The 72,089-nt window shown below is 34.7% G+C and overlaps 5 protein-coding genes and 1 long non-coding RNA gene across 13 annotated transcripts; 2 read left to right on the top strand and 4 right to left on the bottom strand.

The window, feature by feature from the left end:
• Positions 1-22,565: 22,565 nt before the first annotated feature.
• Positions 22,566-24,230, top strand: LOC110692514. The gene is made up of 2 exons (XR_002505480.1): positions 22,566-23,918; positions 24,023-24,230. It is a non-coding gene; the product is annotated as an uncharacterized LOC110692514 (long non-coding RNA).
• Positions 24,231-24,402: 172 nt separating this feature from the next.
• LOC110692512 lies at positions 24,403-27,827 on the bottom strand. Of its 6 annotated transcripts, none has more exons than XM_021869543.1 (8): positions 27,619-27,827; positions 26,920-26,959; positions 26,800-26,838; positions 26,624-26,692; positions 25,865-26,550; positions 25,633-25,773; positions 25,465-25,542; positions 24,403-25,365 (listed from the first exon to the last, which is right to left on the bottom strand). In XM_021869543.1, the coding sequence occupies exons 5-8, from the start codon at positions 26,267-26,269 to the stop codon at positions 25,279-25,281; spliced, it is 711 nt and encodes a 236-aa protein (XP_021725235.1). In that variant the 5' UTR covers positions 26,270-26,550; positions 26,624-26,692; positions 26,800-26,838; positions 26,920-26,959; positions 27,619-27,827; the 3' UTR covers positions 24,403-25,278. The 6 variants fall into 6 exon arrangements, with proteins under 6 accessions (XP_021725235.1, XP_021725237.1, XP_021725236.1 ...); XM_021869545.1 differs by having other exon boundaries at positions 26,624-26,683; XM_021869544.1 differs by having other exon boundaries at positions 26,926-26,959.
• A 2,104-nt stretch (positions 27,828-29,931) lies between these two features.
• Positions 29,932-46,575, bottom strand: LOC110692511 (haloacid dehalogenase-like hydrolase domain-containing protein At2g33255). The gene is made up of 5 exons (XM_021869542.1): positions 46,078-46,575; positions 42,701-42,743; positions 40,731-40,791; positions 36,575-36,709; positions 29,932-30,533 (listed from the first exon to the last, which is right to left on the bottom strand). The coding sequence occupies exons 1-5, from the start codon at positions 46,427-46,429 to the stop codon at positions 30,369-30,371; spliced, it is 756 nt and encodes a 251-aa protein (XP_021725234.1). The 5' UTR covers positions 46,430-46,575; the 3' UTR covers positions 29,932-30,368.
• A 1,231-nt stretch (positions 46,576-47,806) lies between these two features.
• On the bottom strand, positions 47,807-52,318 carry LOC110692446. The gene is made up of 6 exons (XM_021869440.1): positions 51,680-52,318; positions 49,339-49,936; positions 48,909-49,128; positions 48,671-48,804; positions 48,432-48,579; positions 47,807-48,251 (listed from the first exon to the last, which is right to left on the bottom strand). The coding sequence occupies exons 1-6, from the start codon at positions 52,316-52,318 to the stop codon at positions 47,807-47,809; spliced, it is 2,184 nt and encodes a 727-aa protein (XP_021725132.1).
• A 692-nt stretch (positions 52,319-53,010) lies between these two features.
• On the bottom strand, positions 53,011-53,769 carry LOC110692445. The gene has a single exon (XM_021869439.1). It carries the CDS (start codon positions 53,767-53,769, stop codon positions 53,011-53,013), a length of 759 nt encoding a protein of 252 aa, XP_021725131.1.
• Positions 53,770-65,739: 11,970 nt separating this feature from the next.
• LOC110692510 (E3 ubiquitin-protein ligase MIEL1-like) lies at positions 65,740-71,613 on the top strand. 3 transcript variants are annotated; one of them, XM_021869540.1, is made up of 12 exons: positions 65,740-66,249; positions 66,334-66,421; positions 67,378-67,434; positions 67,529-67,561; positions 67,665-67,718; positions 68,007-68,050; positions 68,329-68,369; positions 68,519-68,601; positions 68,696-68,787; positions 68,873-68,942; positions 70,377-70,454; positions 70,878-71,613. In XM_021869540.1, exons 1-12 carry the CDS (start codon positions 66,200-66,202, stop codon positions 70,998-71,000), a joined length of 813 nt encoding a protein of 270 aa, XP_021725232.1. In that variant the 5' UTR covers positions 65,740-66,199; the 3' UTR covers positions 71,001-71,613. The 3 variants fall into 3 exon arrangements, with proteins under 3 accessions (XP_021725232.1, XP_021725231.1, XP_021725233.1); XM_021869539.1 differs by having other exon boundaries at positions 65,742-66,249; positions 67,665-67,742; XM_021869541.1 differs by having other exon boundaries at positions 65,743-66,249; positions 67,665-67,742; positions 70,413-70,454; positions 70,878-71,000.
• Positions 71,614-72,089: the final 476 nt, after the last annotated feature.

Below are 72,089 nucleotides of genomic sequence, written 5' to 3'. Positions count from 1 at the left end.
GTTTCAATGAAATGTACTTTTGTTTTTAAATCTCAATAAATACTCATATGAACAAATATAAATATATGATCATAACTATATCTATAAATGAACATTATGAGTATCAAATATGATCATATATAAATAACATATTATACAAAGATAAAACCAATTTTTATCAAATACAACTAGCATATTAGACATGAACATAATATATTCTGTAAATGACTAATTACCTTGGTAGTGGAGACATTGTTAAATCCGTACCAATTGACTTGTCAATATCTTTTAAAAGTTCCGGATCTACAATTGGATCATTTTGGCGGTTTTTTTTTCAATTTGTCTACTCTTGACTGAAGAGGTACATCATCATCATCGTCTCTGTTTTATTTAATAAATTGTTAATGTTGTAGTTATTTTCAGTAAAATCTTAGAACAATTACTACAATCGCAAAAAATTTTAACAAAAATTAGGTTTTACAAATAAATTCGCTCTATAATTTTCATCGCAAGAATATGAACAAATTAGGTTTTACAAAAGTTAGAGTTCATACATTTCTTCAGAAATTTTCAACAAATTACTCGTCTCTGAAGTATTTTTCTCCAAAATCATACTACAATTGCAAAAAATTGAACAAAAATTAGGTTTCACACATAAAATCGCACTATAATTGTCATCGAAAAAAAATGAACAAAATTACTTACTCTTTAGATACATTTTGCTCCGATTTTGCAGTTTCTTCTTTCATGTTCTTCTCTGTAGTGGTTTTTTGCAAAATCGCACTACAATCGCAACAAAATGAACAAAATTAAGGTTTCACACATAAAATTGCACTACAATCTCAAAAAATGAACAAAACTAACGAAATTACTTACTCTTTTTGTTGTGGTTGTTTAATTTCATCTCGAATATCAGACATTTGAAGCAATTTCAAAGTATTTTGAAGCAGTTTCGTAGTATTTTGAAGCAATTTTGGTTCAGATTTTTTTGTTTTGATGAGAGAGAAAGTCTAGAGAAATGAAGAAGAAGGTTTGAGAGAGAAATTAAAATGATTTGGTGGGTAGTTACTGCAGGTTTGTGGGTTATGGGATGTGGGTAAAATGATAAGTTTAGAGGGGGGTGTAGGTACCCCTACCTACACTAGGGTCTAGTGTATACCAATTAGTACTTGGTTCTTCGTTTGGGCCAGAAAATTTGGGCTGAAATTTTCTTCTTCTTCTTAATTTATCTTGGACTTGCAACAAAATTAGTACTCCAAACAAACCGAGCCCTTAATCACCGAACCAAATTAATTAGCTCGACCTTGGGCTTCAAATACTCGTCATAAGGTACGATCATCTCTAATATTTTCATAGTGGCTCAATAAGCTCGGGAATTGACATTAATCTGCAAATTCCTACAAAATAATACCAACTCTACAAAAACACTAGAAAACATATATTAGTAATAAAAATAGCTCCGCAGAGCTCAAATAAACACAAATATGACCGTGGGACGGGGAATAAAAATATATATTAAATAGACTCATCAATATGACAATAATGTTAATCAAAATTACGCACATGAAATACTTAGAACTTTACGAGTTTCATCCGCTCACTCTAAATCATTGCCAAAATAAATTTCAGGAATTAAAATAGAAATCCTCCCTAGTGGAGTCGCCAAAAAATTGTAGGAAATATTTTAAGCATTATCCCAATTTCACTACAAAAAAAAAACAGCTTATTTCCGATGGGAATTGCCATCTGAAATAGCATCAAAAGCCGTCAGAAAACTGTTTTCCGATGGTTTTCCGTCGGAAATAGGTTGTCGAAAATGTTCTCGTCGGAAAATTGCACTTTTTCGATGGAAACCGTTGGAAAACATTTTTCTGATGGTTTTTACAGGCCATCGGAAATACTTTTGTCTTCCGACGGCCATAATCCATCGGAAATTTCCGATGGTCAAACCATCGGAAACTTACGATGGTGAGGAAAACCATCGGTAATTTTCGATGGTCAGGCATCGGATATTCCTACAGAAATAAATAAATAAAAAACCGCCTCGCCCTCTAGCCCGCCCTCCACTAGGCTACCCCACTCACCCACCCTCGCTACCCAAATTATTCACCGTTAAACATCCATGTTGCCCCCTTCTCTCCTTCTCCACCACCCACACTAGCCAACACCCACCCATCTTAACCCACAAAAACACCCAGCCCACCCTTGAAAAAACCCCCTCCCAACAAAAACATGAAAACCATACAAAAACAACCCAAAAATCAAATAAAAGATAATTGAACTCGAAAAAAACCCTAAAAATCAAATCAACCTATATTTGACCACCCCAAAACATCCATATAATAATAAACACCCAGAAAACACACAAATTTGTCCAAAAACAATAAAAAAAAAAGCAAATTGAAGAAAAATACGAAGTAGTAACCTTACCTCTTTCATAGGTATAATTGTGGGCTTATATGGTCAAATTCGACCATGAAAACTCTAGATCTGGAGTTCTCATGGTCGAATTTGACCAAAAAACCCTTAGGTAAACGATCAGACTTCTTGAGATTATTCAATTCATCACGATCTGAGATAACAAGGGGCGAAAATGAAGATAAGAGGGTGAGATCGAGGGAAGAGAAACAAAGGAATAAGGATGAGATGGAAGAGAAGAACAACTATTGAGGAAGGGGGGAATGAAGTTAGGGTTACTGGTTTAGAGGAGAGGGAAAAAGAAGGGAGGGAATGAGAAAAGAAAAACGGCAGGTTGAGCACGCTTAAGTTAGGGTTATGAAATAGGGGGAAAGGGGGCGAATTTTTTAATTTTTTTTAAATTAAATTTCCGACGGTTTTCATATTAAAGCCATCGGAAATTAATGATGGCTTTGAAAACCATCGAAAATTTTGTATTTTCCGACGGTTTTTTTACCGTCGGAAATTTTCGATGGCTTATAAAACCATTGGAAATTTCCGATGGCTTTTAAAACCATCGAAAATTAAATAATTTCGATGGTATTTAAAGCCATTAGAAATTTCCGATGGTTTAAACCATCGGAAAAGCCAACGGAAATAAGTTTTCCGATGCTTTTTAGGGCCATCGGAAATTTCAGATTGCCTAAGCCATAGGAATTTGTATACGAACATCGAAAATTTCCGATGGCTTTGAAAACCATCGGAAAATATGGTTTTAAGTGACCATCGGAAATTATCCATCGGAAATCACGTGTTTTCTTGTAGTGCCAAACTTGAACCCCACTGTGATCATACACTTAAGCATGGTGGCGTCCAAAGGGAAGGAAACTAGAGCAAAAGAGTCGCGAACAAGTTTTAGGAACTTGTAAACCGTTCAAAGGGTGAAGGTTACACCCCTTAACGATCCATGAGATCGTCAACTCCAATAGGTCTGGAACCATGACTGGTGTTCGGTGATGAAGGTACGAATCCAATCTAAAAGAGAAAGAACCCGCCCCATAAAATAGGTCTATACTTTATTCTGCTCGTATTCATGTGCGCTTTCTGACTAACGTGCAATCATTAGGTTAACCCTAAACCTGTTTAATCTATGTTGGTTGAATATTAATGCACAAATAAATCTATTATTGGAGATCACTTAAATTAAAATCATATTAGCCTAAACCAAATTATTAATTATCTTATTAAGCGTGATTTCAAGTACAAATTCCCTTTAAACCTGCATAAAAGGCGTGATCAAGCAATAACAATAATATATATCAAGCAACATGATAATAAAAAATTACAACAATCATAACGACCATAATAATCATCATATTAAAATTAAAGCTTAATAATAATAGCAAGATCCTAGGCATGATACTAACATGATTAATAACAAACCCTAGCATGACACTAACAATAAAGATTTAAGCTTTAGCCCTTAACATGATACTAACATGCTATTAGAAAGAATAAAAAGCAACCTAAACATGATTCTAGAAAGCAATAATAACATCCTAACATGATACTAGGAATTAAACAAATCTAAACATGCTTTCTACATTGAAATAATAGGGAGTAAGCTAATTACTTACTTTGAAGCCGTGTACCTCTTTCTAATAACAAAATAAACGCGTTAGTAAAGTTCAATAAAAATATTAAATCAAAGAATTAAATTAAAGAATTGAAATAAAGAGTTAAAAAGTTTAGACTGGATTCGGGACCAAACCCTCAGAAATTATCAACCTTTCACGTCTAGGGAGAAGGCAACTTTAAACTTGGCTAAGTGTGTCTAGATATTTTTGAATGCGGATTAGTATTTGTAAAAGGGTTGGTTTAGAAAGAGAGAGAAAGAAATCTATAGTGCTCAAGAGAGAAGAGAGAGAATTGATGGTTCTGGTTGACTTGAAAGCGGAGGTTTAGGACCCTATTTATAGAAAAATAGTCCGGAATCCGATAGAAAAGAGTTAGAGTTTCAAAAGGAGTAAAACACATCATGTCTCCAGGTGACAAGTGCATCGCCAGGCGCTGCACCAGGCGACAGGCTTGTTGTTTGGCGCCAAGACTGTTTTTTGTGGATTTTGTTTTTATCATATCTTTTGATCCAGAAGTCCAAATAAGGCATATAATATGTCGTTAGAAAGCTCTTGAATTTTACTTTCTGACACAATTAAAATCAGATTAAAATCTTTTGTATTAAAAAAAGATATGGCCGAAATAGTGGAAGGGTGTTAGTTTTGGATAGAGTTTTGTATTTCTTTCATATCTTTTTCGTTATAGCTCGGAATTAATATTATAATATATCATTGGAAAGATAATTTCAAGATCTATCCAATCATAGAATAATTGAATAAAGATTATGAGGCACAAAAATTAAATCTGACTGTCTTTGAACATCTTTAAATTCAAATAGAGATTAAGACTTAAAAAGGAAAGTTTTATTCAAATTCAAATTCTTTGATCTTATCTTTTTCGAAAAAGGATAATTAAGATTTTTAGAAACTTATAGAAGCTTCTAATTAATCCTAATTAGTTTAGAAATAGGATTAAACCTTTGGACCCTCCACATGACCATTGGGTCGTAGGTAAAATCCGGTTTGGGCCCAATCTAGTATTTTGGTCATAACTTCCTCATTATTCATCAAATTGGGCTTATAATATATCGTTGGAAAGGTATTTTTAATCCCCATCAAACTACACAATTATTGGACCTTTATCATGTAAAAAAACTCAACTGGACTGGACGTTTTCATAAATAGAGTACGAAAAAAATATTTTCGAAAACAGAAAGAAGGAATTTTTAAAAAAAATAACCGCATCACTAGACTTTTTACACTTTCACTTCGTTCGATAATCAAATGACGTGAAAGGTGTTCATCACTAAGTTTGGTTTTGGTAAGACACATTTGGAAGTCTACAAGTGCAAACCACGAGAATTAATTAAAAAAAAAAAAGATACTCAAAGAATAACTCAATTTTTGTTTGACAATGACAATTTCAGTTTGAAAAGCTTTTAGAAAAACCATTATCGATTGCACGACTACAACAGTATTAGCAAGGACTAGCAACCTATGCAGAAATTTATTAAAAGGTCAATGTGCCACGTAGATCCTTTAAATTACGTCATGTTACTACACAAACACTTCATGACACCACATCATCACTGAATTAACCTTAATAGTTACGCCACGTCACCCAAGCAACCCACATTACTTTATATAAAAATATAAGGTTAAGGGGTTTCGAACACCCAACCACTTGTAACAAAGTTGGCTATTTTACCATCTTAGCCCATTATTAAACATGTTATAAATATGAAATAAATGTAAACCACATGATTTAATTATTTAAAAAAAAACACACATTCAATAATGTCGATTTCATATTTCAAAATCTTTAAAATAATTATCTCAATTGTACGATTACAAAAGTAGCAACCCGGGGCAACGCCCGAGCTACTCACTAGTTGTATATTAATTTAAAAGGCATTCTTAAACTAAAATATGTGCCACGTGTCACCATTTTTAAGCACTATAAACATGACATGTCAGCAATATGTGCCACATACATGTCACACCTTTAAACACTAAGATGACATGTCATATCCACAAAATGTATAGATTTGACAACTAAAAATGTTTATAGCAAGACTTGAACTCGAGACCACCAAGTATTAAGTTACAAGTCTTACCATCTTAGCTATTCATTTATTGTACTTTTCTATTAAACAAGATTACAATTAACTTGGATTAGATAATTAGTGTTTACAAATCTTTTTTCAAGTCATGAAATTTTAAGATGATTATGAAAACACTGAGAAAAACAGTTAAACATGATTATCAAACAAAAAAGTACAAATTAGCATCTTGAGGCATCTCACGAGCCACACACTAGTTTATGCTTAAGATGCCTAATCTATATCTAAACTTTTTTTCTATATTAAAAAGCGTTCCTAAAATAGTTTATGTTCCACATGTGTCCTTTGTGCAATAGTATATCATATCATGCCACGTCACCACTTAATAACTCATGCCAAAGTTACCTAAAAATGCATAAATGAAAGAGGTTTAAACTCCAAACCTCATTGAATGAAGACCACACTCCTTGCCATACTAGCTAGCAACAATTTATGCTCAGTTTATGTACATGAATATATTTAAATATAGAATAAAAAATCGTTTGAACAAAAAAAAAATCGTAAAAGTCTTTAAATTCTCTTCACTATTCAACATTATATTTCATATGTATTATACAATGTACAGACAAATACAATACTTTATTAATTTATTGTTGTCAACTACATGTTAATTTCATCACAAACGCACTTTATAAAAAAAGAAAAGTTATTCAAAGTAACATCCCGAGGCAACGCTGATGCACATACTAGTTGAGGTATTAAAAAGCTGTAAAAAAAAAGTGTTATATTATACCTTTATTAAAAAAAATAAAAGATGTGAGAAGAAACTTTTTTTAATTAAAAAAAATAGAAATAGGGACTATGAGAGAAGAGAATTAAAGTATTTTTTTAGTAAAAAAACTACACTAATTTTATTGTAAATCAGATATTTCTAGTTATCAATTTAGGTAACTTTTTATGGGGATAATTTTACATGTATGTAATATGATATAAATGAGTAATGGGATAAGTTTTATAAGGATAGTATGATTTTTTTTATACACTAAGGTTATATTCGCTTCACCATAAGACAATAATATTCTGTATAAATAATTTCAGTTTAGTAATATAAGTGAAATTCAACATGTGTTATTTCAGTACAGTCTAATTAGTTTTAATCAGAAAATCAATATCTTTAAAGAACAAAAGAGAGAATCAACAAAAATAATTTTAATTCAATAAACATAATGGAAGTTCAATAAATATAACAGGAATTTCAGTCTAGGTGAAGATAACAAGGCCTTAGATTTGATTTTTAGTCCTTTAAAAGGAGGAACTTTATCAACAAATAATATACAATTGACTTTTACGTATAAATCGGGATAACTTTTAAATTTATAATGATCTTACAAATGATGTACAGCATGTAACTGTAAACCCAATCAATCTATCTATATCTATCTATCTATATATTATACTAAAAGACAAGTGCCTCATTTGTGAGACTGACAAATGTCTATTTATGATTCCCTATCTTTTTTTTAATTTTTTTACAAGTATATTTTATTATACATTTATGTTTCCATATAAAAAAAAAATTCTAAATATCTTATTCTAAATAACTAGATAAACCACTACAAAATTTTGACCGTTTAGCAACAGGTGAAATCCGTTGCTAATTGCTAAAGATCCGTCGCTGGACATAGCTAGCTACGGATATATCGACGGAATCACTCCGTTGGTAAAAACCTTGTCGCTAAATGAATTTAGAGAAGAAAAAAAATCTGTCGCTGGACTTAGCAACGGAAAAAAAAATCCGTCGCTGGATTTAGCAACGGAAAAAATAAATCCATTGCTGGATTTAGCAACGGAAAATTAAATCTGTCGCTAGCTTTAGCATCAAATTAAAAAAATTCGTTGCTAGATTCAGCAGCGGAGAAAAAAAAATCCGTTTCCAAATTCAGCAATGGAATGCTATTTGGGTCGACCTCACTCGGGTCAACCCGACTCGGCTTTCCATGTAACGCTCGTTGAATCTCCAAGTTGGTAGGAGTCGAACCCGTGACATCAATGTCAAATAGTGAAACTCTTACCATCTTTACTAAATATAATTTGTTTACTTTTACGCACATAATTGATAATAAATGAAAAAAAATATTAGAGACGAAATTTAAAATCTGTCTCTAGTTTAGAAACGGAATTTCAAATCCGTCTCTAATTTAGAGAAGGATTTAAAAATTTGTTTCTAGTTTAGAGACGGATTGAAAATCCATTTCTAGTTTAGAGATGAATTCAACTTACATAATTCGTCTCTAATGTAATATTTTATATAATTAGTTTCAAAAATTATTTAGAGACGGAATCAAAAATCCGTCACTCATATTAGCAACGGAAAAAAGAAATTGCGCCTCTAACTTAGCAACGGAAAAAAAAATATGTTGCTAACTTAGTAATGGAAAAAAAAAATCCGTCTCTAAATTTAGCAACGGAAAATAATTCCGTTGCTAGAAACAGCCACGGAAAAAAATCCGTTGCTAATTTAGCAACGGAAAAAATATCCGTTTCTAATTTAGAGATGGATTTTCAATTCCGTTGCTAATTTAGCGACGAAATTTTTAATTCCGTCTCTAATTTCGAAACGTATTTTTAAATTCCGTCTCTAAATTAATTTAGAGACAGATTTTTTGATTCCGTCTCTAATTTAGAAACGGATAAAATTCTGTCGCTAGAATTCCGTTTCTATATGGACATTTTTTTGTAGTGAACTATTATAGTAAAGTCTAGAAATATTATGTCTCAAATAAAAAGAAAGTGTTAGGATTATATATTGAGAAATTGCCTTTGTGGATAGCATACTAGGATAAAGTGATATTTTTTTTTTGCTCATAATGTAATCATTTACTATAATAGATGGTTGTGATAATGGACAAAACATCTACTATAGCAATATTATTATTGCGACATAATGAGCAAAGGAAAGAATTATACAAATATTTCAGATTACATAATATGAGCATAATATTCAGACCATCTATCATACAGTAAAGTCTACAAATATTAGTTCTCAAATTTTTTTTTTTCTTTTAACAAAAAAAAAAGTCTAGAAATATAATGGTAGCATGATATAGTATAAAATAAAATATTCTAAAAATATTAAATCAAATTATCATATTCAAATAATAAAATAAGATACAATATATTTTGTATCATCATCTATATAAATAATAGCCATTGTCAAAGACTCATAATCGTATAAGTTGTTACAATTTTCATTTCTAGGTCAAATTATATATCTATACTGCGTAAAAGTTAATATATTGTTCTTCAATATGACATTCACTATGATATTTGACCTCACCCTTCTTAAAGAATCATGATGAGTAAATTAAATTAACTTAGATTAAAAATATATATATCTGGTTTCAAATATATATACATATATATATATATGTATGTATGTATGTATGTATATAGATATATAATATATATAATTATGTATAATATAATTTTAGATTAATATAGAATTTATGAATTGTGAATACACAAATTGTAGTGAAATTAAATTAACTTAGATTTTTAAAAAAATAATATCTATTGTAACTTTTTTCTTAAATTAAACAATATTTTCCTAACAATAATTATGCTAAAAATTTATCCATTTATAATAATTAAAGACTCCGTACAATTTTAAAATATTTATTTATTTATTGACATAGATTTCTAATAAAATTAATGAAGAGTATTCTCATTTCTATAACCTTTAAATTTTCATATTTCTGTAGTAATGTAATGCTAATATTCAAATTTTAAATAATTACAATATAAAATACATGTCTGTAAAAAAATATATTACGTACATGGGTAGTTGATGAAATTCGTCTTTTATTCTTAAAAATCTTAATAAATATCTTCGTATAAAAATTAACCTATATCCATATCTATATATTTGTGTTGTATATTCTATTAGTTGTTGCTTGGTTGTATGGATATTATGTAATTGTTTTTGACACAATGTTTTGCTTAGAAAAATGTATATAGTGGTGGATCAAATATAGTTATTATTGTGTCTAAAGATCTGGTGAATACGATAGGTGATACAAATATTCGGTTATATAACTGTTGAAATGAATGGTATGATAAGAAAAGTTTAGTTTTTATCTGCGGGAGGTAGTAATGATTTAGGGTCTGTTCACATTTATTGAAATGAACTGAGCTAAACTGAACTGAAATGATTGGAGCTGAACTGAACTGAATAGAGCTGAAATGAATATTTTATGAGAGAAGGAAATTAGGAGCTGAACTGAACTAAACTAAACTGATTGGAGCTGAACATTCACTGAACTGAAATTAAGCTGAAGTGAACAGACCCTTAGTCTACTTCTCTTATATAATTATGTGGAGTATAATTCATTTATTTTTCAATAAAAAAATTAACATTATAGATAAATAAAAGGGAATAAAATAAAATAAGGAAAAAAGATATATGCAGCTCTAAAGGGATGTATATAAGAAGCTAAAAGTGGAAAGAATAAACAATAATAAATATTTATTACATTGATTTAATGGTAAATTGTTGATAAATTTCCAACTTAATACTAAAAAATGAATACATTAAATGCTCACAGGCTGCATATTACTTTCTAAAAGGTTTTACACTTGCGTTAATCACTTTTTTTTTTCCCAAAATGATGTTATTCTTGCTTTTTTTTTTAGGAAAGTAATACATCTTAATGTTAGTGAAACAGATTTATTACTAATTGAATTATGTTAGTTTTTTTTTTCTTTTTTTTTCCTACGGGATTAATAATGCTTTTTTTAAAAAATTAATAAATTGATTTATAAACGCTCTATGCTAGTTTATCTAAAATTTTGTAACATTAAGATGTATATATTAGTTTCCTAAAAAAAAAGAAAGCAAGAATAACATTTCGGAAAAAAAAAATAATAAAAAGTTGATTAAGGCAAATGTAAAACTTTTTTATAAAATAAAAAGGGTAATGCTATCATGTAAGCATTTTATATACTTCCTTTTTTAGTATTAGTTATTATGAGCAGAGGGTATGATGTATCTTTATATTACCGAATATCAAAGAGTTAGTTTTTAGTGCTCAGATACTATTTACTATTTTTTTTCAAATTGGATTTTCTTTTGAAAATTTTGGATATCTGATCTCTCCGCCTTTAGTACAATAGAAAGAAACATTGTAAAGATATGTATAGATAGGCTGTCAAAGCTTGTTCTGATTCATCTATGCAACCATATATTTATACTAGACCTGTCAATTCGGGTAAACGGGTCGGGTAAGAATGGGTCAGGTCAACTCGGGTCGAGTTAATTCGAGTTAATGCCATAACCTATGCAGGTCGAGTTCGGGTTGGGTCATGCTTGAGTCGGGTCATGTCGGGTCTTACATCTTGTCGGTTTAATAACAGGTCGGGTAAATAATAGGTCAGGTTAAATTTGGGTTTTCACGGGTTAAAACGCGTTAGGGTCATTCTCAGGTTCGAGTTTTGGGTTCGGTGCAAGTCAATAATTTGCGGGCTAGAATCAGTTCGGGTCATTCTCGGGTTTGAGTTGGGTTCGGTTCAAGTCAATAATTTGAGGGTCATAATTAGGTCGGGTCAATTCCAAGTTGGGTCATTCTCGGATTCTAGTCGGGTTCAGTTCAAATCAAAAATTTGCAGGTTATAATCAGGTTGGGACATTTCCAAGTCGGGTCATTCTCGGGTTTAAGCTGGCAAGTCAATAATTGGCGGGTTATAATCATGTCGGGTCATTTCCAACTCGGGTCATTCTTAGATTCAAGTCGGATTCGGTTCAGGTCAATAATTTGCAAGTTATAATCAGGTAAGGTCATTTCCATGTCGAGTCATTCTCGGGATTCAAGTCGGCAAGTCAATAATTTGTGGGTTATAATCAGGTCGGGCCATTTTCAAATAGGGTCATTCTCGGATTCGGTTCAAGTCTATAATTTTCGAGTTATAATCAGGTTGGTCCTTTCCAAGTCTTATCATTCTCGGAATAATTTGCAGGTTCTAATAATCAAGTCGGGTCATTTTCAAGTCAGGTCATGTTCGGATTCGAGTATCAAAATATTGGGTTAATTTGGGTTTAAGGTTGATATCAAGTCGGGTCATATTGGGTTCAGTTATATTTTTGGATCGGTTTGTTAACAATTCATGTAATGACGTTCACGTTTAATCATTATCAATTTCATTTATTGTAAGAGAAATAATTTCAGAGAAGTTTAAATTCGAGCTAATAAGTTCAAGTAAGTTTAGATAAGATATATATACATTTTAAGTTCATATTATTTCCAGTAAAATTCGGGTCGGGTCAATAACAAGTCGGGTTGATTTTGGGTCGGGTTTGTAACGGGTCGGGTTGAATTTCGAGTCGAGTTAAATTCAGGTCGGGTTAGGAACAGGTTGGGTTGACTTCAGGTCGGGTTAAATTCGGGTTTTGATAGGTTAAAACGGGTTTGGGTCAATTTCGGTTCAGGTCGGGTTCGGTTCAGGTTGATAATTTACAGGTTACATTCGGGTCGGGTCATCTCCAGGTCGGTTCATATTCGGGTTCGAGTCTCAAATACTCGGATCAACTCGGATCTAGGGTTGGTTTCAGGTCGGGTTCGGGTCACCATTTTTTCGAGTTCAGACAGGTCGGTTAATAATCGAATTCGGGTCAATATTTCAGAACGGGTCGGCTTTTAACGGCTCTAATTTATACAAGATGTAGGCCAAATAATCAATTCCCTACACTTACGGCCAGTAGAAGGAAAAGATAGAAATATGCCTAACTAAGATAATAGCGAATATATCAAGTATATATATTCTCACAATATTCCCATAATTTTCCTAACAAACATGAAAGCAACTTCCATAAAAAATCTACAAAAATTAAATAAATACTTCATATAACTATGATAGCAATTTATGAAGACGCATTTTGTTTTTTAATAACCGACATCAACTCTTTTGGTAGTCCTTGTTTCTTGTTGGATGACTTTAAAACAAATCAAGCTAGACTTGCATAACATGTCCAGACCGACCCGATCGAAACTATTCCAAAAAAAATATCTGATCAAGATTTTAACTCGCATGGTCAGTTAGTCACAATAATTTAGTATGATTCAAGGTTAAAATTAGACCCGAATCAATTTGACATGACCTTACCAGACCCGACTCAAACACTCAAATTAACACCTCTAACTATGAGTAGGACTTTCTAATTTAACAGTGTCGAAATAGTTTTTTTTTCACACTTACATTGAAATTTAAAGGCTTTAAACTTTCAATCCCTGTATTTTCCTAGTAAAATTTGTAATATAGGTATGTAGTGTATGTGAAGTTCTACAAATAATTTTGTATAATCACTAACCTCTTACCGATTCAATTACACACTCAAACAAGTTCTCTTGAGTCTTAATAATGATTTTTCACAAGTTAAGAGACAATGAAATCGTAACAAATGTGCACTACCAGTCTTAATAATGATTGATAAACTCACAAGCTATTTCCAAAAAGTGTTTAGGCTTTTTGAATGATCTAAAAATGTACGCCAAAAACTTTAGCTTAAAAGTGAAAATGTAATTGTGTTGAATAATTCATGGGAGATAAATTATTTCATGACTTAAAAGATCATATCTTAAATGAAGATACTTCCACAATGCATCAGGTTTTTTTTTTTTTTTTAAAAAAAAAAAAAAAAAAAAAAACTTCGACGATGCATCACTCACATAATGAAAAACATCTCATTTCTATATTATTCAGGTTTCGTAAATAGAACCAAAATATTAGACTAATAAAATATTCTCTCCGTATTATATTCTTTGCTACACTTTTCTTTTACGGCCGTATTGAAATCACGTGCTCCATTTCTTTTTTTTGAAAACCTTTTACAATATTTAATTAATTTCTTCTCTCCTAGTGGACCTCTAATTGCCATACTTTAATATTTCCTTACTCCCTCTTCCTCCCACCTTTCATACTTTAATACAAGTATTTCCATCTCTCTAAATATATATCACAATTACCATTTTTTAGTCAGCAAATATTCTCATGCATAAAATAATACATTAAGGACAAAATCTTTAAGTACTAGACTAATTAAGATAGTCATATGTTATTTTCTTTTTGATGCAATATAGTCATATGTTATTGATATTACAACAAGAAGACTAACTACAATAAAGTCCTATCCTAGAGATCTTGATAAAATTCCTTTATTTGATCAACTCATCTTTTATTCAACTCAATCAAAATGGCTAACTACTTTAAGAACCTGAATTAGTTGCTACCGCACATTTAAAACAGTTGACAATACTAAAACAAGCAGCAATAAGCTAAACTGTTTGTCATCACTTCAAAACTTAAGAACTCAAATATCAATCAAACAACACCTCAATGTTGCAAAGAAAAGGTTAAAACGTCAAAATTTTAAATTATTAATAAAAAAATAGTATGATGGGGAGAGTTTATATATACAAAATCCACCCACAAAATCACATCGACTACTTTCATTAGGGAAGGAAAGAAGTGGTCTATTCGTCCACAACTTTGCTAAATCAAAATTACTATGACGACAATTTGAGTGTTATTTTCAAAGTGGGTCTAGGATCCTATCCTAGAGAGAACATTCGGGACAAAAGTGTTTTGGCAAGCATTAATTATTGAGATCGCCCAGGTTGATATCAGTTATAAACGAGAGTTGTTTATCTAATATCTAGTGGGACAATTGTAAATATAGTGCGTTGATTTTCGTGCTCAGCAATAAAATATTATTTGTCCCACAAAAGTTCTGACGTCCTTCACATGTTATTAGAAAAGTGCACTTGACGTCCGTTTTTGCTCTCCCGTCTACTTAACCCATGGTAACTTTAAAGTGAGTTATAACAATTCTCAACTTCCTTTGTACTACTTACTTTGTGAATTAGATCTGGAAATGGTTGCGTGTTACATGATGTGGTGCCTAAATTGACATGTTGGTGTGTTTATAAATATGAATTATCTGAACCCAGCTAGAGTGTTGTGAATAATTTATTTATGTAGATAATTTTGTGAAACAGATTAAACTTATCCATTGAACTGCTCAATGTGGATTATTATTTGTAAGTTAGGTTCTTGTGCTATTTTTATGTATAATGGTTTAGTTGTTGACTGTTTTTGAAATTGAAATATTTTTTATTACGTACATGTGGTGTGTCTGTCTCAAACATGTTGTATTTTTTGTTGGTTTTTTGCTCAGATGTCTTTGAGTGAACAAAATGATGGATCTGGTAATTCAACTCTACATCTTAGTGAATTAAATTGTGTTAGTCTAGCTGATGATGTGATGGACCCAGACATGGCTTCGGACTCATACCCTGGGTCTTCTGATTATGATTATATGGATGAGGAGGGCGTGAGATTGATGTTGGATAAAATGTCTCCAGGGGTAATCCCTTCTAGTCCTCAAGTAGTCTGTAATTCTCCAATTCAGACTGTCCATACTGTGCAGACCGTTGAAACTGTTGTGTCAACAAACAATCCACTGCCCACTGTAGAACCACCTAAGGAGGGTATGGTATTCAAACACTGGCAGGACATTCAGGTGTACTTCAAACAATATGCACAACAGCAAGGATTTGGTGTTAGTAGGGTACAAGGTGCATATAATCTGAACACCAAACAGCGTAGGGCCACTACTTGGAAATGTGAATGCTGGGGTGCCCCTGACATGAGGGCGCAAAGGGAGGCGAAGAAGAGGGAGAAGGCCATGGATGTTTCTGGCACAGGGGGCAATGTCAAATGGTGTCATGGGGCAAGATGAGCTTAAAAAAGGCCAAAGAAAATCCAAAAAGTGTGAATGTGAAGCAAATATTTATGCTAGTGTTGACCGCAATGGTGATTGGGTGATAAGATCTGGGGACCTTAACCACACCGGCCATAACCCCACCCCTAGGAAGGCAAGTCTGGTGAAAGAGTATCGAATGCAGGATTATACTATAACGGTTCGTAAAAGGCTATTGAATTATTACGAGGAGGGAGTTACTGTAACTCAAATACATGGGTGCTTATCCCATGAGAAGGACAAACTGCCGAATGTTAAGGATTTGCAGCATGAGGTCCTCAAGGAGAGGAAATTGAAAATGGAGGGCGGGGATGCTGTACTACGAGTTCCAATGGATTACTTTTCAAAATTATGTACTATTTTATTTACGTACTTACAACAAATTAATTGATTAATAATGCTGTAGATAATTATTGAATAATATAATCAAATTCCCTACAGCTTTTCACTTAGGTATAGGTCATATCTCATACCCATTCTCATTACCAAACTTTTACCAACGGTAATTTTTTGGTTTTTTTTTTTTACTATTTCACCTTTTTTTAAAAACATAGCCTTGTTAAAGGTATAGCAAAGTGTACTATATCACGATTTAGATCATTATCAACTCCTAATTACAATTCCACACCGACTTTCTTACCACCATGCCAAGGGTGGCTATCACCGAAAATGGTTACCGATCACTGCTCTTCTTTGAACCACCAACAAGCCTAACCCCCGAAGTGGACATAAACACTTTAATTTACTTATGCCGTGACTCCACGGACAACCCCGCATATGTGTCCAAAAAGACAATTTCTCAGTTCATACTCAACCCCACAAAGGTTACTGCTGAGTTCGCAACCTTGAAAATGAGGTCCATTGATTTGCACGACCAATGCCGACCCGGCCATTTGCCCAGCATCGAGGACGGTTACAGACTGCCGGAGTTGATAAAGAGGATCATCACGTGGTTCCTTGAAAAACATCACACGGTGCCACATTACTTGCAGCACCTTATTGATCCTAAGCCCGTACTAGATTTAACAAATCCTATTGAGTAGCTTCAATTTTGATCCTCTGTACTTGTGCATGGGATATTTCACAGACGCATTCCAAGTGGTCGAATCACCAGAATACCCCAGTGTAGTCATCCTCACCATTGTACGTGCACCCGATTCTAAAAAAAGAGCGCCGTACTATAAGGTGACCTTTGAGCCCGTCCTAAATCTGCCTTGGGTAGCCAATGTACACCCCCTCCACGACAACACCCGCATTGCCACGTGGAATGTGCGAGGAATAACTAGAGATTATTTCAGGGCAAACTTGAAGTTGGTCAATCAAGCCTTTAACCCATCTATCTTGGTACTGTTGGAGACGAGGCATGGTCTGGAGAATGTGAGGCTAATTGTTGACCTTCTGCCTCAACCGTACAATCTCTTACACATGGCGACACCCTCATTCGGTGGTGGCGCCGTAATTCTTTGGAAGAAGGAGTTGGTTACGCTAGTGCATAACCCGAGTTTTCCACGAAACAATGGCTGCAATGCCGTTTTACAGGTCTGGTTCAATTTATATATTTGAATACTAATATCACAATTTATTGCTCGTATGATATCCTAATGTAAACTCCTTTGTGTTCAGGGAACAAGAGCTGGCCAGGATAATTCGAAGTCTGTCACTGAAAAGGCCAGAAGGGTGCTTCGTGGGATTCGTCGCAGTTAACAATGTGAAATTAAGTAGTGTATTAACTGAGATTAAGTTAAATTAAAAGTGTATTAAGTTAAATTAGCAGTGTATTAAGTTGAAATAGGGGTATTATGTAGTTGACTATGTCAGGGATGTTGTAATTTCAATGATTATCGTAGTAGCTAAAGATAGTGTTGCCTAATTTATGTTGCTCAACTTCATTATTGTTTGATGTGTTATGTAAGCCAGTTATAAATTTTAAAGGTTTTTGTATTGTCGATTGAACCAGTTTGATTCCGTAGTATTCCTTTTGGGTCGGTTTTTTTTTTTTGGACCCCTAAAATTTATTAAACACAAAAACAAAAAACGAAAACATTTTAAAATAACAATAAAACCAAAAAAAAAAAAAAAAGGTTTTATCATTCCAGTCCGATGGAAAATAAAGCATAAACAATTAGGGGTGTCCATTATTCGGATTGAAACCGAAATCCAATCCAATCCAAACCGAATTATCAATTCGGATCGGATCCAAACTTTAAATCAGATCGGATCGGATTGACCTTGTTCGGATCCAAAAACCCGAAATAACCGAATTATGAAAGCGTTATTTTTCAAAATATATTGGATTGGATTTGAAAATTAAAAACCGAAATTTATTTTGGATCGGATTGGATTTGGGCTATTTTGGTAAAATATAAAATATCATCAATATCATATGGTTAGGATTAGGGTTTAGGGTTAAGGTTTAGGTTTAAGGGTTTAGGGGTTACGGTTAAGGGTTTAGGGTTAAGGGTTTAGGGGTTAAGGTTAAGGGTTTACGATTAAGGGTTAAGGGTTTAGGGGTTAAGGTTAAGGGTTAAGGGTTTAGGGGTTAAGGTTAAGGTTTTACAGTTTAGGGTTTAGGGTTAAGGGTTTAGGGGTTAAGGTTAAGGGTTTACGGTTAAGGGTTAAGGGTTTAGGGGTTAAGGTTAAGGGTTAAGGGTTTAGGGGTTAAGGTTAAGGTTTTACAGTTTAGGGTTTAGGGTTAAGGGTTTAGGGGTTAAGGTTAAGGGTTAAGGGTTTAGGGGTTAAGGGTTTAGGGGTTAAGGTTAAGGTTTTACAGTTTAGGGTTAAGGGTTTAGGGTTAAGGGTTCAGAGTAGCGGGTTAAGGGTTTAGGGGTTAAGGTTAAGGGTTCAGGGTTACGGGTTTAGGGTTAAGGGTTCAGAGTTACAGGTTTAGGGGTTAGGGTTTAGGGTTTAGGGTTTACGGTTAAGGATTTAGGGGTTACGGGTTTAGGATTTAGGGTTAAAGGTGAAGGGGTTAGGGTTTAGGGTTTAGGGTTAAGGTTAAGGGTTAGAGGTTGAGGGTTTAGGGTTTAGGGTTAAGGTTAAGGGTTAGAGGTTAAGGGTTTAGGGTTGAGGGTTTAGGGTTTAGGGTTAAGGTTAAGGGTTAAGGGTTAGGGGTTGAGGGTTTAGGGTTTAGGGTTTTTGTTTAATGTTAAGGGTTTAGGGGTTAAGGGAAGGGATAAGGGTTTAGGGTTTAGGGTTTAGGGTCTAGGGTTTAGGGTTCAGGGTTTAGGGGTTATCGTTCATCTCCATTGTCTAGGGTGTATTTCATATCCATATTATTAATTTTACACACCCGTATCCTTTGATATCCTTTGACTCAAACTTACAATTTATATATTGATCATAGGGTTTAGGGGTTTATCGTTAATTTCCATTGTGTAGGGTATATTTCTTCTGCACCTGATTAAGTTTACTCAATCTTGTCCCTGAAAAATGCTTCGATTCAAATTGACAATTTACAAATTGATCATGGGTTTAGGGGTTCATTTCCATTGTTTATATGTCGCACCAATTTGATTAAGTTCACTCATTCGTATCCCCGGTAATCCGTTGATTGAAATTGACTAATTGATAAACTATCGTAGGGTTAAGGGTTCATTTCCATTGTCTAAGGAATATTTCTTATCCATTTGAGTACGTTTACACAAATTGACTAGGGAAATCCGTTGATTCAAATTGCCAATTTATAAATTATGGTAGGGTTTAAGGCATCCGGATTTTCCTTTTAAGGGTTGCGGTTTTTACGAATTTGTATTTACCAAAGTGGCATCCCTAAAGACTAATGCTTCTTGAGTTTGTTAGAGATAAATTCTACCACGTGTACAGATCATAGGAAATCCTAAGTTTATGATTCATGATTCATGGGATTGGTGACTTGGCGGATCATTGACCTGTTTTTTTTTTCATAGGATCGGTGACTTGGCGGATCGCTGACTTGTCATGTGTGTACAAGTTTAATCATCTTCCCTTGCACACATCTCATCTCCCAGAGCTCACCTAACCGCTCAATATGCAAATAATTTAGATGGTCAAGGTTGTTTTCCTAAGGGATCAATGGTAGTAATTTGGAATGCGAGAAATGTCCATCGGTCTTCTTTTGCTGAGAACTTCCAGGAAATCCACTCGACCTACAAGCCAATGCTAGTAATAATGACAGAAGCTAGATCAAAGTGGCCTTACATTAATAAGGTGAAGGAGGATGTCGGTCTTGATTATAAATATGAATCCATTAGTCCAGCGGGTTTAGGGGGGAGTTTTAATCGCATGGGATGATCGTCTTGAACCATATTTCAAGCATAGGCAAATTACAACTTACGGACATATACTGTCATTAAACATAATGGTAAGTAAAGTATTGTGTTATGGCTGAAATAAGTTAAGCAATTTGTGGCTAACTAATTTATGCAAATTTTAATCGTTGAATTCTGATTATTTGCAGCCAGTTTTAAGGTCACTCGTAGTAATACCAGAGGGGAAATACTACCTAGAAGACTATGAGAATGAAGAGGAGTACGACGTGATGGCATCATGGTACACCAACATGGGCATGGACGATGACCCGACAGTTCATGATTGGGATTAGTTACGTGTGCTTAATGTTAAATATCGTTTAGAAACTACCACTAAGTGATTTGCAGCTCTACATGTAATTTTTGCGTGGTTAATTGAATATGATTTTAAATTTGAACACCAATCTTCTTAGAAGACGGCTTATAAGTATATGCTAAAAATTGTAATTCCACCGGAGAATGACGAAGGAGAAATAAAGTAATGACCAAATTAAAATGCAATAAACTCCATCAAAAGTCAATAATTACGGCTTTAGTCATAAAGTTAAACTTAAGGGGAGAGTACGTTACGACAATTAGTTTTTGGACAAGAGTCTTTCAATGATTAAAAGTCTTGTACATTTGAGCCGATTCTATTGAGTAATGTCAACACCTCGAATCGATTTTTGACCAAAAAATGGCGTTAGAAAATTTAGTCCACATAAAAATATCATAATAAAAGGAGGACAAAAAATAAAGTAAAAAATTGCTTCACTCAAACACCTAGAAAAGCAGCAGCTATACTATAGGCCCTCTTCGATTATCAGGTTGAACAAAACCCAAAGAAATTTAAAAGCTTAAAAAAGGCACTGTAGTACCTACTAGACAAAAGCGAAAATTTTTATTAGAGAAAGACTTTCTTGTTTATTGATTTTTTTAAAATTTTGTTTTTTTTTTTATTTGAATTTGAGAGATTTATGTTAACTGAATTGATATGAGACCTACCAACCATACATATCAAATTACGATATCTTAGCTATACTAAATAACAGTTTAAAATATAAAATCGTAAAAAAAAAGGTTGTACCAAAAGGTTGTTAAATTTCCCCAGTAAATCCTCTTTTTTTTTATTATTATTATTATTATTATTATTATTATTTTTGATATATATTTTAGTGATGTAAATGTTCTGAGATAATCCCCTCCCTTTTTTTCAAAATATTGGGTTTGAGTCTAAGTTTTGGCGCCATATTATAGCTTTAGAAATACGAAATAAAGGCGCCAAAACAAAAACACCACCATCACAATACAATGAAAGTGGCGCCAAAGAAATGTATGTCTGGCGCCACTAGTGCTGTGCAATATGTTATATAAGGGTCATTTGCCAAGTGAACAAGGTCAATCACCAAAGACAAAATGATGGAAAACACAATCAAAGTACCTTTGAGTTTAATTAGAACACATTCAAAAGCCTTAAAAACAACCAGGAACAAAAAATTCAAGAAAACAAAATTCCATTCAATAAGTGTTATCAAAGTGCCCTTTCTCATAAAGGACACTTGCTGTGTTAGCCTAACCACTAAGCCACCTCGTCCGGTTGGAGGAGTGCCAAATGTTGGTAGAGGCTTGTTAGATGTGATCCAATCACATCTGATTTCAAAAGAGGGTTCTATAACCGTGAAGATGGTTGAGGCTAGAGATGTGGCTTCATGGATTTGCAGTGGGGAAAACAACATGGGTGACCTTGTTGTTTTAGATAACAAGGGACTATACCCGACCCACGTTCCTGATCTGTCAGATCTGGCTTTGCTACCCCCGGCTTTGAAGCTATCAATTAGATGGGCATTGTTGACCAAGGGAGGTCATGAAGGCACAAGTGTCCAACATCTTATCCCTTCTACAATTCGCAACATTATTTACCCCCGTGCGACATTACCTGACGAGGTAGAATCCTTTACAATGTCGGCAGAAGAAGTGCACGAGATGAACGTGAACAGCTACTCCGATGACCTTAACTGGCTAAATTGTAACCTCTTATTAAGCAAATTATATTATTAATGGTAGAGCTCATTATCTACTTAGTATTTTTTTTTTTTTTGAATTTGGTCAAACTTAATCAAATAACTCAAATTAATCAAGAAATAAAAGTACGAACAAGATATTCATCAATTATAAATTGCATGGTTATCTTCTTGATATATATTTTTTTTATTTTGGGTACGGAAAAGACCCCATTTTATTATCTTTAATCTACTCTTATCTTTTTTACTTATATTCAATGGTTAAATAAATCGCAAGTAATAATCTCTTAATAAAAGGTAAGGTAAACAATAACCCGTCTGGATTATCTTTTGGGAAAATCGCACAACAATTGCATCCATTTACCAGCTGTGAATTGATAAAAAAAAATTAGGATAAGGACAAACCAACTAATTAGCTAATGTAACTTGATTGCTGAAGTACCCCAATTGTCAATAGTGTAACGAAATGGTTATAGTTGTAACCTAACTAGAAACTTAAGCAAGATTCGAGAATCCTAAGCCCTAGTATCCCTATTCATAGGTAGTAATCCAAAAAGAATAGTAAGTTGGGCCCCACCACCCTCCATATCATCCATCCCCCCTCTATAAATTGATGGGTAGCTGAAAATACTCTTATTCAACCACTACCCCAGTTCTAAATCTAAATTCTCTGTTGTTATAAAAAAAAACAACCCCCACTTTTCCATTAAAAAAAAATAGAAAAACCAACCCTCATGGCATACCCACTTGGTTTTTATGAGAAAGAAGTAACAGAGGCTTTCCACTGTTTTGACCACAACCACAACACACAACACACAGCCAGAGATCGATTTCAACAACTACATTTACTTCTATAGTAACACTGGCCGTCTTACCACTAAGGTCGTTGATCACGAGACCCTGAGAGACATTTTAGCAAAACTTGAGGAGAGACAGGGCCTCCTCGACAAGCTGATGATGGTTGAAGAGTACGGTATTGTCTACCCTGCTCACTTTCCCAATGTTGCTGATGTCATAGCGTTGCCGACGGTGCAGGCTGCCATACGGGAGTTAGAAGAGGGGCCTGTTGAGTACGAAGGGGTTACTCCTTTTGTTCCCAAATTGATTAACCCCTTAATTGATCCCAAGCCTGTCCTTGCTCGTGCTGGGCCCATTTATTCGATTCGAAACGAAGCCATCGACTGCAACTTTGGGTGCTACTCGGATGAGATATTGTTCTTCCAGGTAAATACTTTGTGCTTTGTGTACTTGGAAGTGTGTATATTTATAAGTTTATCGAGGAAGATCCATCTAGTCGATACCAATTTGAACTTCACGGTCTTCCGGGACAAGTTTATCGAGGAAGATCCATCTAGTCGATACCAGTCAGTGAAGCTGGTTCCCTAAGTTGGAGAAGGGGATGTCAAATTGGAGGTGGGAGCAAGTGCTGTGCTGTGGAATGGCGGCCATATCACAAGGCCTTCTTTTGGACCGCATTTTGATGAAGTTATCAAAACACACAAGCCAATCTTGATGATTATTACTGAGGTGGGGGCACAATCAACTAACTGTGAGAGGGTGCTCAAAGGACTCAACACATCCATGGCTTGGAAGGTTGATGATGGTAAGGGAGCAACTGGAGGATGTGTCGTGCTGTGGGATCCATGTAAGGTTCAGAGTGAAGTTATTGTGGCTGATAAGATCTACAAGATTGATCTTCGCATAGTAGGATCTGTGTGTGGTGTGGGGATGAATTAAGGACCGAGTAATCTGAAGTTAAATGTAAGGTAATCAAGTCAGAAGTGGTTAATATACTGTGTCAATTTTTTATTTTTTTGCCTTTAGGATTTATGGTCTGACCTCTCACGTTTGTTGTCTTGTTGTGCCGCAGGTGCTTCTGTTGTGTTCCATAGGTTGCTGTCTGTTCCAGAGGAAGATGTTTCCTACTATGTACTAGATTATGTACTTTGTTTAGGGTGTTATGTACTAGAATTCCGATTTGTGTCTTCTATTAGTGTGTGTTTAGGGTATGAATTATTGTATTAAACTCTGTTATGTGGGTTAGACTCTTAACTATTGGGTGGTATGTGCTTTTATTATTGTGATGTGTAACATATTATGTGTTTTATTGGGTTTGTGTTTTATTACGTGTTTTAAAGCACCTCAAACTATGATAAACCTAATTACACGAAAATGTTAGGAAAATATGAGTCAATCACAAATACAAGGTTATCCAAAAAAAAAAAAGGAAAATATCAAAACGAAATAAACATATAGGTTGAGGTTATTCCAATTTGGAAAACCGAATAAATACGAATTGCATACAGAGGTAAACTAGTAACCCAAAATGGGTTAGAGTCTAAGCCATAAACATTGCAATTTGAGGACATAATTATTATGAATTTGGGCCTAGTAACAAAGAAGAGGCATTATGCAATCCACAAATACCAAGACAACATTATTGGTGTAAAAGGTTTTAAATGTCTTCAGATTATGGTTTTAAAACAAATCAACTCATTCTTCAAATACTGGTTTAAAAAGTTTTATTTCTTCAAATGTGAGTGTAGGTCTCTTTAACATGAACTAGATTAGGCTCGTGGGGTGGGATGCTTATTTGTGTGTAATATGTACGTAGTAGAAATAATTGATAATTTAAGAAAAATCTAATACATTGATAAATTACTAAAGAGTGGACATTCCAATTGATACAATTTGAATAAAATTTATGAAGTAGGAGAAAAAGATACTAAATTCTTAATTATTTTGATAAAAAAATTAATGATGTCATTATAAGTTTTGGAAATTTTTTTATATTACTTAAGTTATATTAATAGATTTGGGCCTAAAGGGTCAAAATTGAAGCACCCTAATTCCTATTGGAGATTACTTAAAAACATTATGGCTTGCTTTGCCAACAGAAACATTATGTTATGGAATCCATTATGACTTTGGGCCTAAAGCCCAAAAACAGAAACATTATGCTATCCTATGTGACTTTGACATCAAACTCAATTATTAAATGCCTACAACATAATCAACATATGACTTTGGGCCAAGCCCAAAAAACCAAACATTATGCAATCCAAATTGAAGTCATAGGTAAAAGTCATACAGTACATTGACATTATGCAAACCTCCAATGCATTACTAGAACCATGATACACCAGCTCCTTTCGATGCCCGCCTACGCCTCGGCTTAGGAGAATATTTCATATCAGGTAATTCGTCAACCTCCTACAAATGTGGCTAACACAATCAGAAGGATGGACACTGAGGATGCGGTGAACTTCACCACTAATGCAATCTCAAACTGAATGAACTTCCCAAATTTACCTTAGTATTTAGTGCTAGAGGTCCATCTGTATCCCTGGCCTCTAGGGGGTGGGTTTCACCATAAGCAACATCCAACATCTACCAACAACATAAGCATATTCAGTTCCCTTTACAAGACACTTGCAACATTCAAATACAACCATATACTTAAAAAAAAAAAAAACTTACCCCAAGTTTGCCAAAATCAGGAGCATTATTCACACAATCAGCTCTGGCTGCTAAAGCTAACTCATGTTTGCCCCAAACAATCAATCGCGGGAAAGCACCCCAGCGGAGGGGATCCCTATTAAGCCGGTCAAGATAAAGCACCTATAATGACAACCACAACGATTTTTAGCATATGAACAATAAAAGGCAACACTTTACAAACCAAATCGAAGTTCAGAATCAATATACTAACCACAATAAACAACAGACAGCCACCACTACCACCACCATTTCCTTTTGCATCGAACCTCTTTGCGAATGAGGTGACACTAGAAAGAAACTTGGATAACACTAAGCTGCACCAGTCATACTTATCACATTCTATTGCACACGTTACGGCAGGCAATAGATCTGAAGATAGTCGTGGGGACTGTGTAGGACAAAGAACCATAAGCAGCGAAAGGATGAGAAATAATGTCTTAAATTCAACTTCCTCATTGTCTTCCCATTGACCTTCTACCCTATCCATTATAATTGAATTGACATGAATGCCCTTGACACCGTAAACACGGCCTTCATATCTTGTGCATTTAGTTTCCCAATAATAGCCATACCGAGAAATCAGTTCCTCAACCTGTCCCTTGACATTGAGGCTCATATTTTTTTTAAAGGGACACACTTGCCACCATTCGGTATCCCAAATATCCAATACACTTGATTCGGTGACAACTTAAACTCTTTGCCATCCGAGGAGAGAATCTTCCTAAATGGATCCACTCGACGCAGTAGCCAATACGCCAATTGCCTAGGCATATGTATGCCAGAAGCTAAATGAAGAAGGCCACCAAACCCCATTTAAGACACCCACCTCTTCCTTTTGTCATCAAACGTTTGACATATTCTTCCAAATGACTCAACACGGCAGGTCAAATTAGGAGCCTATAAAAATCAAAACAACTGAGTTCAACATATAATGCAATGCACTCCAACACTAAGCATTTATGACACTTACCTTTGTTCTAATTGCCCCCGTTTTTTCTTTCACTTGACCGCCCAGGCTCAACACAGTGTCCTGTATCAACTAAGCAATATAACACTGAATAATACACATATTCAACAAAACTGACAAATGCACATATTCAACAAAACTGACATAAGGTTCAACTATTTGTAATGCAAATAGCATACCTTCTCTTCCAGCTTCCTTCTCGAGCTTGCACATGCAGCCTACAATGTACATTAGCTCAATTAGTGCGCATTTGCCCATGTATTACATACTAATAACATGCTTTAAATGTGAAATCATACCTTCACCTCCAATTTCCTTTTCTGATACTCAGTCCCTCTCCTGGATTGACATTGGATGGAATAACAAATCAAAGTGATGACTAATTTGGGAAACACACATCTGAATTCTACTAGTAACACTAATTCCACATTATAGTAGCACTAAATCTACCATTTAATATTGAATTGATTTCCAAGTTAGCATGTTCCGGCAAAAAAAAATTCAAGTTCACTCGCAAACAAACTTGAATTTCCAATTACAAATTCAGCTACTAGCACATGATATATGCGAGTAAGGTCTTGGCAAACAAAATTCAAGTTCACTCGCAAACAAACTTCAATCTCAAATTCAAAATTCAAGTTCACCCGCAATCAACATTCAATCGGCAATCAAATCTACATTTCGAGTTCACTCGCACTCAAAAATTCAATTTCATACTTCACTTACAAATTCAACTACTAACACATGATACATCCGAGTAAGGACGTGGAAATCAAAATTCAAGTTCACTCGCAATCAAAATTCAATCGGAAATCAAAATTAAAGTTCACTCGCACTCAAAAATTCAATTTCAATCGCAATCAAAAGTCATTAGCTATCAAACTCGCCGTGAAAAACATTAGCTATCAAAATCAAAATCGCAATCAAAAATCCGCCACGAAACCCTAGCTCGAAATCAAATTCAAGTACATTAAGCAAGTTCCGAGTGAAAAACGTACCGTGAAATCCGCAACGAAACCCTAGCTCGAAATCGACGACCACCGACGACATAGCTCGAAATCGACGAGACCACCGACCACCTAGGTACCACCAACGACCACACAATAAAATGCCGAAAGACATTTGAAGGAATAGGATGAATAACACAGAAACTTGACAAGCAGGAGTGTGATGAAGAAACATTGTATAGCAGCAGAAGTTTGAACAAGAAAATATAACACGTGTCAATCAATTTTTCCTTCATGGGCACGTGCCGTTACAATTATTAAATTGGGGAGAGTAAGGGTAGGTAAGAGGAGTTAACCATGGTTAACTTTGTCCCGTTAACGCCAAAGTAACTGAGAAAATCCGTCAAACAAATGTTGCCTACATTGCCCTTACCTTTTCAGTCGAAAAGACGAAAGTACCCTGTTATAAACAAACATGGTTTCTATCAGATATCAACTTGGATTTTCCGTTAATTATTAGCTTGGAAATTAATAATAACTCGAAAAATCCTTCAAAAATTTTTAAAGGCAAAAGCTAACGAACATCTCGAAGATATTAGATAAAATAACAAAAAGAAAAAAATACGGAGTATTAAATTAAAATGAACATTAATTACACTGATCGACGAGTGATTTTGTGTTGAAGAATAAACTTCTCAAGTGTCACCACATGTAAGTGTCCCACATTGGTTGAAGAAAAGAGAATTTATAAGGCTAAGGGGCTACTCTTCCTATTGCCATATGATTTTGGGATGGAACCTCCTTTGATCTTGTGAAGTTAATTCTCTCTCTTGGTTTGCGGGTGCGGCCCAAGCCCGCGTTTATCATTTTGTCATGCATTCCCAAATTAAGACCATTTTAAAATATATTTTAAATACTTATCTAACGCCCCAAAGACATTCATTAACAAGATTCGATAAATTATTTAACAATCCAAGAACGATTTCCATAGAATATGCTCTTCTTTTTTTCTTTTTTATTTTTTTATAACTTATTTCCAAATATATATTTTTTAAAATATAATTTCCCAATAAACTTTTCACGTCAATAAAACTAACCAGATTTTTATAACATAAAACCATTGTACTTGAAATAAATTCACCCCATTCAACCATTCAGACATCTAATACCACTATTTTTTTTAAAGAAATACCACTAATTCAGAGGTTTTGTTCAAGAAAAATTTATGGTTATGAAGTGCACCAGTATAAGGAAAAAAAAATTGAATTTTGTAACGGCCGACATTATTAGGGGATTCCCATACACAATTTTACCGAGTACATGTCATTACTTACTTAGCTTTCATTCTCTTCACTTTATTTTTTCTAAACTAAAATTAACAATTTTATTGAAAAATTAAAATTTATTTTTATTAATTCTATATTATTTTTATTTTTTAAAGTTACTGATTTTTATTGGTTAAAAATTATGTTTATCAAACCACACTTATTATTGGGGCCATTTGGTTGAAGTTTTTTGAATGGATTGAAATGGAGTTACAGTCTATTCCATTCATATATTGTTTGGTTAGACATTTTAAGTTTGGAATCTCATACCAAGAGGAGTCTAACTCCACCCCATTCCCCTAGAAACCCATACCCACCTCACCCCATAAGATTCACAATCCATTTCTTTAATGAAATCTATAAACCATTCCAAAATAAAAACCAAACAAATTTAGACAAGTATAGGGTTTAAAATCTATACAACCCTAGTATGAGATCCCATACCAATCCATTCTAGTATAACGAACCAAACGACTGTTAAATTTAATGAATATTTTTTTTTAAAAGATAAAAACAACAGAAGAGATAAATGTAATCGGAACAGATTCTCACATGCTTTGGAGAATGATTTATGAAAGGTGGTGTGAAAAAACGGAATAGCTCAGAAAGAGAGAGAGTCATAAAAAGCATTGCATCAATGACACTTTCTTGAGATCTCTGGTGTCAGGCTCAACCACACAGCTTCCCAATAGAATGACTTCTCTAATTTAAGGCATTCCCATGTAGGAAAATGGTGCTTTGTACACTGAAATTGTCATCAGAATTTTTTAATTTTGTTTTTACTTATTTTTTTAAAAAGAAAAAGAAATGCAATTATGAGCTCGGTTCGTCAAGTACACTGCACACTTGACTGCTTCACCCCAGAATGTCTTAGGAAGATTGTACATTCTAAGCTTACGTCTCACATTCTCCACAATGGTTCTGAGGTGCTGCTGTTATAATGTAGCTACAAACTAGTATAACTCAATAACACGAAAACAGAGACTAAAATTTAAGAGATACCAAAGGCAAATAAAGTTTTAGAACTAGAAAAACCAAATAAATAATTCTCATGTTTGAGCGCCTTTGTCATTCTGAATGTCATCAATATGATATGCACAAATCAAGCTGCCAATATAACTAAGAATCCAGGAGGAATGTCCTGCAACAGCAAATCTAATATCACACAAAGTACAATATTAGGAAATTTCTCAATTTTTCGCCCAAATATGAAAGCACATATTTAGCAATCTAGACAAGACAGAAAATATGTTCTTAGTATGGAGTATCATAATCTACGAAGAAATGCCAAGTTTGAATGCGGCAATATTCTTCAATTTCAATCACAATCACTTCGTATCCATTTCTATAAATTGCCTCGGATATTGAAGATGCTCATGTGAGAACCTTCAAACAGCTAAAATAATTTTTTGTAGCCGGAAGCACACAGCTTAAGCAATTTAGCTGTTAACTTACTCGACATAGGGCTCAAGCCCATTATGGTCTCAAGTCAAAATGTGTTTCCAGCAATGACAGAACTTCTGTGAGAGTAGAAACCTTAAAATCTGGTTTGTGGTCAACTGAAGCAAACTCAGGAGAGTCATACCTCCCAGTTTCATCAAGCAAGCATGTGTATGCTCCTGCTCTTTTCCCACAAGCTACCTGTCAGAAAAGGAAATTGAAAGAAATATTACAACACATACACAAAGGAGTAGGTATGTTGGTTCTTTTCTCTCTCTTTATGGGAATTATCCATGACAACTCTTGAAGTTTTGCATAATCAAAATATATACTTCATACTATGAAATTTTCCTAGTACCTCTAGGTTAGTGTTTCAAATCTGGAGAGCATTAATGGAGATTACAAAGTAAAGAGATCAGCGTTGCTCTATCTCCAATCCTCCCCATGTCTCTTTTCATTTGGAGATCATTGGACTCGGTTATTGTCCTCATCAACCCGAGTTTGTCTTTGCAAAAAATGTGCTGAACCTAATGCTTATCATTGAATACTTGATACTCCCTTCTAATTACCACAACCATAGCATATTGCTGGCCACCATCACTGGGCCTTCTATGAATTAGCTCGATTTCTTTGAAAGAAACTATGTTGTGATCTGTATTCGAATTTACTTGTCCAGTTCAGGTTTTCCCTCACTAGGATGCTTTTTTAGAGAGCTTGCTGGATATTTGATAAACTCTCCTATACTTGAGGATTAATTTTGACAATGGTTTCAGACTTTAGGGGTTGAAAATAAGGCTTTGTTCTAGAATCTACGTAGTATTTCAATTTTTTCCTTGTGATCTCTGTGTTGAAAACTTTGAAGTGGACTCGGTGAAATTTTTTCTACATGTGGTCCATCTTGTTGCTTCTACTTTTAGAGGGAAAGAGATGAAGACAAAACGAAGAAAGAATGGTTTGGGGAGAGGGGTTGATGGAGGATAAGCAATGAAGGAAGATGGAGGAAGAGAGAAAAGGTGAAGAGAACCTTAAGTTACCATAGATGACCATAAAAGATGACGGCAAAAAGAGAAGGCTAAATCTGTGAGAACTAGTTTACTATCATGCAATGGAGCAGTGTTATGCCTTTTCATAGTAGATAGTACGCAAATTCACAATGCTTAAATAACCTTTATTTACACATTCTTCTCCTTCAGCTTATTTTCCAAGTACAACATTACTCATAATTTAAGAAGCTATTTTACATGGACACGGCAAAATTGCTTCCATACCCAGGTTGATTCTACCCGACACAGACCCGAGTATATATTCTGTTCTGGATACAGCATCTGGTTGTCGGAATGGCGATGTTATCAAAGAAGAAGATAAAGGATTTTGCGATTAGCTTTCATCGGGTTCTTCGTTATTCTCACTTTCTTCCTCTATTATTACTACTATTCCTTTATTATTACTTATGTAGTCCCAACTAGCTAAGGCTTTCATGAGTATGTGATTAACTTTCTTACATTCATTATCATAATCTGTGTTACTGGGACTCTTCATATCACCTCACGTACCCGTGTCGGACCCTCGACACTCGGACATGGGTGGGACACTTAGACACTTTATTTTAGTTCGAAATCATGGAAATTTTTCACAAAATAGCCAGGTCGGACTCTTGGACACGTATTCGTGCTGGACACGGGTACCCGAGTTCAAGTAACATAGATCATAATAGCCTAATTCTCCACAAGATCAACACATGCATGGCCTAATATTTTCTGGAGAAACCTATTGTGCTTATTGTAATTCTTCCAATAGGTTTTTCCTCTTGGGTCTATCAAACTTATTTTTCTTGTAATATTTCTTCTTGTTATAGCTTTTTCTTTCACATCCATAATTACTTGGGAAATCCTAACAAGTTAGAGATTGTTTATTCAATTGTCGAGTTCTTGCTACTTCTCTACATTTCTTTCAATCCATTTTCTTAGGAAAAAAATTCTTTTACCAAGGGCATCCCTAGCTATGTATTTTTCTCTCCGATAGTTTTCACTAATTTCTTCATTAATTGGGCTTGGTAATTTATCATAGAAAGCTCCAAGGTTTGGTCATTACCAATTTTATAATATGTATCTCAAACTCCATAATATAATTCTCAACAAAGTTTATATTACATTTTGATAGATTGCTCAATTTTCATTGATATTCCATTGTTTTTTAATTAGGATCAGTTCTCAGACCTATTAATTTTAACTCGATGCATTGACATAATTGTCTAACATTCTAGTAGGAGACTCACTAGCTCTTAATGCTGTTATAACTTTGTCGTCTACCCCATAGTACCAATCTTCTACGCAATCATAAAAACTATGCTCCATATAGTTTAAGAAATTTCTAGATCTCCATTCAGCATTTAAGTTTAGTACACTACTCATACTCTTTTTCCAGTTATCTATGACTTCTTGCCTATCTCTAATACCATCTAGTTTGACTTTACTCCCTCCATATTACATTAATTGCTCCACTTCTCTGGACACGAAGATTTAGGAGGAATAGTAGAAAGTATTATTTTATGATTGAAGTGGGGTTGATTGAAGAATAAAAAATCTGAAAAACCAAAAGTGAGTATAATTGGGGAGAAGAGAGAATATGAAAATTATTAAATTATGATATCCACTACTCCAACTAGTAGAGAGGAAAATAGTAAAATATTGTTAAAAGTTTCCAAAAAAAAAGGAAATAGGGCAATAATTTAAATACGTCCGCAATAGAGAAGTGAAACAATTAATTAAACTATAGGTTTGACTAATAGGTTCAAGAGTTCTTCTTGTTTAGGTATAGGATTTGGCATGACCATGTGTTAGAATCCAACTCCTTTTGATGTATTTGTTTCCCTTTAGACGCTTTCTTAGAGTTTAGTTTATGTTTTATAGGCCTTAGGTCCTATTATTGTGTTATTGTCACTTCAGTGTTCACTAGGGATTCTATGCATAAACTACATTAAGCTCTTTAGAGGGCGAATGATTAATGAAATCTTAAAGCCTTCTACCAAGTGTTGCCTTGTTTTATGCTTGTTTGTTGTTAGACCTTTATAAATATTGTGTCTTACTTGCATATTAGCTCCCCTCCAACCCAACTTGATGCGCTAAGGACTCGTGGTTCGGACCCGCTTGTGCCCGCTTTGAAGTATCGGCCGTCACAAGCCCCGACCACCCGCACTCCGTCGCCCAGATAGACGCGAGTGCTCCTGAGATTCTATTACTCACAAGCCTCTCTTCCGCTCAAGGTTAGCGTTCTTGCCGCCAAAAGGCTAGAGCGCGCCGCACGTTTCAAGGCCCAAACTCTCGGACCGTGACAGTTGGTATTAGAGCCGAGGCTCAAACCTTGTCGCAAGCAACCCGTGTAGGCACCAAGGAGGGCTACACGAAGATGGAATTTGTAGAAGAAAGGCTCGCTTGGCTCAAGGAGAAGGCGGACAAATGGGCCGAGCTCCAAGTCATTGTACATGAGAAAGCCGAGCAAATTGTGAAATTGATGGCTGATAGAGATGCCCTCCGCGAACAATTGCAATTTGTTCAAGGACAAGCCGACGAAGCACTTGAGAAATGTGCTACCTTGACGCGCGCTGTGGGCGGAGACGCACTGGGTGTTGGTGTGGCGAAGATCAAGCCGCCCAAACCTCGCGACTACAGTAGCTCTAGAGACGCTAAAGAAGTTGATAACTTCCTCTTCGACATGGAGCAGTACTTCCGAATATGTCAACTGAGTGACGATCAAAAGGTGGATACTGCCATCATGTACTTGTCCGAAGATGCTAAGCTGTGGTGGCGCACCAAGCATGCAGACATCGAAGCAGGAAGGATAAAGATTGATACATGGGCGGAGTTCAAAGAGGAACTCAAAGCATTTGTTGCGCGGATGAAGTTGCAAGAGTGCCGTCAGATGGGTTCTCTTCGCGACTATGTTAAGGAATACTCGGCGATAATGTTGGACATCACAGACATGAATGAGAAAGATCGTGTGTTCAACTTTGTCAACGGGTTAAAGGAATGGGCGCAGCGAGAGATTTTGAGGCAGAATATTGATACCCTCGCTGCTGCTATGTGTGGTGCTGAGAGATTGATGGACTACTCAGTCGGGAAGGGTCGTCAATCCGAGAATAATTCAAGTGGGACGTCAACACGCTCTAACAGTCCGTCTCCAAGCTCTCCAAAGGGTACAGAGAATGGCTCACGAGTATCGTCCAACACCATTGATACATATCATAGAAGAAGTGGAGGAGGTGATGCCCAGAGACAAACATCTACCCCCTCCCACAACTCAGGAAACTCAAGGGCCGGCACATCCTCGGCAAACACAAGGGCGATAAACTGCATACTTTGTCGAGGTCCACACAAATAGTGGGATTGCGAGCATAAAGAACTTGACAAGATCCAAAAAAGATTGTCATCCATGTCCGTTCAGGAGGCCACATAAGAGACTAGCAGCGACGAGGAGCCCACATACAGGATGGGTTCCATACGACGCCTGAGTGCAATGAGAATGATAGCATACCTTCGGCAATGCGAGTGATGGAGCCAGAGAAGAAGGCAACATTGAAGGAACAAGCTCGCACTAGAAACCCAGAGAAGCGGGAGATGAAGCCCATGGAGTGGCAACATCTCAGATACACACCCGCCAAAACCAAAATCAGACACGAGGAAGCAGCTCTCCATCAGAACCAACAAGATTCAGGAGGAAAAAGATGAAGCTCTCAACAAATTGTTCGAGCAGAGCCACCCCAGAGACAAGCTCCTCGGCAACAACGAAGATCCACCTCCAGAGTCATCGAAGATTAAAGAAGTCAGCCGCATCAACGGCACACCAGAGACTCAAGATAGTTAGGATTTTCTTATTTTGGTTGTAACTCTTGTAAGTTGACGAGGTCGTCGATAGCTTAAGTGGGGGAGGATGTTAAAATTCAACTCCTTTTGATGTATTTGTTTCCCTTTAGATGCTTTCTTAGAGTTTATTTTATGTTTTATAGGCCTTAGGTCCCATTATTGTGTTACTGTCAGTTCAATGTTCACTAGGGATTCTATGCATGTATTACATTAAGCTCTTTAGAGGGTGAATGATTAATGAAATCTTAAAGCCTTCTACCAAGTGTTGCCTTGCTTTATGCTTGTTTGTTGTTAGACCTTTATAGATATTGTGTCTTACTTGCATATTAGCTCCCCTCCAACCCAATTTGATGCGCTAAGGACTCGTGGTTCGAACCCACTTGTGCCCTCTTTGAACTATCGGCCGTCACAAGCCCTGACCACCCGCACTCCTGAGATTCTATTGCCCGCTTGTGTTGCTTTGTGCTCACAAGCCCCTCTTCCGCTCAAGGCTAGCGTTCTTGCCGCCAAAAGGCTAAAGCGCGCCGCACGTTTCGAGGCCCAAACTCCCGGACCGTGACACCATGACACTTTCATGATATGTATCTTGGTCGTGTGCAACTTCCTTCTCCTTGATACCTAGGTCTAGTAATAACATTGTTTAAAATTTCACATGATTACTTTCATTGATAATTTCTTCTCCAATTTCATTATTATACATCACCAGTTTTCCTAGTTTATTATCAATTTTTTGTTGCATAATTTCAATAGGTAGAATCATACCATCTAGTTTCATTAATCCCATTTGTTGATATAATTTTCTTTTTAAAAATTGTAGTTACTTCCTTCTATTTCATTATCAGAAGCAACCCATTGTTTTGAATTTATCTTCTTAGTCTCATATATCAAATAAAGTCTGCAACTCTTTGTAACAGTTAGGTTCATTGTTTATCTCTTGTTCAACAATTAACTTTTTAGGAAGTGCTACAGAGATATTTTTAATCTTTCTAAGTTTTGGAAAGGTTATTTATTTTCCTTATATTTATAAGGGATTATTTATTCTTTACTTGGACTTAATTTTATGTTTCTCGTTCATACTAACCTAATATATATTACTGGAATACCTACTTAAAGTGTTCCTCCAAAGATGATATTTAAACCTTTCGGGTTGGTATAAAAAAATGTTTTGCTGGTAAAAAAAATTTCTATACAGATACGGTGTGGACTGTATACATTAGTCTCTTCTATACTACCCAAATTAAGCTGCAATAACATCATCTTAAACTCTTATTTCATTCCACCTCTCAACTATTGGATGTTTTAATCACATAACACCCCACGGGATGTTTGATGAAGAAAGAACTAACCAATTTTAGAAGAGTTTGAGAATAAAAATTCACTCACATCATCTTTGAGGCTATCACCAATCATAATCACTTCATTTGGTTGAACTTCCCAGTTCGAACATATATGTAATAGGGGAGCTGGATCAGGTTTGCAGGGGAGAAATTCCCTGCTCACTGCAGGAGAAAATGTAATCTGCAGAAATTTATATGAAAGTCAAATATTTAGCATCAAGCCAACTTTGTCAAGGTGATTGTCACAAAGCATAATTAAAATCAAACTTAAACTAAAGACAAAAAAATTATTGAAGTGAACCCATATGTTCAAGAAAACAGAACCAAGGCCATGCTGATAAACCCTTATCCGTGACTGGAATTGGGTATATTTGGCGAATTTTCATAGTTATATCAACCTCCTGCCCACAGACCCACCCAACCCCCCCCCCCCCTCTTCCCTGACACACTGAGCATTTCAATGCTCCCATTAGGGGCCATTACCCACCAGCATGATACTCAAATCCTGCAGTTTTCATTGAGTTGGTTTACTTAATTGAACAAATTTACAAAATTCAGTAAGCTAAAGAACCTAATCTTTGAAAAAAATGACAATGACTTCTGTTTAGCTTTTTCCAGAGGTGCGTAGTCTGGGTACTGACTGATTTTCAAAGGAAATTGACCAGAGGGAGTGCTGAAATCCCTTTCTTCTGCAGAAAGATAATGTAAATGCCTGATTTGGTCCTGTTATTCTTATGACAATGACTGAAGAATTATCACCTTGGAGGATTAGTTTTGACCACCATAAAGTCCATTGCTTCCTAAAATCTCTCTAAGTCCACATGCCTCCCTTTTCAGAGCAGAGTATTCAAAGTCTCCCATTTGTATGGTAATATTAAAAAAAAAATAGAAATTGAAAAAATGAAATAAACCAAACAAATTAACTTTTTATTCTAAATTGATTATATAAAGCTCACAAATGGACTGGATGGGCTAGAAACCCAGTAGGGTAAGCCTGATTTTAAGTACTATACTTGTGAGCTATGGCCAATTGTATAAAAAAGCTCAAGGCGCACTGAGGCGATAAGGGATATGCAGCGCCTTGGTGCGCCTCATTGAAGTGAGGCGCACTATATAAATAATTGAAAACAATTGACAGAATTATGCTTCAGGTGCGCCTCATGTGCGCATCGGGTGCGCCTTAGGTGCCTCGGGCGCCTCAGGTGCGCCTTATCAAAATTGCCTCACCCAAGCCAAAAAAGCGCTTACCCCCTATCGCCTTGCGCCTCAGGGCCTAGGCGCACCTTAGGCGCGCTTTTTCAAACACTGCCATGGCACACCTAACATGAATTTGATAATCCTAGTGAATAGCATTTCTGCAATGTATCACATACAGAGTTCATAGTATTCAATGACTTGGCCAGAAAACTACTATTGGATAATGAACTAAAGCTTTCAAAATTCAAATGGCATATTGTTCATTAGAAAGAAGACTAATTGATCTTTCCAACACTAAACTCAATGTGTAAAGGATAATGATATTAGCAATATCATTATCCCTTGTTTTACTCCTTAATTTACACAATTAGATTGATTGTCAAAGAGTTCCCTAACTATTGTCTAATCACTCCAATTCACCAAGACATATACTCTGATGTATCTAGTCATAGTCTAATGCTTACTTATGTACTATAAAAACTCTTATAATCAAGCTTTCCAACATTCTCTTTCTCATAACTCTATCATGGTAACACAGCTTTTGATCCATCTTTTCTTGCTTCCGCTACTACCATAGCTACACTATCGAAACCCTTTGCCGACGCTGACAAATGATGATGATAGTACATAAGTATGCATTAGAATATGACTAGATACATTAGAGTATATGACTAGGTACATTAGACAATAGTTATGGAAATCTTTGACAATCAACCTAATTGTGTAAATCAAGGGATAATGATATTGCTAATATCATTATCCTTTACACGATGCTCTCAGACTAAGAACTATGACCTTTTGAACTTAAAAGTAACAAAATGAAGTGCCATGTGCAATTTGGTTATCCACCATATGTTGATCGCACTATTTTGTAAGTTTGGCTCCATTTTTTCTCCATGTTCGCTTCCTTTAAGTGCTCTATGACACTACATAAACCACAAACCACCTGCCACATGGACTTTCCAATCCTACTTCAGCCCCTATTTACATGTACTAGCTTCAATCTTTCACCCTAATTACTCATGTACTAGCTTCAAACAAGATGGTAGGGTTGATATTAAGTTAGTGGCAAGATTTTTTAGTGACACAAGACTTTTATTTGGACCGAATGGGTACAATTGTTGAAGTTTACTCCCTCCATGTAAATTAATATTTCCACGTCTTACTTTGACTGTAAACATATTCCAATAAGTTTTATTATGTAAATTGTTATTAAATTGTATCAATCTATAAATTAAAATTTCAAATTTTTTTTGTAATTTTAGTTATAGATAATTACACATATTAATGGTCAAATTTGTGTATTAGCAAACATGAACGACAAACTGGGACAATTTATAGTGCCTGTAGTGATTAAATAATTTGGAAGTTTAAACTTGTCTAGACATGGTAGCCTAGGTTCTGTGTTAGAAGTAATTTATTATGCATTTATGCTATATCACAAATACAGGTATTGACCTTTCAACATAGAATATAGTTATAAGAGCAACACTTTAGAGGCATCTGAGTCTAAGTTAATATTAGTCAAATAATAAATACATGAACTACAACCAATATTAAAAATAATAAATACATAAAATTTCGTCTACATTCAAGCACATTGTAAATTCCATTAGTATCAAACATAACAACCAGGATTAAAAGATAAAAATATTAAACAAATTATTTAAACAAACAATTAAGAAATTTATGTACTTTCCCAAGTATATTCAATTTTTTATACATTGATGTAAATTTATGTTAATTGGCATTAAACTTATAAACATAAATTAAATTATTTATTTTTCCTAAACATTACCAAAACTATTTTGGGACTAAGGCTTTGTTGTTGTTGTTTTATTACCAAAACTATTAACATACAACATGAGTGGTGGTTGGATTTAAGCAGGGGATAGAATGATATTTCCTTTATTAATGTGGATGCATCCAAGTATTTTGAACTTTGTTAACCGTGGTTGGATTTAAGTAGGGGGTAGAATGTGTATTTCCTTGATTAATGTGGGCGAATCCAAGTATTTGAACTTTGTTGACCAAATCAACAACGTATTTCCATATGGTAAAATGCTAAGCTTCTTGGTCTAGTTCTCCTTCATCCACTGAGGTGATTGTTCCTATAAATTTACCACTTAGCTAGCCTTAGTACAAAAATTGTCATATTGATTCCCTCGAGTGAAACAAATACTAACAGGTCAAGTACGTGTTAAATTGACAAAGTGCAACAAGACAGTGCAATTGCACAAGACAATAAACAAGATACCTAAAGGTCTGTCCACAACAATCCACAATGAAATTTCAGTTCTATCCAAAATGAACAAATAAATAAATAAATAAATAAATGCAACTTGATGTAGGTTTGACAGATACACACATGGACATTTTAGACTGGATAATTAGATTTAACAATAGAGTATATGTTTGGTGAACCAGAATAGTCATGCAACTATGCCAGACGCCCAAGAAATGCCTTAAAGTCCGTAATAACACCGTGGCGCTCCCTTAAAAATAAGGCTTCCAAAACTTAGTTCTCTTTTATTGAAAAAAAAAAAGAAATTTCAGTCTCAAGATTCCAATGAAATCCCAATGGAAGGTCTGCATCATATGGACCTAAGACTTTGTAAATAAGATCAAGAAGTGTCAAAATAACTTCAATGTTCCAACTTGACAAATCAAATGCAAAGCAGTTTATATAAAAACAGGTTCATCTTTTTACCATTGATGCACAAGACTGACAAGTGACAAAAAGCTCACTGATTTAAAAAATGGCTTAAACTTTTTGCAAATTATTAGAAAGTAGAATGGCAATTTTCCAGCAACATATTTGACCAACTACATCTTGTACATTAGTTTTCTTCTAGGCATAACACCATAACCTGAATAATAACTTTTATTCGCAAATTGCCAGAAAATATGTCGCAGAATATCAGGGATTTGTGACCCCAAAACAACAAAAAGAAACTTACAATACCTGATCCATGTACCTAACATCACACCTAAAAGGCGCTTACCCCGAACCTTTGATGAAATATGTCAACTGAAGGCTTGACATTCCGAGTAATAAGTCCTCTCCTATGAAATGAACATCACACATGGACTCAGAGAATGCAGGGGAAGGTCAGATAAGATTTCCATTTCACACTATTCACAGTAAAGAAAAACTCAGGAAACTCAATTTGAATATCTTAAGAAGGAAATATAAATTACTAACAAAACAGCTGTCTTCGTATTTACATTTGGTCATATTACCAATACTAGAATCCCTTATTAAAGCAACCAAAGATTTGTTTTAATTACATAACTAAACCATACAAAATCCCTTCAATGTCACCTTGTTAACATTCATCATATAATATGACGGAAAAATTGTCTGAAACAACCCCTATATAGGCTATTTTATCAGCAACTACCCTCTTAAAATTTTAACAAAAAAGCTACCCCTAAATATTAAAAGGTTGAGTGGAACTACCCACTTGTATTTTTCGGAAACAAAATCCGACGAGTGGGGCCTATTTCTATTTTTCCCCTAAAAATTTGCCATGAAATGCCAAAGTTGCCCCTATTTCATTATCCCACCCCCCCCCCCCCCAATGACCTTCTTTCTCTTCATAAAATCTCCCTCCTATCTCTCACCTTTCTCTTTTTCAGGACCACAAGAATCCCACTTATTCTTCAATACCATCGGCATCCTCTCTCTCTCCATTCTTACTGAATTATATATGCTACGCATTCATTTTGTTACACCCATTTTTCTAAATTTATTTTGTTCAATCATTAAAAATCAATCTCACAATCTAGGTTTAGTTTCATACTATGTTACTTGGACTCGGGTACCCATGTCCGACACAAATACGTGTCAAAGTGTCCGACCCGGCTATTTTGTGAAAAAATTCCATGATTTTGAACTAAAATGAAGTGTCTAAGTGTCCCACCCATGTGCGAGTGTCGAGGGTCCGACACGGGTATGTGAGGTCAAATGAAGAGTCCGAGTAACATAGGATTCATACTATCATCAATTTCATAGTCAGCGTAGACAATTAAGGATTCTTTCAAGAAAAAAAATATATATCGACTTTTTTGAATTGTCTGGTAATTCGAAGCATATGAACAATGCAGTGAGATATTATTGTAAATTGGGCTTTTTAAAGTAGATTTTATTGTGATGTTTCAATTAAAGTTGTTCATGAATGGACATGCTGCAATTGAAAAAATTAAAAAAAATTATTAAGCCATAAACAATGTATACATTGCCCTAACTTGCAAGCTCCAAATATATTTCAAGTAAGAACCCTAATTTTGTAATTATTAAGCCATAAACAATGTGTTCATAACCCTAAGTTGCGCAATTACAATTAGAAAAACACCACCAATTCCCTCCATTTCATAAAGCCCTAATTTTTATTTCAACTAAGAATCGAAATCAAAAATCGAACATCAATTTATAAGCTATCATTCCTATTATTTAAAACTCCCAATTGATTTCTACTTCTTTATACCATATCCTTATTTGGTAAGGACCCACTACTATTTTATTATTTCTCACTCCTACTAACCCCATTTACACTATTTACTCTTAAATAAGGCACAAGAACATCACTTTGTCATAATCACTATTCACTATATGAGTCAACATGAAACCTACATCTTAAAATCCTAGTCTTCTAATTGTTCAAAGTCAAGATATTTAAATCAGAACTCAAAGAATTATTTGGAATAAAAACAAAATTCATTCAATAGAAAACATAAAGATTAAAGGAAGGGCCTTGTCTACCAATAATCAAGTCACATAAACAAAAATAAAAAATAAAAATAAAATAAAAACTCTGAATTTGTAACACATTTGAAAAGGACATGTTTGGGAAAATCTCATGATTGTAAGCCCAAAGAAAAGCTATACACACCACTTGCTCCCACAAAGTATTAAAAAAATCAAATAACAATTCCGTGAACTGAATAGGAGATAAAAGCAAGTTGAAGTTACCTTAATTTCTTTGAGTCGAGGAAACCACAAAGTTGTGCCGCACCTACACTCACACTTAGTACTAGTCAGAATTAAAACTTTATATAGCTCTATAGAATCAAAACAACATCTAAACTATGGTAAGTTTAGCAACATAAAAAGTTTCAATTGGGTAGAATTGGGGTTGGAGATCCATTAACAAGGTCACACATGAAATTTCCACGCAAAATTACACAAAAATGATTATCTTTTCCATTACCTATGTAAGACCTCATACTAAAAGAGAATTGGGGTTAGAAATCCAATTTACCATGGTCAAACATGAATATACTGTGCAAAATTACAGAAAAATGACTATTACAGAGTATTTCCATTACCTCAATGTATGACCTTATACTGATAGAGAGTCACCAACAATCTATAAGATAAGAGACCAACACAATCTCTACCCAGCCTATTTGCCAGCTTTGTTCTCAGTCATTACACTGTTAAACATACCGTAACTATTAGAATATTGCAAAAAGAAAATCTGTCTTGTTGCATGGGAATTAGTATGCTGTCAAAGAACGCATGCAGCCCCAACACATGGATTATGAATACAAAAATGTACATGTCCACAGCGAGTTCTACAGGTATACTCCAATCAGATGGAACAATTGAATATTTGCTTCAATTGGCTTTAAACTGGAGACAACTTTTGGCAGTACAAGCCATGCAAGATTTCCATTGGTACTGGCCAAGCATTTGATGATTGATGCAATAAACTACAATTTATACAACCATGACTGCAAGAAGGCAGAAAGGTTTAACGTCCTTCACCCAATCTCCTGGATCTTTTCCTCCCATCAACATACGATACTTATCATCAACTCAAGTTATCATTATTTTTTTTGTTTTGATAAGAAGAAAAATATTACTTCGTATAAAACTGCACAAACCAAATTAAGTTCATAAAGAAGACAATGTGTCTTCAAAACAGACTGAAAGTCAACTCCACAAGTTAGCTAAATTCCTCTGTAAGTCTCTTAATGGAGCAATTTGCGAAAGCCCCAACCGCCTTAGCCCACAAAGAAGCTGATAAAACAACGGATCAGTGAAAATGCCTCCAACTACACACACCATTTAATTGCCATAATTGCATTTCACTAAAGTAACTTCTACTCAGTACCATTCTTTCACTTTCCTTCAAAATCATCATTTCCTAAATACCTTCCCTTTAGGCCTTTAAATAAATTATATACAGCTTACTTACCAAAATAATAGCACGCCTTTCCTAATCAGTTCTACATTTGCTCATGGATCACTTAACTATCCAGTCTCATAAACTCTTCAAGAACCATTATTTCTTTAGTTCTTGGTTCCAACCTCTGTAATTTTTCTACTACAAACTCACCATCAGAAGATACAGCCCAATGAACATCAGTAGGGACAGCAATGGTTTATTTACACACAGAATATTTAAAGCTATTCATCAGAAAATATCTTACTTTTGCATGCACCATCAGAAGGTGCACTTATTAATGCATCTTTTATGTCTTAGATAACAAGATTAGAAGAGTGTTTTACTCTTGATAGATAATGCGTAATTAATTAATTGTTATAGGCGGATCATCAAAGTTGTTAGATTATCAAAGATAATTTCCTAAGTGCTATTAAAAGATAATGTCATTAGGTAAAATTATATCGCATAGTAGTCTTGGTACAGCATACTTTAAAAGGAAGCATTGAACATTTGATGCCAGTGGCATTAACACAAGTTACTGTCTAAACTCTGCTGCATGGGGCATGGGGAAACCACTAAACACTAGCTATTTGTTTATGACGAGTCCAAAGCAGTTCCACAGGATTCCAGTATGATTTTTGAGAAAAGAATCAGGAATAAGATGTGCAGCAGTGCAAGTTACAGCAGCAAATAGGTTTGGTAAGATGAACAATGTGCATAAGATAATTATGAAAAATCCCAGTAAGTTTTAATCCATTCACCCATTGGATTCCCCAGTTCAGTACTGACACTACAGCATAAAACATACGCGCATTAATTCTCCCTGCATACTGTTGTCACAGAGTGTGCTACACACTAATAGTACTCTCAGATATGAACTATATATCCACCCCTAAGAGGCTAAGAACTTAACACATGCTTATGCTTATTCACTTAATTTCTGCTTTCTCACACAATTGATTCCCACAGAACATACTTAATGGCCTGAGCAAGCTTTCTGAACTGTAGTGAGTTAGGATTTATCACAGATAGAAGAGAGAGCAAATTCTCTAGACTTTAAAACGTAGAAAAGAGATACGACATATGAACAGCTTTAAAAAGTAGCATCCAGCTCATGATTTAGTTATCCAATAATGGACTCAACTAAATATTTAAAACTTAAAATTATACCATCAACAAAATTATCGCATTGGAAAAATAATATCCTATGGCTAAAACTCAGCACTGGTACCAGGTACATATCCAATAGTCAGACTTAGCTACATTGTGAGAAAAATGCATGTAATTGGTCCAAAATGTGTCAGTGTCAACATTTTGACACAAATAACCAAGGTATAATGAAGAAATCCAATAGCACAGACAAATACGTCCTAAATCATACAATCGATCCCCACATCAAAACAGCCTTAAGCAAGCTTTCTGTAAGGGACTATAAACGAGATGAGTCAGTTTATGTCAGAACGAATAGTGAATCCTCCAGAATTTAAACTCAGAACACAGGTACAGCCTACATACAGCTTTAAAATGTAACAACTAGCTCATAATTCAATTGTCCAATAATGAATTTGTCTAAATTTTGACTGCTTTAGCATAACGTCAACCAAACTCTCACATTAGAAGGTGATCACTTATGTTATTCAGACTCGATAATTTGTAACATATTTAGCATCAAGTGTCCATACCCCTATCAAAGTGTTAACAATTCGACACGGGTACTCGATGTCATATGAAGAGTCTAGGCAACACACATGCCAACTACACCATTATAAAAGTGAACAATGAAATATATTACCTCCGTTTCATTGTGTTCTACTCCGGTGTACCGGTGTCAAGTAAGGTACAAAGTATGTGCTAAAACAGATTAAATTGAAATAATTCGTTAAACGAAGTCATGTTCTACCACCAACACCTCAATAAAAAAAAAATTTAAAAAAAAATATAAGTTACAATAACACAGTATTAAAACCGGCAATATTACTACCTCCGTTACAGGTTATGTGCAACGATTAGATATTTTCCCCCTCTGCTTTATGTCAAATCGTTGCACATCACCTGTAACGGAGGTAGTATAATAAATAATCTCCAGTTTATTAATATAAACGCCAAGAATTATCATCAAACATTATACTCATAATTTATCAAATTCATTAAAAACAAAATTAGAAAACAGACTAACCGGGCATAATCTGGAGACGATCAAGACCTTGGCGCTCGAAATCGGCGATAATTTCATAAGCTTTCTGCTGTTGAACAGGATTCCAAGTCTGAATATGATGCAAAATATCAATTCCAGAAGGATTCTGTGATTTCATTGAATTGTACTGTTCTTCACCCAAAACAGCTTTGTACATTGCCGGAAAATCAATGACTGGAACAGTGAGAGTGCCGTCCATGTCAAACACCACGCCTCTTAGCCTGGCTTTTGAGTTTCCGGTGGTGGCGACGACGGTGGTTCCGGCGGGGGATACGGCGGAGCGTGACATTGGTGGACGGGAAAAGATTGGAGGGCGGGGTAATGACCGGAGCATAATATAAGGAGGAGAGAGAGTGGGAGTAGGGAAAAGTGGCACTTTACAAGCTTTTTATCGGCCAGTCGGCCACCCAAACCCAACTATAATAGTTACGGAGTAATATCTTTATTTTATGAGTGAGTGGAAGCAATCAAGCAAGTACTCTTTCTTATGAGGGAATACGTTAGGAGGATTTATATTAAATCAAGGTCCGCTAAAGTTATAATGCCTTGCGGAATGTTGCTCATTCAAACTAATTCAGCACAAATTTGAGAGTCCCACCTAGCTACGAGATAGGTCACCGTATTACTTGCTCTACGTACATGAGACAAGCTAAACACATGAAAAGATTTACTAAGCCGAACAATATCATCATAAATCAAGCAAATTGGGGAGCATCCATCCACGAGTTGGCGCACCTTATTGACCACATTCACCGCATCACTTTCGATCCATACCTTGTCAATACCCAAGCGTAAGGCCAATTGGCAGCCATAGCGAGCCGCTGCTGCTTCAACTACTTCAATGTTCATGTTCGCAGCAGTTCTCTTGACAGCAGCCCACAAAATGGTACCATTCCAGTCCCTCGCCACCACTCCTAAACCCCCAACAGTTCCATCACCTATGTGAGCATCAATATTTTATTTTACAACACCCTAGGGAGGCTGAACCCACCTGCTAACAGCAGCAGCAGTAGGACAGCCTAATGGCTTAAAGACTTTGGCAGCATACAACCTGTAATCATGCACCATTCTAGTAAAACCCGCAGCAACAAAAGTAACATCAAGAGATGCATTATCATGTACACGTTTGTTTCTGCAAAACCAAATAGCCCACGCAATAGTCAATACATTCCTGAGGTTTCCTTTATCAACCTTCTCAGCCATCCAAAGCAACCACTCGGTGAAAGGAGCTTGACGAGGGGATTCTGCAATAATTGTGGCAAGTTCATTGACCACCCATACCTGCTGGATTTCAATAAATTCGAAAAGAGCATGAGCAATTGATTCCACCTCTACCCCACGCCCATCACAAATCGCATCCGAGGCAATATGTCTTCGATGAAGTTCATGTTTTACAGCTAAGCTACCTTTACAAGCAAACCAAGTAAAGTGGCACAACTTTGGAGGACCATCAATACCTCATATAAGACGCTAAACAAGATCGTTTGAGCTTCCTATATCGTTCCTCATCTGGCAGCCCCTAATTTTCCCAGCCAGTATGCTGTTCTCACAGAAAATTACCATGTTTGGTAGGCCACCAGAACTTAGCATCATTTGGCAGATTTAGAGCTAAAGGGATTTGCATAATGTGGTCACATACCTCATCTGAGAACAATTGTTGCAGCACCTCCATCTTCCATTCACCACATTGTTGATCAATTAAATTTGCAACTCATAGCTCTGTGTCGAAATTGGTGTCATGAGTAGGAATCACATTTCCGGGGATCCAAGAGTCAAGCCACACCCTAATATCCCTTCTATTCCCTACCCTCCAACTAAGATCATCCAAAAGCAGAGCCTTGCTGCCCCATAAACTCCTCCATGAGTATGATGGGTCATGACCACGGTAAGCCTCCAAAATTGAACTATTTTTGAAGTAACGGGCCTTGAGTATTGCATGGAGCAACGGATTTGGGTTGTTGTAGAGTGTCCACATTTGCTTAGCTAAGAGAGCTTGATTAAACACTTTGAGATCCCTAAATCCCAAACTCCCCATCGATTTTGGTTTACCCAAAGAATCCCAGTTGTGCCAATGCATTTTCCTCGTAGTCTCTGTAGACCCCCACCAAAATCGAGCAAGTAATGCATGAATCTCATCAATCAATGTCTCTGGAATTCTGAAAATACTCATCATATAAGTCGGTATCGCCTAGGCAACCGCCTTAATCAAAATTTCTCTTCCGAGTCTAGATAGGAGCTTCTATTTCCACCCTTGGATTTTCCACCAAATTCTCTCTTTTAATGCGGCAAAAATTGCTTTCTTCGATTTCCCAATGAATGTTGGGAATCCCAAGTACTTTTCATGTTTATCAACTTCTCTCACCCCCAAAATATCCACAATTTCACGTCGTCGGGATTCAATTACACCTTTGCTAAAGATCACATCTGTTTTTGTCAGATTGACACTTTGACCGGATGCTCTTTCATACTTGCTAATAATGTCAGCTATCAGCGAGCACTCACTAACAGTAGCTTTAGCAAAAAGTAAGCTATCGTCGACAAAAATTAAATGAGATACCCTGGGGGGCTCCCCTACACACTCTTGCCCCATGGATTAATCTATCATTCGCAGCCTTGGACAACATTGTCGAGAACGCATCAGCAACAATGAGAAACAAATAGGGAGATATAGGGTCACCTTGTCGAAGACCCTTTGTTGGGACCACATAGCTAGAAATTTTCCCATTAATTTTAAACGCAAACGAGACACTTGAGTACTTGACAGACAATCCATAATCCTTCAAACCCAACTGTCGCAGAACCCTATTTTATACATAACTCTTTCCAGAAAACCCCACTCAACTCTGTCATATGCCTTGCTCATATCCAATTTCAGAGCTATTGACCCATCTTTCCCTTCACCCCCTCTCTTCATAGCATGAAAAATCGCAAAAGCAATAAGGGCATTATCAGTAGTTAGCCTTTTCGGGATAAAAGCACTCTGATTGATGGAGATAATTTTATCGAGAAAAGGCTTCAGTTTATTCGACAAGACTTTCGAGATAATTTTATATACAACATTGCAGCAACTTATGGGTCTAAACTCGGCCACACGTTTAGGGTCATCACATTTTGGAATTAAAACCACACAAGTCTTATTAATTTCATTCAAGGTCAATTCCCCCCGTCACCAGTTCTTCACAAAACAACAGATATCATTCCCAACAATATGCCAGAAATTTTGATAAAATAAAGCATGCATACCGTCGGGGCCCGGGGCCTTATTTGGGTGCATCTGGAACAAGGCAAATCTAATCTCTTCTATAGTAGGCTCCTCACACAAGCTCTCATTCATCACGTCTGTCACATTATTGTCAATGCCCATAAGAGCAGACTCAAAATCCGTGGGATTACAAGTCTGAAAAAGAGTGGTGAAATATGCAGCAATGGTCCCCTCGAGCTCCTCTTTTTTCTCCCTCCACACACCGTCGATTGCTTGCTTTTTGATGAAAATATGCAGTGTTTTTATCCCCGTCTCTGAGATCATTTGCCCTAGCGTGGCAAACCAATATGATTCCTCCATTCTATGAAGCTCATCAAGTTTACAAGACAAGGTGCGGCATTGTTCTAGCATATTGGCATCCGAATCCATTTTCTGAACTTCTTGGAGTCTGCCTTCTGTTTTTTTAATGTTTTTCTTCACGTCACCAAAGCGGTGACGTCTCGACCAAGAAGATAAGCTGCCAGCACACATAGCAATTCGGCCAGCAACCTGTGAGCCTATACAACCGGTCCAAGCTAGCCTCCTCAACAACCTTCTCGCACTCTTCATTAGATAGCTGACAGGGTAAAGTCGTATCCCCTAATCAAAAGTAAATACCTAAATCCTCTAACTAAAGTAGATAGGGAAGTAGGGTCGATCTCCACAAGGAAACAAGTCTTTTTACTCCTAATTAATTATTATAATCTAAATTATCTAAGTAACCAATATTTATGTTTGAGAATGAAACTAAACTACAAAGAATAGGAATAGGGAGAAAACAATATATAAAAGGATGTAGGGCATAGGTTCACCAATAAATAATACTCCAGGGTAAAACATAGTAATCAATCATTGACATTGCATAAATAACATGATTAACAGGCTTTCGCAATTTATTAATCAACATAGATCTAACAGGCTCTCGCAATTTACTAGATCTAGTTCTTATTGAAAATAGCCTTTAATATCAAATTAACATCTACTCAATTCATCAATTTAATATTGCTATACTTTTACAAGCCGCAATTGCAAAACATTAAAACAATCCAATAAGAAATTATCATGCAATACCAATAATCAATAATAGTCAATCACCAATGCATCAGTTAATCAGATTGTAAAGGGCTTTCGCTACGTATTACAATCACATAATTAATTTACCGGTATTAAATCTCATCTCTCGAATCTCGACTTAACCATTTATAAATTAATCTGCCTATTGAAACTAGACCTAAACATTAATTCTCATCTCTCGAATCTTGAATCAATATTGTCAAACTCATGCATAAAAGATAGGCCTAATCTAGTCACAGAGCATTAAATCAATCAATAGGAAATTAATCTAGCATTGATAATTAACAACAATAAATTACCCCTTCATATTATTTATTAGATCCCCATAAACCCTAGAAATAAAACTACTCACACATAATAGAAACTAAACTAATCAAAACAATTAAATAAAGCATAGTTAAAGCAAGAATTAAGATAAAGAGAAGAATAGTATAAAGTATAGGTAAACAAATAAAAGAGCCAAACTAAAACTAAATAAAACTAAAGTATAAACCAAATTAATAAGAAGAACCCAACTCAGAAAACTAACTACTGAATCCTTTTATAAGGAAAGTAAGGATGGCAAATCCCACTTAAACTAAAATTACTACTAACTAAGATAAACTAAGAAAAAGAAAATCCTGACACAACTAAAAGTCTAAAACTAAGAAATTAACTCTTCCAAGGCCTACGTACTCGGGCTTTGTTTGCATCAAGCCCAGCAGACCAATAGCAGCAACAAAAGCTCCACTAATAACAAACAATTCCACAAACTTAAACTGCACTTGCGGCATACTCGCCCGATCGGGAACTGGGCCTTGGATTTTAACCTTGCTCACTTAACAATTAGCCTTCAATTAGCTTGGTCCGTAATTCTTGCGGTAACTTTGAACCTCTTTTCTTTAGCTGAGCCCTTAATCACCGAATTAAATTTCTCTAACTCAGCCTTGGGCTAAAATGTCCGGTCATAAAATACGATCCAACTCCAATATCTTTGTAGTGGCTCAATAAGCTCGGGAATTATCATAATTCCGCAAATTCCTACAAAATAAAACCATTCTCTACAAAAACACTAGACAACGTATATTAGTAATAAAAATAGCTCCGTGGAGCTCAAATAAGCACAAATATGACCGTGAGACGGGGAATAAAATATATATAAAATAGACTCATCAATAGCCACCATGGTTCAAATTTGAATGATTTTCCATTTCTTCCGCGTTCATAATAATTGATTGTACTCACTAGAATTGGGGCATGATCCGGCCTATAGATTGGGAAGTGGTGTACTTTGAAGTGTGGGAACATATTACACCAAGCACCATCCGCAAGAAATCGATCAAGCCTCTCCCTCTTCCACGTTGCCATGGAGTTACCCTTCTTCCAAGTGAATATGCTGCCCTTATACCCCAAATCCCTCATTCCACAATCATCTATAGCATTTCGGAAGGCATCTATAAGAGACTCACTACGGGGAACTCCACCTTCCTTCTCCTCTAAGCTCAAGATCTCATTAAAGTCTCCAAACATTACACAAGGAAGATTACTACTAGCTTTGATTCTTCGGAGCATTGCCCAAGTGAGATGTTTATTTTCTTGTTCCGGCCACCCATACACCCCAACCGCCCTCCAAGAAGGATTATTCTCATGATCACAAACATCTACAATAAAGTGGTGGATTGAATAGGAACTCACATTCACCTTCACATCCCTCCACCAAAAGCCCATACCCCCAGAATTACCTCTACTACTAACACAGATACCATCAGTAAAACCACATCTATTCCAAACTATAACCAACTTATCCTCATCAATCATAGTTTCCATTAAAACGACTATATTTGTCTTCTCTCTCCGGCACCAATCGTAGAGAGCTTTAACTGTCCAAGGGTTGCCAAGCCCTTGACAGTTCCAACTCAATATTTTCATTGCTCTTCGAGGGGTTGGATTACACCACACCCCTCTACTTGATTTACCCCGTCACCGGCAACTGAGTTATCATGAGCTTTTATTATTTTTGATTTTTTGGCAGAAAGTTCCTCCTTATCTTCTCCACTACTCCTTACTTAAGCCCCTCTCTTAGACCCCACACTGCTATTATTTAAGTGATTGACATCACCCATCACAGAATCCCCATCACCATTTCTCTCCACTCTCTTCCACCCCTTTTTCCCATTAGTGTTTTTATTTTTGACTAACAACCCTACACTCACATTTTTATTAAGTTCAACATCACAAGGGCTTGGCCCTTCAGTATTAGTAATCACGCCCCCTCCCCTTGCCCCCTTACAAACACTAACTGCTTCCTCACCCCTAACCACATTCTCAAAATTAGCACCATCTATCATTGCTTCCACTTGACTATCAGCATTCACACTTCTTGGACGAAGAACAAGTTTTTGAGAATGTTCATTCGTCACTAACACCAATCGAGCTTCTCTCTGTCGAGGGCTAGTATCACTATCATCAGACCTTGGCGACGCAAATTTGAGTTTCCTAGCAGCCCCAACCGGACCTAATTTTATTGCATCGGGATCATTATATAGTATTTTGCGACCACCTTTGTTTGAGCACAACTTATCATAAAACTTTTTCTCCATATCTCTGGAAGCTTGAGTAGATTAGGTGATTTTCAATGGAGAAGCTCTCATCCAAGGTCCGTATTGGTATACTACTTCAGCCTTTGTACCTTCCTCCGTTTCCTTCTTTTCGCATTCCTTATCAGTGTGATCAAGGAGACCACAATAATAGCAAGAATCAGATAGACGCTCAAACTTGATATCAATCCACTTCGGCTTCGAGCCCCCTGTTGCAAGAAATAGGCCCCTCCTCAACGGCTTGTGAACATCCACCATCACCTTAATTCGAACAAATTTGCCCAAACTAAGTGGGTCTGACTTATCTAGTTCAAGAAATCCACCCAGAGAGTCACCGATTTCCTTCAATACACCATGGCTTCGTTTATTGAACGGAACATCAATGAGTCTTACCCACATAGGATTTCGGTTGATTGTAATCTCAGACGGTTGTTCATTACCATTAATCTCCCCGAGTAATAGTAATTTATCATCGAAAAACCACGGCATGCCATCAACCACTTGCTGCTTGTCATCTTCACTAGAAAATTGAAAGATAAACAGATTTGTATCCAACATCTTGATGACGATGTCATCATTCAATCTCCACACATTAGCCAAGGTTTTTTTCATAGCATCAACATTAAAAGGTTTCACAGTACACAACTTCTCAACGAGCGCCATACGAAGTTGGGATGAATTGTTCTCATCAGTCGTAACCGCAGGAGGTAGAAACCCAATCACAACATTCTCATCCTCTGTCAATTGAAGTTTCTCCCATTCTTTTATTAAGTCGTCAGCCATTCTCAAGGTAGAACAAAAAATGAATTGAAAACCAGAAATCACAAGGTATTAGTTACTGAAAAATTCACACGAAATTAAGGCCAACAAACCTTAGGCAAGGACAAGAACCCTAGACCAAGGACGAGCGGTTTGGGGGGGGGGGAGGGGGTTTGAATCAAGCAAGTACTCGACAAAGATAGTTATATACACACGGGTGTTAACAATCATCAAATGAAGGACAAAAATTAATTTAATGGGTGCACGGTGTACCTGGGTGTATATAACACTTTTCATACTCATACTTGTAACACCCCAATAATTCTCCCTTTTCCAAACCACTTACTTTAAATAAAAATAGAGGAGAACCATTGGCATGTTACCGCCACGTGTTAAAACGTTAAGGCTTTATCAAAGTATTGCAGCGGAAATCCAACTTAAATATTAAAATAATATAATTTAGAAAACCAATAAGTCAAAGCTTACAAATTGGAACCATAAAGGCCCTTATTAAAACCAAACCAATATTCCGAAATCCCAAAACATAATTAAATTAGTAAAACATAAATAAGTTCAACACAAATAACGAATACTCTCAATCACACCAATCCCTTGACAATGCGTATGTCAAATCCCCGAACTTCACATCATCAAGCTAACCTGTGCAATATTGCTCCCCGATAATACAAGTGTAATAATTGGATCATCACAGGGTCATTGAAAGGCGAAGGCCATGACCAAAAGAAAACACACAAAAGCACGCAATCAGCAAAGCTGAGTACATACAAGCTACAACGCACAAAATCTAGCATGCTCAACTAGTTAAAGTAAATAAATATACAACTCGAATTCATTAATCAAGACTCTACACTTAAACAATTCAAACGACTCAACATACTTGCTAATAAATTCCAAACACTTGACTCTTTATATTTAATTTAATTAATTTAGTTGGAGTAAGCAATAGACGAGGTTGTCCAATCCACCAAATCATTTTGGTCCCAAATGATCATTTAAAATAAAAGTTTAGCGCGATGCAAGAATGGGCGCGACTCCATTCTCACAAAGTTAGTCTAGGATCCCATCTAACTTTCATTATAAAATAAAAATGTAAATACCAAAAGAGAAGAGGACATGTTGATCAAACAAGCCTCGAAAAGCCACGGGCTACCACCGTGTACCCCAACCCATAATTGTCAATACTCTAGAAGTGCACGCTTTCCAGAGTTTTATTGCTCATCCATGTTTCACTTTACGTGATTACAATTTTAATTAATAGCCGACTCAATCAAGAAGACCATACATAACAATCATACATCAATTCACTTTTAATTTTATTTAGGACAATGGTGATCACATCACAAATTGACCTTTAATTCCATTAAACTTCCAAATTATTCAAAATTGTTGAACATAGTCAACCCACCTAGCCATTTCGGCTTAATCCACTTTTACTCAACATACTAACAAGTCATGCTCGAGTAATAAAATAAATAACAACCTTATGGAATAATTAATAAATTCACTCCACTTAAACCATTCAATTTCAATCCTTTAATAATCCAAATGTGGTTAACAAACCGATCCAATAAAAATATGCATGTATCAACATTCCATACAAACAATTAATCCAATATAATTCAACATGTTTGCATCCATAATTCCATACAAACATAATCAATTCACCAAAACATGTCTCATAAACATAAGCACATGAATTAATTAAATGTATAACCAAACAATTTTCATCCAAGTGTTCTCTAATCATGAAACTAAGTTCTTTTCTTTGGTACCTAGACATGATACTACTTACAAAGAAGTAGACATGTATGTACCTCATATAAACAATCCTTTGTGCCACTTTTAATCACTTAAAAGTCTCCTAAGAAATAATCACTTCCTAGAAAACAAGCAACAATAATAAATTAATACTTAACCAAATTTCCAGCAATATAATTTAGATTAAAACTCCTTAAAACTTCATTAAAAACATGTTTTTATGGTTAATTATGCATTAGAAATACAATAGGAACAAAAGCCCCAATTTAATTAGTCATAAGAACCCTAAAATCCCAATTTAAATAAATTGAAACCCTAGGTTTTAAAATTATAAAATCTGAAAATTATAACAACAATTATAATCTGAAATTATTAGTTTAAAACATAAAAACATGATTTTGATACTAAAAATATAAACTTTATACTATAAAATCAAAACCCAAAACTAATTATAAACATTAAGCATAAAAAAACTTCGTTAAAAATCAAAAACTACCCGAAAATCATATTTAAAGGCTGAATTTGGCCACGAGAGTGTAGTGCTCACTACCAAAGTAGTGAGTCTTTCTTAAAACATTGTTTCCACATGGAAAACACTCCTTTCTTGTCAAAATCGGATGAGTTCAGAACCTGATTGGGATTAAAACCGGATTAATATTAACGAACCAAAATCTAAACATTAAAACACGAATTTACGTGTTCAAAATAATCTGGAATTAAGTTAAACTAATTAGTAGTATAATCACCAAAATTTCAAAACATCATTACTATAAAATCCCTAAATCGATTGTTCATAAAAACCCTAAAATCATGATTTTCAATGATTAAAAACCCTAGGTTATTAAATTTACAAAATCTGAAAATTATAACATTTATAAAATCTGAAATTATAAAGTTTAATCATCAAAATACAATTTGATACTAATTAAATTAATTTCAAACAATAAAATCAAAACCCAAAATCAATAATTATAATTACACAAATTAATAAAACAAAGGAGAAAGAAAATAAGACTAACCTTTGTGTGGGGAAATTTTTGGGGATGTATGGGGTATTTATAGGAGAGAGGGTAGTAGGGTAAGTAGGGATATGGGGATTTGCGACTATTGAGACTAATGTTTTTTGCGACGGATTAGCAATTACATACGAGACCAAATTTTTGCGACTACAAAACTAATTATTTGTGACAGATTAGCGACTTAGCGACTACTGAGACTAATGATTTTGCAACTAACCAATTAGTCTCTAAACCAAATTTGCAGTCGCTAAATATTTGAGACTGACTATCAATATTTGAGACCATAATTAAGCGACGACCAATATTAATCACAAATAAAAAAAAAGATACCCACGCATAAATTCAAATAACCAAAATGTTAATTTTATTTAAATATCCAAAATATAATCAATTTTGTATCAATGTATTAAAAAACAATATTTAACTCATATGACTAACTGTTTAAAAAGTCACCTCCCGTATAAAAAAAGCTACTTCAAATAAGAACTAATGACAATGTAAAAGACCAGTTGTTCATAAAATTACCACCAAGAAAATAAAAATCACTTAGTTGTATCACAAGAGCGGGTGACTGTAGGCGTAGGAGGCTTACAAGGACGGTAACATTGTTTGACAAGTGATGTCATTTCCTGCAATGTTTTTTCCATAGCTAATTTTTCCTTCTTCCATGTAGCTTTTTCGATCTCATGATTTTCGACGAATTCCTTAGCATATTTTAAGCTCTCTGCCGCTATTTTTTGGCTTTCTTCTACCTTGTTATGGTTTTCTTCCGCCATCTTCTTTAGTTCTTGAACTTGAGAGCTTAATTGAGAAATCATGGAAGGAGTGGAAGATGATGCAGTAGATTGAGAAGTAGGATTTCTCTTGTAATACATTTGTGAGGCACTCCCTAAACCATAGACTTTTCCTTTCTTTTGCCCACCTACAACATCCAAGTAGACTTTGTCGGGGTTTATCTCAATTCCTTTGTTCTTATATTCCTCAAGTTTTTCCATATATTATCCCTGCATTAAGATATGTATTAGTAACTATAATCTCAAATGTTAAAACTTAAATAAACTAAATACATTTTTAAAAAAAAATTTAAAATAAAAAATGCAACACTTATAACAAGATAATTTATGTAAGCAGTTATTAGTAAAAATTTCGACAGAGTCTCCTTTGTAAATTGAAGAATTCCCTCCTATAGGGTATGGCTTCAAAATAAACCTGTTTCAATTCACATTATGCCACACCACATTAATCATATGATTAACGCCGGCAAATCATTCTCATCCTCCAACTCAATCACACAAACAAATAAACAATCCATAATATCTCCAAACATTAACTACCACATATTTTTTTGTAATCTTAGAAAAATATAGAAGTATACTCATACCATGACTTTTTGAGACGTGTCACCCATCAATTCAACTTCATCATTGCCCACACAAACAGAATGAGTGCTCTCATAGACTTCAGCAGCAGCAGTTGGTAAAATTCCATCCTTTTTCTTAGCCTTGTATTAGAAGAAGTTGTTAGCACTAAAAAAAACAAAAAATAGGAGATCATAGACTACAGAGCAATTGTAATAAAAGAAGTTGTTAGCACTAAAAAAAAAAAAAACAAAAAATAGGGGAACATAGACTATTGAGCAATTGTAATAAAGACCAGTTATAGTCATCTCTATTAGTGGCTAAAAAGTTTCTACTTGCTTCTATCTTATATTAAAAATCATAAGTTTGCTGCTAAAATCATACACTTACCATTTTTTTAACCACTTGAGGAGTAGATACGCTACCTTGGCGATATGTTTGGCCAGATAACTGATTATCTCTCGCTTGGTTAGAAGGTTTCAGAAAATCAGGATGCTTACGCTTATTTATGAATTCAGCTCGAACAGTGTCAGTCATGAAACTAACTTGCTTATGGAGAGCCATTTTGTAAACTTGGTTCAATGTGCCCCTAAGTCGGTCCCCAGCTTTTTTGTCAAATTCTCTCCTAGCCTTAGCATAGAACTTGGGTCTCCAAGTATATGTACGCTGCATATAATTAACATGTAAAGTTTATGATTTTAACTCAAAATAGCATATTATACAATAAAAAAATCTCTAACTTTTTTTTACAAGTACTATCATTAATGCAATTTAGGATTGTATTACCTTTTGTAGTATGCTTGTATATATAATGAAATTGGACCTAAGAACCTTTTATTTCTGATTTATTTAACAAAAAGCAGCCCAACTCCATATTGTTTTCATAGTATATCACTAGTTCTGAATAGACAACAGTTGATATTTGCAGCATCCTTTATTTATTAGTTAACGAAAATTGTCAAATAACTTTGCCTCCGTTACCGATAAAAGCTCAACAAATCAAAAAACTGACTTTAACAAGTAAAAAATCAAGAAAATACAAGTGTTTCAACCAAGGAAAGCAAACATCCCTTGATTGATGCATGCAATTTCTGCAATACTCAGGTACACCCCAACCACCCAATACTATTTTTTCTATTTATTTGCACATTCCATTATTTGGATTTTGGAGCTCTTGAAATGAGCAAATAAACTGAGTGAGAGAGTTCTAAGAGCAAACAAGCAGAAAATATTATTGAGTATTTGAGTCATTGAGTGTACATAGAGCTAAGTACACCCGTGTGTATATTTGAGCTTCTAATTGATGTAATAGTAAACTGAGTTCAAATTTAATCAGAAATCTGAAATCCTTTTCCTTTAATTATCTGTCAGATTTATGACTGATTAACCAACATTGTTGGTTTGTGCAGAGCAAGCAATTATATTCCTCAGATACTCTAAACCCCTAAAGATCCAAAACAACAAAGGGGAACACTTGGGGGCGGGGTCTTGGTTTATAAGGATTTAAACCATGCCAGATGTTAACTCTATGCCAACCATTAAATGTAGAAGTCATGAAAAATGAATTAATCTGCAAAAAATTCAGCTGGATAAAAAAAGCATCCTCTCAGCAGGAAAAGAAGATTGTTTTGTCCTCAATACACCAACCATCATGACAAATGCAATAATAATTTATATTTTAAATATATACCTTATTCACAACTGGCCAACTGGTTTATGAATGTATAGGCTGGACACTAAGCACTTTAAGTAGAGCATATCCTTCAGCTTGAGCTATCATATAACTTTCTAATTGGAATTATATACATATATATATATTATTCCAATTAGAGTTTAATCCATGGTTGTGACCTTTTTATTACATACTTTGAACTATAACTAACTCACTCAAAGATTTCATAATCAAATTACCTCAATAAAATTTTAATTGAATTTGACTCTCTATCTGGCCTCTTCTGCACCGTCATTGAAGGATTTTTCACACACTCAAACTCGGGAACTCTATTTATGCTCCAGTTTCTTGTAGCTTTTTTTTTTGGGTGTTGTTCGAGGGTTTAATTGTAGTGTCATATAATGAATTTTCTATCTTAATTATTTTCTGTTTGGATTTCTTAGATAGTACTCATAAATGACTAATATGAAGTAAGAGCTGAGATTTGAGAATGGTGGATGGAGTCATGGAGGTGGTGAAGGGGAAGGTTGCAGAGGAGAGGTGGAGGAGCAATAAGCTTATGAGTTTCCCAAAAATATTGTGCATGTTCTCATTATTTGTGCAGACAAAGGGCCCACATTTAACTACACTTGGGTTTAAGTTAGTTTACTTTCACCGGAAAAGGGATTTGAGGTCCTTCAAGGTGAAAATATAAGTGCAAGGTCCATAACTGTGAAAAATATAAAATGTTAGGTCCCAGTGTTATACTTAACTCACATTTGTTAACAAACGGAGGGAGTCCCACAATTGAGTAAGCAACTCATGTATATGATTATTATTTATAAGCCATCACATTTAAACCAATAAACACCACCAAAATATAGGGCGGAAAAAAGATTTTCGGAAAGATAGTCCATTCTTTCCCTAATAGACATCATATATTGGCTGCATAGCACTGCAATATCAGCACAAAAATCTATTACTCTACTTGTTTTAAAAGTCTGTGACTTAACAATATAGTCGGTGCCTTTGAATTTTAGTCCATGAAAAAGGGAATTAACTATAACAGACCTTACAGGACCATTGATTTCCAAATAAAATCATAACATACTCTTTAATGTGATATACTACACATAAACAGACAGACAAATACAAAGACTGCAACGGCAAAAAATGCTAAGACTGAGAAATAAGGATGGACTAACATTCAGGTTTGCTCGGATTCTCAACTTGCTATTGACAGAGTGAAGCAAGAAGACTCAATTAGAGATGCTAACATGTTACTTGCCAAACAATACAGGGACCTGCTTGAGGTGCTACCTAGTGTCCAGATCAGCCATGAACCTAGAAGATGTAACAAGGCAGCTGACCTTTTGGCTAAGAACTGTAGAGTTAGTGCGACTAATGATTGTAACCTGCTGTCTTTAAACTCTTGTCCTAACTTTCTAGCTGATGTTTTATTGGAGGAAAGACCTCCCTAACTACTCTGTAAACCTTTAAACCTTTTTATTTTTAATCTAATCCCCAGCTTGCATAAAAAAAAAAAAATTCTAAGACCGAGCAATAAATTGGTTCCCAAATGCCCATTCCTTCCATTTTGGTAAAGCTTCAACCAATACCAGCCACTAAAGTATGGAAGATAACAACAAGGAATGCTGATAACAATGTGACATATTTTGATTCATGACCCCACAGAAAAAGACAATATGCTAGTAAGGGTTGTTTTCCTTGAAGTTTTGAGAAAGAGGTGAAAACACTGATGAATCTCTAAGCTTAATTGTAACTCTTATGTGAAGACAGTATGTAAAAAAAAAAAAAAAAAAAAAAAAAAAAAAAAAAAAAAAAAAAAAACAATATTTCTGGATTCGCAATTGGCAATAGAAACCAAATTAAAATAAAAAATTGAACAAAAAAACTCAATGATAACCCTAAAATTCGCAATTCCTAATTCTAGTTACTTACTACGTATTATTTTCAAGAATAACCCCTTATAACCCATAAACATAATCGAGAAATAATATTTCCTAATTCTAGTTACTTAATTCATATTATTTTCAAGAAATAATTCTCGCTTATGTGATATTATTAGATTAAAACCAATTTGCAATTCAATCAATAATCAGATTAATATCAATTCCCAATAGAAACCCAATTAAAATCAAAAATTGGACAAAAAACTCAAAGATAACCCTAAAATTCGCAATTGACATAATGCAGTAAGAGAAAGATTGAATGGAAGGTAGGAAAGGGAAGAACGCGTACTTACCTGGGTGAAGTAGTGGTGGCGCAACGGCAGCAGAGGAAGACGACGGTGATGCTTGATTTGTAGTTCTGAACCTTCTTTTTTTTTTTTTTTTTAGGAAGAGTATGATAGTTCTTGTTTTTGACGGTGAATAAGAGTATAAGACTGATTGATAATTCTTGTTTTTTTGGCGGCAATAAACTTTTTTTTTTTAGAAATAAGGGTTTTTTTTTTATTATACTAAGGGTTTTTTTTTTTATTTCTTTTTAATAAATATTAAAAATAATAGTTGCAAATTATTACAAGAGCGTCGCAGATTAGCGACTGCATAGCAACTATTATAAATTCGGTTGCAAATTTTGTGACTACTCGTCTTTTTCCGTCGCAAAAATATTTTTTGCAACTGATTATTATAGTAGTTGCAAAAATCAGTCGCTAATTAACTACCGCATAGCAACTACTGCAAATTCGGTTGCAAAATTTGCGACTACTCGTCTTTTTCAGTCGCTAAAATTATTTTTGCAACTAATTATTATGGTAGTCGCAAAATTCCGTTGCTAATTCACCTTTTTCTTGTAGTGAATCATGTTCCTTTTATTTCTATTATTTTTCTAACGATTTTATATTGTTGGATTTATTGCTATATTGCTTCCAATATTAATGTTTATTCTATTATATTTATTGATCACCATATTGCATGTTTAAAGGGAATATGTAATTAAAAATCACGCTTAATAAGATAATTTGGACAACCGGTTTAGGTTCCTTTTTAATCTTGTTATTAAATCAAAGTGGTCACAATATTTTAAAATTATGTGTTGCATTAATATTCAACCAATTTAGCTTAATAATAGTTTGGAGCAAATTAAATCTTTGTTTGCATGCCTTTGAGATCACAGGAATAATTTTCACAATAAGAATCGAGTAGAGGCCAATACGGGCGAATGTGACTCCATGACTCACTTCGTAACATCATCCCCGATCCTCCTTTCGTGGTTCCGAACCATATGGAGTTAGTAATCTCATGGATTATGAATGGGGTGTAACCTTCACGGGTCAATCGTTGTTGCCTATCGTTGTCCCTTTTTGTGGTTGCCTTATAATGATCCGTGAACGGTTTACAAGTTCCTTAAAAACTTGTTGGCGGCTCCCTACTTTCCTTGTCCCTAATCGTGTCCCTAATCGTTATGTCAATTCCCACTTCCTGTGAGTGCCAAGCATATTCACAACATGCTTTAACGTAGGCGCACTTCGAACGACGCCTACACCAATTGTTAGAGCTATCACAGCGGAAATGTGGCTTCTACTAGATAATATGAAACCGATATCTCACAAAGATAAATAATATTTTGGGATAGACAGATAACCACTATATAGGAAATAATAATTGTAAGAAAATAAACTTTTCTTAAACTAAACTTTTGATGTGAATTACAATAAATTAAACTAAACTTTTGATTGTTACCCGAATGTATATAACAATCTCTTTATTTCTCCCGACAAATAAGTGATAAATGATAAATTGTTAGTTAAACAGTGTTACACTTTCAACGACTTATACTACCAAATAAGCAAGTGATTGACAAGCACAAGTAGGGGTGTAAATGAGCCAAGCCGAGCCGAGTACTACCTTGTTCATGTTCAAGTTCAATTAACTTAGGCGAGTTCGAGCATGATCCCGAGCTTTCAAGCGAGCTCAAAAATATGTTCAAGCTCGGCTCATTTAGTATACTATATGTTCGCAAACAGCTCGTGAACGACTCATTTATTAAACGAGTTTATTATAACCGAGCGTTTCATGCATGAGTTTAGTAATAAACGAGCTTCTCTAATAAACGAGCTTTGTACTTTGACATTTGAAAATTTTAAAAAGTAGCATAATAATTAAATCCTAATTATAAACCTAACAATTAAATCTTAATTATTGAAAAACTTAAGAATTAAATAAACAATTGTGAATAAATCAATTCATGAATATAAATAAACGAGTAGTTCACAAACATAAATTAACGAGTTGTTCATCATGAACTTATCTGAACGAGCATATCTATGTTCGTGTTCAAGCTCATTTATTAAACGAGCTTCAAAGTTTGTTCAAGCTCGGCTCATTTATCAAATAAACGAACATGAACGAGAGCTTTCACTCGAGCTTGAACCCGAGTAGTTTATTGATTGGCTTGGTTCATTTACACCCCTAAGCACAAGGTAGATCGAGCAAACTACAACAAGCCAACTCATCAATCAATTATGACAAATTAGTAGAATCACTAATATGAAGCTACACAAGGATCTAGAATTAGGCAATTACAATAATATCAAAGGTTATAAATAACGGGGAAATGTTAGGGGTACAAGGGATCCAACACAACCAAACAACAAGCCAATTTAAAACACGGAGGGAGTATGGACTTCTACCACAAAAAAAAAATTCACAAAATTGTTTTTTACTACCAAATATTTTAAAAGTTTTATTTTAAATTACCACAAAAAAAATAAAAAATTATTTTTTACCACCTGCCACCAAAAACCTAACAGAATTTTTTAAATTATTTGATTTTCGTGCCAAAGATATGGTCTTTAGGGGTTTTGGGGGCATGTAGGTCACTTGGTCCTTTGGTTCCAATTTGAGGTCAGAATTGACAAAAAATGATCAGAAGTGCTTCCTTTTGTGTGTTTAAAAATACCTCGATTTGCGTAGAACGCGCAAAACGAGGTATTTTCGATCATTTTTTGTCAATTATGACCTCAAATTGGATCCGTAGGTCCAAAATGCCCCCTAAACTTATGAGCAACATGTTTTGCGCACGAAAATCGAAGAACTTTTTTAAACCGTTAAATTTAACGGTTTTATTGACGGTAGGTGGTAAAAAAACAATTTTTAGAAATTATTTGGTGGTAAAATAAAACTTTTAAAATTTTTAGTAGTAAAAAACAATCTTGTGATTTATTTTGGTAGTAAAAGTCAAAAATTCCTTTATTTTTATTTTATTTTTCCTTTTTATTATCTGATATAAAAATTCAATATTTGAAATAAAAAATTTAATATCCAAAGATCAATATCTAAACATCTAAAATTCAATATCTAATCTAATAACATTTTTAATATTTGACATCATTTCCTATTTAATGAAACACACACCTATCTATCTATCTATACTTTTATTTTATTTTTTATTTTTTTAAATATGATCTATACTCAGCATGTAAGAACACATACAAACCACAATCAATCATACGTTACCACAAATCACTTACATAGTTATATGTCATACGTCACCTCTTTTAATATTTACTTTTTGTATTCCCATTTTAAAATAATTATTTTAAACAAAAAATTTAATGTTCAAGTTTTTAGGCATGCCATAACTTGCAAATTTGAGTAAGAAAATAAAGTGTTCCATTTCCATTATAATATAATAAAATAATAGTACGTCTTTTCATCTCCTAAACTTAATAAAGTAATGGTAAAAAAAATGAAAAAAGTTTAACTAAATAGTGCACATTACATAAACATATGAAGTACAATAATTGGAGTTAGCATCTTTATTTTAGGGCTTTTTTCTTTCCTGAGTAATCATGATTTTTTTTTAAAAGTTTACTTTATTTTTACAACTATTTTTTTAAGTGAATTTATTTTGGTGACCCAATCTGAATTGACCCAACTCGAATTGGCCCGATTTGAAATTAGTGTTAAAAATTGACCAGACCTGTACTAACTCGACCCAAACTTACCCAAAGTGATGACCCAAATTCGACTCAAAACCCATTGAACTTCACACTACTCGAATTGACCCGACCCGAATCCAACCTAAATGACCCGTTTGCCAGGTCTTACTAAATCATGGGAAATTATGACATTACCTAAGCATGACTCAAAAACAGTTGGTTAAACGGTTGCTTGAATCAGTGATCGCTTGAAGCAGTGATCTTTCCTTTCCGTAAAATAACTACAGAGTACTCTGTAATTCTGTACATTTCCATTTATGGCGCCACCTTACACTTCTGTCTTCTTCCAAATTCTTTTTCCTTTTTTAGCAACTTGCAATTGGCATCTCCCCTCTCTTACCTGCCACCCCACCCATATCTTATCCAATCACATCATCTTTCTCCTCAATCAATGCATATAATATTTAATAATAATATAATAATGATGTTTCATTTTTATATTTTTTTTGTAAATCTGATGAATATTTATTTTATTTTAATAGCAAATGTCCATTGTTTCTTGATATTCACAACCCCTTTTCTTCCTTCCAATTTCATACTCTATTATTCATTTTTGGGTTGTTTTGAGTTACCCAAATAATCCAGATTCATCCCCTCAATCTTTGGAGAATTTTTGCCCCTTTTTTGGATTGAAAAACCATCTATTTTTCTGGGTTTTTCTCCAAATTTTAGCAGATTTATGGAGGGCTTTTCTAATGAACGCTTCGATTTTGGGAGGATGGGTTATGGGTATTCTTCATTCCTCTTTTAAGGCTTTGTCTTATATATGTTTTTGTTGTTTTAATTTGCTTTGTTTTCCCATTTTTTTTCCAGATGTCAGCATTACAGAAGAAGGTGTTTGATTCGAGCTCCGTGTTGCAACGAGATCTTTCCTTGTCGCCATTGCCACAACGACGCCACTGTAATATACTTTTGTTCCCTGTTCTAATAATCATTTTCTTCACGTTTTATTGTTTACTGTATGTTGTTTTTTAGAGAATTATTGGGTATTGTATTGATTTACATAATGACATATAATTGCAATGTGACATATTTCTCGTTTTAGTGAGGTTCATATTATTTTGTAGATCAACTGTTTAGTCATATATTGCAAACTGTTTGAATTATAATATTATCATTAGCAAACAGTTTAAAATCTTGCAAACATTGCAATTATATATTTATATGTCACAAAAGCTCACAGGTTTTGATTGGCAATTGGGTAAGGGTCAGTTCTAGTTACTAACTAATAAGCTATGTTACTTGGACTCGAATAGCCATATTCGTCGCGGATACGTGTCCAAGTATCTGACCCGGCTATTTTGTGAAAATTTTACATGATTTTGAACTAAAATGAAGTGTCTTAAAAGTCCCACCAATGTCAGAGTGTCAGAGGGTCTGACATGGGTACGTGAGGTGAAATGATAGCTAATAAGTCTTGCAAACATTGCAATTATATGTCACAAAAGCTCACAGGTTTTGATTGGCTATTGGGTATGGGTCAGTTCTAGTTACTAACTAATAAGCTATGTTACTTGGACTCGGTACCCATGCTCGTCACGGATACGTGTCCAAGTATCTGACCCGGCTATTTTGTGAAACATTTCCATGATTTTAAACTAAAATGAAGGTCTAAGTGTCCAACCTATGTCTGAGTGTCAGAGGATCTAACATGGGTACGTGAAGTGAAATGAAGAGTCCGAGTAACATAGCTAATGAGTCTAGTATATTCGAACTTAATTTTTGGGTTTAACTTTGGTGAATGTTTCTCATTCTTTTCGTCTGATGATTCAAAGGGCAATAGAGTATGAAGTTTGAAATAATTTTGAATTTTCATTATGTTGCTAATTTTTACTTGTCTGTGGAAATGCCTCTTAGAACATGTTACGCAACCCAATGGACCGGCATGAACTTGATCGACATGATGTTAAGCAAGTATGTTGATCCCGAGAGCTTATTTTTTTCTTTGATTGTGTATTTTAGTACCCGTTCTGCATTATTGATTTGCTTTCATGCTCTCATTACACAGGTTGTTTGTGCTGTATGCGACACAGAACAACCAGTAAGTAGTACTGATAGTTCAGTTTGGCTACTTCAATCATGTTCTGTAACTGCATTTGGTTGCATAAATGTGGTGACTGATGTTTGGTTATCTGTAAATTCAGGCGGCTCATGTTTGCACGAATTGCGGTGTTAATATGGGGGAGTACTTTTGTGAGGTTTGCAAGTTCTATGACGATGATGTAAAATTTCTGGAGCCTTTAGTATAAAATAATGGTTCATTCTTTCTTTTTAATGATTGGTGTATATTGTGGTTCATAACTTCGTGACTGTTTTGATTGATCTACATATAAAGCCGAAATTCTAAACTGTTGGAAGATTTTCTACTTAATGACTAAGAATATCGACTAGAAAATCTGTGAAAATTTTGCTCTTTAACTCTGGAAATTTGCATTCTCTGCATCAGCTGAGACTCTCATTTGATGATAGTTTTTTTATACTTACAGGTTGATAAAATGCAATTTCACTGTGATGATTGCGGGATTTGCAGGTACATTGGCAACTGTATATGAATGTCAATATTTGTAATTTTATCACTAGTTATTTATCTACAATTGGTTGTTTGAGATCAAAGATTTAAAGCTAGTTAATATATTGATTTAAGAGATTTTGAGGTGCATAGTGAGCATTTGAGCAATGCTAATAGGCAAGTTAAAGTTTTCAGATAGATACATTTTCGGATACCTATGTTGGTTCTGTGTATCAGATTTTGTCTAGAAGAAAAGCTTTTGCACTGCAGCTAAATGTAATTGAAAATTTTTGAACCAGGGTTGGTGGCCGTGAAAACTTCTTCCACTGCAAGAAATGTGGTATTCTTTATTCCTACTCTATCATCTAAGTTCTTTGTTTCATCATTGGACTTTTAGTAGTTTTTATAGCTAGGAATTTTATTGCCTCTTTTGCTGCTTGTATAAACATTTTTCTGAAAAGCATCGTTTATTACTGAACATCATTCCAGGATCTTGCTATTCTGTGGCGTTACGTGATAATCATTTGTGTATAGAGAACTCCATGCGCCATCACTGCCCCATATGCTATGAGGTTTGTTGATCATCCTTTTTCATTGTTCTGTTTATGATTTGTTTGCCTATAGAGAACAGTAATTGATCTTACTTTGTTTTCTTGTCTACATTAGTATCTTTTTGACTCGCTTAAAAATACTACTGTCTTGACTTGTGGGCATACTATGCATTCTGATTGCTGCGAAGAGATGTTGAAGCGCGATAAGTAAGCATGCTTGCATCCTCAGAAAAAGCTGATTTGTGGGGTGTTTTTGTCCTAGGAAGGGTCTTACATTTCTTTAATGTTGCAGGTATTGCTGCCCTATATGCTCAAAATCAGTTATTGACATGTCTAGAACCTGGAAGAGATTAGATGAGGAGGTAAGCATGCTAACTCCTTGATTATGCAGTAAATTAGATCAATGACATTGACACCATGAAATTTATGTTCTGGCCTCCCTACAGATGTTACTTACATTTTTCGGATTAGAATCTGTCTTAGGTAGCTTAAAAAATCCTCTAGAAAGGCTAGAGGGATCCAGTAGAAGGAACTATATGGAAAAACCATATTATGCCCTCCATCTTCTGTTTTTCTCACGTTTCTTCTATGGCTGTTTTGATAACACTACTACAAAGTATCTTTTGACTAAAATTAACTCTATTCTCACCATATATTGCATCGACTTTTACTTTCACTCTTTTCACATACACGTTCTTTTTTTCTCTCTGTCCACGTAACTGTTCTTGATATCCATGCCCAACCGTAATGTATTAAACAATTAGGAATAGAGGGAGTAATATATTCTTATCTTATATATATAAATAAATGTTATTAAATCAGTTGTTTCTAAAGGGAGGGCTTAAACATGTCTTTGTGGACATATGATCATCATGAGAATTTGAATCGCTTGGTATGCTGTCGTTGAATTTTGTTTTATGTACTGTTAGTAAGCCAATTAGATAATTATTCATGACTCAGAAGGCAAACCATGACTGTTTCCATTTGTATTTGATGAAATTCAGCAGTTTAAATAGCATATACTTGTATATAAAATGAGTAAAAACATCAAGGGTAGCAATTTTGTATAACCGAATGTCCCTTCAGGCCTGAGTCCAGGTGAAGTGATTGATACAATTGAATATGCACAAAACTCAATCTTATTAGTCGATTAATAAGCTGCTTATTAGGGGCTGACAAAATTTGTCTAATTAATCTTTGCTTTCATGAATTCAGGGCCTGTTCCGATTGACTGAACTCAGCTGAACTGAACTGAACTTATTAATTAGTGATTTTTAACTACGGATTAGTGATCTTTGATTATTTATTAATTATTTATTACTATACATATGTGTATATACAAATGTACATATTAAAATATTTACGAAAAATATACTATATAATTATAATTATAAAATGTATGGAAAATATATTATAAAATGTATGGAAAATATATTAAAAACTTGAAACCTCTAAACATTTTAAACACATATACTATTTATTATTATTATTATTATTTATTGATGATTATTATTATTAGTATTATTATTTCAATTATTATTGTTATTATTATTATTATTATTGTTGTTGTTGTTGTTGTTGTTAATAATAATAATAATAATAATAATAATAATATTATTATTATTATTATTATTATTATTATTATTATTATTATTGTTTTTGTTGATGTTGTCGTTGTAATAAGAGGTTAAAAGAATGAAATTTGGCTTTATATCATTAGCAATATCATTAGACATAAAAAAAAGAGCTGAGCTGAACTGAACTGAACTGAACTGAATTTCAACGGAACAAAACAGGCCCTTAGTCTTGATAATTGTTCTTTGCACATCCAGATTGAAGCAACCACCATGCCGGAGGAGTACCGCGCCAAGAAGGTATTGCTACCCCCATCTTTTTTGATGTATTTCCATGCATTGATTGATTCTGCGACTGAAATAAAGAATGATGAATGAGTGATAATATGTTTTTTCATCAAGAATGCTTGTTTCAAAAAGAATTCCTGTTACACTTTGCAAATCTCTCAGCTATCTTACTTTTCTTTAATCCACAATTTCTAATTAATTTAATGGTGATTGTTTTTCAACATTTAGTTTGGAGCTCTGTACTGATCCACCTGTTTTCATGCTATTATCACCTGGCATGAGTGTGTCATGGCCATAATTTCTCACCTTCACTTTTGCGAAAGTAAATTAATAGATGATGTAATTTTGAGAACTAACTCGAGTCTAAAAGAAGGGGATTCTTGTATAAAAACTTCAATATCTTATAGATGGTGATCAAGAAACTTGTTTCTGCAGGTTTGGATTCTATGCAACGACTGCAATGATACAACAGAGGTTTATTTCCACATACTAGGCCAGAAATGTAGCCACTGCAAGTCTTATAACACCTGTCAAATTGCGCGTCCAGTCCTTCCTTAGAATTGTTCAACATACGAATCATCTTGCCTTGGCTGCTTTTAGTATGGATGATACTCATTTTCCCTTTCTTTCTTCTGTGCTTCAATCATAGTGCAAGCTAAGTTAATCACTAATTTGCACCATTCATCATGATTTGGACTAATATCATTATATGTTACGGCAGAAGCAAAACTCAACTTTTTTTTTCAACCTGTAAATGAATTCAAAGGTAGACAGACATATAATGATGTAAAGATTTGTTAATGCTTATTGTTCACAACTTACTTCCCCTTCTAACACAAGACCGTTACCTTTAATTGAAGAAAAATTCTTAACTTTGAGGCAAAGTATAATTTTGGGAGGCAAAATTATCCATTTTCGAACTTATTTGCTCCTATATGAGTTATCTTTTACTGAAAATTGAACTTTGTTTCATGTTAATCATTATATGTGCTTCAATCATTGTGCAAGCTAAGTTAACCATTATATATTTATATGTTATCTTCATGTTTTAAGCATGGTTTAATATAGAATAATTTGAGTTTGCCTTTAAGATTGACTTGATAAAGCGTATTCTAACCTTAAGCACTATAGTTGACGAACCCAAAAAAAAAAAAAAAAAAAAAAAAAAAAAAAAAAATGCCATTAAGACAATATAAAATATTGGGGTGATTGCTAGTCAACTTTATAATAGTATTTTGCTTGGACAATTGTTAAAAACTCCCCTAATCTTTGTCATTCAATATTGTTGTCAGAAACTACCTAATAAAACCTAGATTTCATGAGAAACTACATAATAAATAAAATAAAATAAAAAATTAAAAGAAACTACCTAATAAATAGGGTTGTTCATCGGTCCAAGGCCGGATTGGACCAGACAACCAGGATCGGGCCAGTTTGGATCGATTTAAGAATTTTTATGAAAAAATCTAAATTTTATATACTTCCTCCGTTTTCTTTTACTTGCAACACACCTTTTAGGCACACAGTTTTAGGAGATGATTAGTGAGGGTAAACGAGCGATTTTATCAATATATTATTTACACGAAGATTAGAATAGGGTTAAGTATCGTTTGTAAAAATTATAATGAATAATTTATCCGTTTATAT

This window comes from Chenopodium quinoa, unplaced genomic scaffold (assembly GCF_001683475.1).
Source record: "Chenopodium quinoa cultivar QQ74 unplaced genomic scaffold, ASM168347v1, whole genome shotgun sequence".
Classification (NCBI taxonomy): Eukaryota; Viridiplantae; Streptophyta; class Magnoliopsida; order Caryophyllales; family Amaranthaceae; genus Chenopodium; species Chenopodium quinoa.
Note: the sequence above shows the minus strand (reverse complement) of the source record. Positions and strands in the feature narration are given on the sequence as shown.

Coding starts and splice junctions, on each gene's coding strand:
- LOC110692445 (XM_021869439.1), bottom strand. CDS start 53,769: ATGGCTGACGACTTAATAAAAGAATGGGAGAAACTTCAATTGACAGAG.
- LOC110692512 (XM_021869543.1), bottom strand. CDS start 26,269: ATGAGCCTCAATGTCAAGGGACAGGTTGAGGAACTGATTTCTCGGTAT. Junction 25,774..25,864: donor GCTGTCTGTTGTTTATTGTG/GTTAGTATATTG, acceptor TTGTCATTATAG/GTGCTTTATCTTGACCGGCT. Junction 25,543..25,632: donor CTGATTTTGGCAAACTTGGG/GTAAGTTTTTTT, acceptor TGTTGTTGGTAG/ATGTTGGATGTTGCTTATGG.
- LOC110692511 (XM_021869542.1), bottom strand. CDS start 46,429: ATGCTCCGGTCATTACCCCGCCCTCCAATCTTTTCCCGTCCACCAATG. Junction 42,744..46,077: donor TCGTCTCCAGATTATGCCCG/GTTAGTCTGTTT, acceptor GTGTGAGTGTAG/GTGCGGCACAACTTTGTGGT. Junction 30,534..36,574: donor GTGATAGCCTCAAAGATGAT/GTGAGTGAATTT, acceptor CTTTTCTGACAG/GTAGCTTGTGGGAAAAGAGC.
- LOC110692446 (XM_021869440.1), bottom strand. CDS start 52,318: ATGAAAATATTGAGTTGGAACTGTCAAGGGCTTGGCAACCCTTGGACA. Junction 48,580..48,670: donor AATCCATGGGGCAAGAGTGT/GTAGGGGAGCCC, acceptor GCTCGCTGATAG/CTGACATTATTAGCAAGTAT. Junction 48,252..48,431: donor GAAGTTGATAAACATGAAAA/GTACTTGGGATT, acceptor GAGTATTTTCAG/AATTCCAGAGACATTGATTG.
- LOC110692510 (XM_021869539.1), top strand. CDS start 66,200: ATGGAGGGCTTTTCTAATGAACGCTTCGATTTTGGGAGGATGGGTTAT. Junction 67,435..67,528: donor ATCGACATGATGTTAAGCAA/GTATGTTGATCC, acceptor CTCATTACACAG/GTTGTTTGTGCTGTATGCGA. Junction 68,788..68,872: donor GAGATGTTGAAGCGCGATAA/GTAAGCATGCTT, acceptor TTAATGTTGCAG/GTATTGCTGCCCTATATGCT.